The sequence below is a fragment of the Ascaphus truei genome, unplaced genomic scaffold (genome assembly GCF_040206685.1).
Source record: "Ascaphus truei isolate aAscTru1 unplaced genomic scaffold, aAscTru1.hap1 HAP1_SCAFFOLD_659, whole genome shotgun sequence".
Classification (NCBI taxonomy): Eukaryota; Metazoa; Chordata; class Amphibia; order Anura; family Ascaphidae; genus Ascaphus; species Ascaphus truei.
In genome coordinates, this window is record NW_027456992.1 from 2,115 (window position 1) to 74,203 (window position 72,089).

The 72,089-nt window shown below is 41.9% G+C and overlaps 1 protein-coding gene across 1 annotated transcript; it reads left to right on the top strand.

The window, feature by feature from the left end:
• Nucleotides 1–408: 408 nt before the first annotated feature.
• On the top strand, nucleotides 409–16,088 carry LOC142485864 (uncharacterized). Its single transcript, XM_075584577.1, has 2 exons — nucleotides 409–460; nucleotides 13,460–16,088. The coding sequence occupies exon 2, from the start codon at nucleotides 13,785–13,787 to the stop codon at nucleotides 15,417–15,419; it is 1,635 nt and encodes a 544-aa protein (XP_075440692.1). The 5' UTR covers nucleotides 409–460; nucleotides 13,460–13,784; the 3' UTR covers nucleotides 15,420–16,088.
• Nucleotides 16,089–72,089: the final 56,001 nt, after the last annotated feature.

Consider the following 72,089-nt stretch of genomic DNA (forward strand, 5'->3'; position numbering starts at 1 on the left):
AGTGACCATTTGTCCCGGTTTTGCCGGCACAGTCCCGTTTTTTTCTGTGCTGTCCCGGTTGACAGTCCGTCCCGGAAATGTCCCGGGTTTTGCCCCTGGTGACTGGTACCGTGCGCGAGTCGGCGGCGGTGCGCGGAGGCGGCAGCATGAGGAGGATGCGGCGGCCGTATTTTTTGTTTTCCCCCAATAGCAGGATGCCGGGGGCGGGGCTTTAGAGTAGAAGCAGGGGATTGGTTGGAGGTCAGGATTTGCCGGGGGCGGGGCTTAGTATCAGGGACGGATGTAGTGTGTGTGTGTGTGTGTGTGTGTGTGTGTGTGTGTGTGTGTGTGTGTGTGTGTGTGTGTGTGTGTGTGTGTGTGTGTGTGTTCACCAGAAGGAAGGCTCACAGCTGGCAACTGAAGCTGCCGGCAGACTGGAAAAAAGCCTCACTACTTCTGGCTCCCTACAGTGGCATTACAGGTAAGCACCATGTCGCCTGTGTGTGTGTGACTGCCCCCTTCCCAGTCTGTGTGTGTGACTGCCCCCTTCCCAGTCTGTGTGTGTGTGTCTGCCCGCCTCCCAGTCTGTGTGTGTGACTGCCCCCCTCTCAGTCTGTGTGTGTGACTTCCCCCCCTCCCAGTGTGTGTGACTGCCCCCCTCCCAGTCTGTGTGTGTGACTTCCCCCCCTCCCAGTGTGTGTGACTGCCTCCCCTCCCAGTCTGTGTGTGTGACTGCCCCCCTCCCAGTCTGTGTGTGTGACTGCCCGCCTCCCAGTCTGTGTGTGTGTGACTGCTCCCCTTTCCAGTCTGTGCAAGTGTGACTGCCCGCCTCCCAGTCTGTGTGTGTGACTGCCCCCCCTCCCAGTTTGTGTGTGTATGACTGCCTGCCTCCCAGTCTGTGTGTGTGACTGCCCCCCTCCCAGTCTGTGTGTGTGACTGCCCCCCTCCCAGTCTGTGTGTGTGACTGCCCCCCCTCCCAGTGTATGTGTGACTGCCCCCCTCCCAGTCTGTGTGTGTGACTGCCCGCCTCCCAGTCTGTGTGTGTGTGACTGCTCCCCTTTCCAGTCTGTGCAAGTGTGACTGCCCGCCTCCCAGTCTGTGTGTGTGACTGCCCCCCCTCCCAGTTTGTGTGTGTATGACTGCCTGCCTCCCAGTCTGTGTGTGTGACTGCCTCCCCTCCCAGTTTGTGTGTGTATGACTGCCCCCCTCCCAGTCTGTGTGTGTATGACTGCCCCACCTCCCAGTGTGTGTGACTGCCCCCCTCCCAGTGTGTGTGTGACTGCCCCCCCTCCCAGTGTGTGTGTGACTGCCCCCTCCCAGTGTGTGTGTGACTGCCCCCCCTCCCAGTGTGTGTGACTGCCCCCCTCCCAGTGTGTGTGTGACTGCCCCCCTCCCAGTGTGTGTGACTGCCTCCCCTCCCAGTGTGTGTGTGACTGCCCCCCCACCCAGTGTGGGTGTGTGACTGCCCCCCACCCAGTGTGGGTGTGTGACTGCCCCCCTCGCAGTGTGTGTGTGACTGCCCCCGCACCCAGTGTGGGTGTGTGACTGCCCCCCACCCAGTGTGGGTGTGTGACTGCCCCCCTCGCAGTGTGTGTGTGACTGCCCCCACACCCAGTGTGTGTGTGTGTGTGTGTGTGTGACTGCCCCCTCCCAGTCTGTGTGTGTGTGACTGCCCCTCCCTCCCAGTGTGTGTGACTGCCCCCCTCCCAGTGTGTGTGTGACTACCCCCCTCCCAGTCTGTGTGTGTGTGTGACTGCCCCCCCTCCCAGTCTATGTGTGTGTGACTGCCCCCCCTCCCAGTCTGTGCGTGTGTGTGACTGCCCCTCCCTCCCAGTGTATGTTTGACTGCCCCGCTCCCAGTCTGTGTGTATGTGTGACTGCCCCTCCCTCCCAGTGTATGTGTGACTGCCCCCCCTCCCAGTCTGTTTGTGTGTGTGACTGCCCTCCCCCTCCCAGTCTGTGTGTGTGTGACTGCCCTCCCCCTCCCAGTCTGTGTGTGTGTGACTGCCCTCCCCCTCCCAGTCTGTGTGTGTGTGACTGCCCCTCTCCCAGTCTGTGTGTGTGTGACTGCCCCCCTTCCAGTGTATGTTTGACTGCCCCCCTCCCAGTCTGTGTGTATGTGTGACTGCCCCCTCCCAGTCTGTGTGTCTGTGTGTGTGTCTGTCTGCCCCCTGCCACTGTGTGATGCCCCTCTCCCAGTGTGTGTAAGTACCCCCTCCAAGTCTGTGTGTGTGTGTGTCTGCCCCCCTCCCATTCTGTGTGTGTGTGTGTGTCTGCCCCCCTCCCATTCTGTGTTTGTGTGTGACTGCCCCCCCCCCAGTGTGTGTGTGACTGCCCCCTCCCAGTGTCTGTGTGTATCAGTGACAGAATGTATACAGACACCAACCCACTCACCCACTCACCCACGTGTCAGTCAGTCACCCACGTGTCAGTCAGTCACCCACCCATATGTCAGGCAGTCAGTCACCCACCCAACCACGTGTCAGGCAGTCTAACATGTCATAGGAGAACGAAAAGGAAAAAAAGGGGGAGCAAAGGATTAGATGGACCTATATTAACATTACTAAGATGACTTCATAGCATATCTAGCTGTTTAATAAAGGTGGGGTGACGAAATGACAGTATATGGTAATCCAATACTCACACGGCCCTGTGTGAGCACATATGTGTAAGGGTATCTTGTTCCTGGTATCCACTTCTTAGCCCAAATGTTGTTCAGATGGAAGGGGGGGTTTAGAAAAAATAATAATACACTACTTACACGGCCATGTGTAAGCTCGATCCTGGGAGAGAATAATGTGGGGTTGTCTGATGGACCCGTCCGTGGTACTTCCCGTGGCAACGTATAATCAGCTGCTTGCGGGCAAAGTAATTGCTGGTGGTTCCCCTTCCCTCACACGTTCCAATCCTCCCCCCTCCCCAATTCAGGAAACGGGGATGCGTGGGGTAAAATGATAGCAGGGCGTCAGTTACAGTCTTCAATTAAATGAGCGTTTTATTAAACATTTAAACAGAACAAAAGACTCACAGAATAATGTTTAGAGCACCCCGTGGCACTCCGATCAGCGTGGGTGCAGGTCGCCTTCCAGCTGGAGCTGGAGTGTCAGGCAGTCTCCCACCCACCCACCCACCCACCCACCCAAGTGTCAGGCAGTCAAACCCAAGTGTCAGGCAGTCTCCCACCCACCCACCCAAGTGTCAGGCAGTCAAAGTGTCAGGCAGTCAACCCAAGTGTCAGACAGTCTCCCACCCACCCAAGTGTCAGGCAGACTCCCATAAAAGTGTCAGGCAGTCTCCCATAACCCAGCCACCCGTCAGGCAGTCTCCCATACCCTAGAGCAGGCCTGCACAACTCCAGTCCTCGAGGGTCGCAAACAGGCCAGGTTTTCAGGATATCCCTAAATCAGCACAGCTGGCTCAATTAGTGGCTCAGTCGTACTGAGCCACTAATTGAGCCAGCTGTGCTGAAGTAGGGATATCCTAAAAACCTGGCCTGTGTGCGGCCCTCGAGGACTGGAGTTGTGCAGGCCTGCCCTAGAGAAAGTGCAGCGCACCATGATCCAGAGAAGAGGCAGGTCTGGCAAAAATCTATCTTTATTAGAAAGTCATAAAAACAAGGGATGCAACCCCACCCCACTCTGCCACATAACCAGGATGCTGACGCCCACCTGATGACGTCAGAGCTACCATATGGCGCCCCCTAGTGACGTCAGACGTCTAGGTCTAAATCCCTGGCAATACAGCATAGAGCTGTCTTGGAGGACTGCAGCCACAGCCACACCTCTCCCCAGACTGAACACTCCCCCATGTGTGGCTGTGGCTGCAGTCCTCCAAGGCAGCTCTATGCTGTATTGCCAGGGATTTAGACCTAGACGTCTGACGTCACTAGGGGGCGCCATATGGTAGCTCTGACGTCATCAGGTGGGCGTCAGCATCCTGGTTATGTGGCAGAGCCGGGAGGGGTGAGTATCAGGGGGGTGGTATATATTGTGACTGTTTCTTGTGTTTGGTAGCCTTCACCTTGAGAAAGGCAGTATTTGACTGCCGAAACGTTGGACTTTATGGCATATTAAACCTCCTTTGAGTAAGACCGTGTGCCTGCTTCTTCTTCTTTGTCCGGCTACAGGAAGGGTCAGGAGACAGGGAGGACAGAGGCAGGAGAACCCCATCTGGCTCCGGCCTTGCCTGTCCCTACGAATACAAACATACAACCCCTCACTGAATAACATAGCCCTAACCCCATGTAATAATCCTGGGTGTAAACAAAATAATGGTTTTATGAATATTGTAATGGTTTAATAGGGACCTAGGAGGTGGCCAGTGGGGCTGTTATGTGTATTTGTGTTTATTGTGGGTAGCGGGGGTGGGTGAACGGGGTATTGGCCCCAAGGATGGGTGTTTAGGCCTACCGGGTGGGGGGGGTAGTGGGAGGGGTTAACCCCTTCATTACCTTAGCGGTATTAACCGCTCAGTTAAAGAAGAGGTTAAGTCATCCCCCAACCCCCTGGCAAGGCCTAAACACCCAGCCAGGGCCAAATACCACCTTCTCCCACCCCCGCTACCCACAATAAGCCTGGCACGGGTGTATAATCCCTTCATTGCCTTGGCGGTAATGAAGTTGCCTGTAAATGCATTTTTTATGCATGGGATTCATGCCGGGGGTCTCTGATGCTGATATTAATGGATATCAGCTCCGGGATACATGCATTTTATTTTCATCGCAGCTTCACCCCACCTTCTTGCCTACTTTTGTGGCGGGACAATTTGGAGAAGAAACAGCAATTTTAAAGTGGCGATCAGCCGCAATAAGCTGATCAGGGCTTATAGAATTGAGCGTGTTTGAAAAACTGGCGATCAGTGCCGAAAAGTGGCTTATCACCGCGCATCTGCAGATTTTATTTATTTATTTATTTTCCGGCAAAAAAAAAAAACGGTTATTTTTGCTCTAATCGCCAGCTTCTCTGGGCTTACTGAATCGCTGTAGGCGATTACTGCATGAGGGCCTTAGGGAGGATTTGTTCCTGTAAAGTACACCTAGTTTGGCATAGGATTTGGATGTCGGTATCAATGTGCAACCCAAATGTTAAATGGGAGTTGAACTATATGCCCAGTTATTTCAAACAAGTAACAGGGGCTAGGATGGTTTTAGAGCTGGTTTTTATCTGAAGCTCTGTCATTGGTAGCTTTAGCAATTTAGCTCTGGTCCCAAATACCATTGTTACAGTCTTGTCAGTGTTTAAAATCAGTTTGTTTTGGGAAATCCAGTTTCAAGTCTCAAAAAATCAGATTGAAGTACGTGTTCAAGGTCAGAGAGGCGAGGGCTGCGTGCATATAGGATAAGATCTAAGGCCTCTCACAATAACCCGTTAGGAATATAAATTCCTCATCTATCCGACATAAGTATAAAATATACTCTACCTAGACCCCTAATACAGAGTTACCCACCTTATACGGGAGCATCTGCCAGACGAGTATAGTAAATGTATCTTATTTCTTTTACCACTGGAGGGCAGCGTGGAGTTACACGGAGTGGCGCCCGTAAGGACGACGTGCCAGTTAGGCGGAAGGAGACGCGCACACACTTTTATGTGAAACTGATATATTTGGGGAGGGATTTAGGAGTCTGAGTGAGAAAATTGATATTTTGTCACAATGGAAAAATGGAAAAATTAACCATATGCACAGATTTTATCCCACTTTTGGAAATTAGGGATGTTGCCTAAAAGTTTGAGAATGCACAAAGTGCCACCCCTGGGCTTTAATGAAGCAGCATTTGTGGGATAAAGGGAACAGCATTTTCTGTATAAAGGTATTTTGGGCTCGATATAAATAATTGAAGCCAAAAACTAATATTAAGGGGCCTATGCAGAGAGCAGCGCGAACGGAAATTTCGGCGTTTTTTAGCGCTATATGGCTATAATAAGGTTGAAAATGGCGAGTTGAGTAAAAAGCGGCATTTTTTTATTTTTTTTTAGTAGAACTCGCCGCACGGCTGGCGAGAACCAAAATCTCGCCAGTTTTGAAAAGGGCCGTATGCAGAAAGGTACGATCGCCATCTAGGGGCTGTTCGCGCCATTAAAATGGAGAGAAATTCTACAATTAGCTCCGCCAACAAAAGTTGGCAGGAAACTGGAGCTCACCGGCGAGAGTGAAAAGAAAAAAAAAAACGCGCTTTTTTTCAAACATGTTTCACCAGCGCGCATCTCGCCGGTTGAAACTCTCCATAATCAAGCATGATTTTAAATGCAGTTTTCTGACCTTTCTGCATATGGAGATAAAATCACGCCATTACAGGTACAATTTATTACCAATTCCAATTATTTCCAGTGCTGCTCTCTGCATAGGCCCCTAAGTAAATTGAGAATGGAAAAATATTCAGCACAAACGTACAGAATGTGATGTTCTGAGAGATCTTACAGATGTTATCAAATCCCACAATGAATGTATAGAAAATGTCTGTATAGAACGAGTCAAACAAGAATATGCCAATAAAACGTTTAATTGGGAGATACAGGGGCCACAATTCAGGTCAGTTAGCTGGAAGAAGGGAAGCCGGTCAGCCGGTAGAGCCGGTCAGCCGGTCAGCCAGAAGAGCAGGTCAGCCAGTAGAGCAGATCAGCCGGTAGAGCAGGTCAGCCGGTCAGCTCTGAGATCAGCATTACTTATATCCCCTAAACGTTGTCCCCTGCATGTAATGCGCAGAACAGCCTACACTGCATATACTGTACATGAGATACTTAACCCTTTCTTTTCGCTCGACTCTAATCTGAATGATTTGCTAATTGGTTTGTAATTAGAGAGATATTTGTAGCAGAATCCCATGTATGTTCTTTTTACCTTTTTAGATACTGTTTTGTGTTATAAAAGATATGACAGATCAGAGGGGCTTCCTGTTTGCACTCGTGTTTTGGCAGAAGTGTATATGTGACCCTATAAATCTCCCTCACACCCGGCTTGGCAGTGTGACACTAGTGCAGCGACCTGGGGAAGAATCACTGAGCTGTTAGCAATAGATACAACGGATAGAAAAGACACTACACATAGGTTGGATTAAAGAGAGTATTTTATTGAAATAATTAATCTCTTTGCTGGTAGGGGCCTGCAGCACATTGCAGAGCGATATAGTAACACGCAGAGCAATGCACTGCAGGCCCCTCCGGCAGCAAAGGAGTGAAGACCAATGCAGGGTGTATAAAGATCTCACTGATAATTCATGCACAAAGGGCAGTTTGTTGCTGTGATCCAGAGGAAGGCGAAACATAACCCCTGCTGTGCAATGGGGGAAAAAAATTCCTTCCTGACCCCATTAAATGGCGATCGGATGGTCCCTGGATCACTGCGCAGTGAGATCAGATGGAACAGCACAGATCAGCGTTGTTATACACAGGGGCACACTCAGTATATAGAGATGCGGGTGATGGAGCCCTTGTGCCCCTGTGTATAACTCACCTGCTCCCCCATTCCCCTGCATATCTATCCCATTCACCCCTTTTCCTCCCGCATACCTCGCAGGGCCGGCCGGCCATTAGGCGGTCGCCTAGCGCGCAAAGGTCCTAGGGGCGCATTAATAATCATTATTATTTTTTCCTCTTATTATTTCTAATTTATTTATCTTTTTTTTAAAATTATTATTCTTTTTTTTATCCAGTATTTTGGCGCCCTTTTATTTTTATTTTGCGTCGCGCTGGGGTGCGGTCGCACCCCCTGCAGCCCCGATAGCTACGCCACTGTTTATTTTATTATTTTATTTATCTTATTATTTTTTATACAACTAGGGCACAAATTTTAAATTTCGCCTCGGGCGCATGAAACCCGTGCTCCGGCCCTGCTCCTTGTTCTCTCTCACCCTCTCACGCCCAATATCCCAATCTCCCTATAGTACCTGCCCCTCCCGCAGCCTTCCTGATCTTATCTGCCTCTCCTGCGGTCAAACCAACTTCTCAGGGCCCCTAGAATACCCCTGGATCTACGCCCTGGCTCCTCTGCTACCTGCTCCCGGGGTCTGCTGCTCCGCCTAAAAAAGGTGAAGCAGCAGATCTGTCCGCACCTCTCGTATTCTGCTACCTGCTCCCGGGGTCTTCTCCTCCGCCTAAAAAAGGTGAAGCAGCAGATCCGTCCACACCTCTCGTATTCTCCTAGGCCATCGTCCACCACGTCGCCAGACTTGACATCCGCTTCGTCGTCTGCCTCATCGGCCGCCTTGTAGCCCACCTCTTCGCACCACTTGACGCCCGCTTTATCGTATGCCTCGTCGTCCGCCTCGTAGCCCGCCTCGTCGTCTGGTGGCACAAAGGGCACCACCTTCGTGCGTGTCCTGATCTGCAGGAGACATGAAGTGTTTGTAACCAGGGACAGTGATACTCTGTATCGCAAGAGCTCCTGTGCCACTTATACCCCCTCCCCAATACCACGTTATACCGCCCTCCACAGGGCAAATACCCGTTATACCCACCTCCCCAGGCTCAGTACCCAGTTATACAACCCTCCCAAGGCCCAGTACCCTGCTATACGCTCCTCCCCAGGCCCAGTACCCGTTATACCCACCTCACCAGGCCCAGAACCCGTTATACCCACCTCACCAGGCCCAGTACCCATTATATACCCCTCCCCAGAAGGTCATGTTTCTATTTATCAAAAATACATTGAGTTACCTCTGGTTTTCAAGCATGTCCTGGGGGAGTTATCACAGAGACACAGAAACGTCGCTGAGTTTGGTGAGTAACTCCCTTAAACTCTCAGCAGTTGAATTCCCCATTAGGCGCTTAATGCGTTAAAAACAAGCGTTGCTATTTCTCTGCATGAAGTTGCAGGTAATTGGAAGAGTTACACAGTGACGGCTATTTCATCACTCACCTTCTTCCATCGAATCGGTCTTAGCGGTAGTGATCTCAGTATTATTTCCTCCTTCACATCGGATATCCATATCCATTCTTCGCCTCTGATCTGTATGCAAGACAATGCTTTAAGACAGGGTTGCGCAACCTTTTTCCCCTGCTCCCCCCTCCACCCTCCCCACCTTGTCTCCGACGTTCTGATGTAACGACGTCATGTGATATCACGTTGCTATGGCAATGCCACATCATGTGATGCCACGTTGCTGTCTCCAGAAGCCGCCGGAGCCAAGGAAAGGGAACTTACAGAGGCCTTGCGCGCGATTTCCGGCATTTAATTTAAATGCTGTGGGGAAGAGCGAGGGGCCACTATAAGCGCCGAGCCCCTCCCCAAGAAAATGTCGCACCCCTCGATTTGCGCACCCCTGCTTTAAGAGATATTCTAGGACCCTCCAACTCCTCCATCGGACCCTTCCTCATATTGACTGACCTTGCAGTGCTCTGCACTGACTTGCACTGACCTGCTATGATGCCTCTCAAAATACCATGCTAACTCATTCTGAACATACATGTGTCCTTTCTACATGTTACTCAGCTTGTATGGGCCACAGACAGCTTTCCCGGGGTCCAGGACTATTTGCCACCGGGGACACTCACCCATGGGTCGGCGACCTTGCGAGAACCCACCCCCCCAACCTGTTTTCTCTTGCATTGCCATAGACAACAACATTTCAGCCTGCTGCCTTTCTCGGTAAAGTGGCTAAACCCACTAAATCCAGCAAAGAAAGGCCAGCAGCCGAAACATTGTAGTCTGTGGCACAATAAATTATCTTTTTTTATTCAAATCCGTGTGCCCTTTTCCATCAATCATATTGTATCCATTGGACGAAATGCCGGTCTTCCCTGAGACTAAGGGGCACCGGTAAAAGTATCACTAATTGTTTTTTTTGGTGTGCAGCAAATCCCCATCATTTTTGCGTTCTCTTGCTCTGCCCCAATCTGACACACCACCTTGCTCTCTCACCCCCCTCTTACACTCCCGCGTCACCCTTTCCTTCCCCAAAGGTTATCCTTTAATCAGATCTTACCCAAATTGTCTCCATCTCCCTTGGAAATGTTCTGTCTTTAAACTGTGCGGCTCCTCTTGATCCGAACTTTCTTAGCTGACCCCTTTAGGTTTCGGCTCCGAGGGTCTAAAAAATAAGCGACTCCGAAAAGATGTGAAATATGCGCACGGGTCCTAATGGGGCACTGAGGGGGAGACTTAAATACTAGTAAATATAATCTACTGTGCTAACAAATATAATCTATTAACTAACAAATATAACTTATTAAACTAACAAATATAACTTATTAAACTAAGAAATATAATTTATTAAACTAAGAAATATAACTTATTAAACTAAGAAATATAATTTATTAAACTAAGAAATATAACTTATTAAACTAACAAATATAATCTATTTAACTAAATAAATATCTATTCAACTAAATAAATATAATCTACTGTGCTAACAAATATAATCTATTAACTAACAAATATAACTTATTAAACTAACAAATATAACTTATTAAACTAAGAAATATAATTTATTAAACTAAGAAATATAACTTATTAAACTAAGAAATATAACTTATTAAACTAAGAAATATAATTTATTAAACTTACAAATATAATCTATTTAACTAAATAAATATCTATTAAACTAAATAAATATCTATTCAACTAAATAAATATAATCTACTTCAAAATAATACAATAAAAAGCTGGAGAAATGATACGTTAACCAAGCCACAGATGTGATGCCAATGAGCGTTGAACTCCTTGCAGATCCACCGTCAGCTGGTTGTGGCAGAAAGTGGTGACATGCAGTAGAACAGAGTGGTTGAGCTGTAACCACGGCAGTCAGGTCAGAAATCAACACAATATTTTTTGAAATTTAGAATGAGAATGTTCAGTATGTCACATTCTGGGCTCAGACTCTGAGCCCTGTCACATGTTAGCAGCTTGTGATAATAGAAAGTATCCATATACTGGGATGTAATAAGAAACATGAAGGTCATTTTATACTGGGTCCCATAACCTGCTTTATATGAAGTATCATTTTACACTAGTAGAGATGTTACATTTTGAAAAAATAGCGCTTCTGGCGACAATGTTCATTTTCTCTACAAATGATAAATGAAAAAGTTGGATAAAACGTTATATGTGTGTGTGCGCGCGCAATATATATATATATATATATATATATATATATATATATATATATATATATATACTGTAAATATTCCTGTATTTTCATTTGCATGTCTTAGACAGGTCTGCAACCCTGTCTTTCACCATTATCTTTAACCTTAATAGTCGTGTATATATATATATATATATATATATATATATATATATATATATATATATATATATATATATACATATATATATATATATATATACATATATATATATATATACATACACATATAGTATGTATATATATATATATATATATATATCATACTATATGTATATATATAGTCTGTTTTATACACACATACACGTGTGTGTGTGTGTGTGTGTGTGTGTATATATGTGTGTGTGTGTGTGTATATATATATATATATATATATATATATATATATATATATATATAGTATAACCCAGAGGTGCGCCAAGTGGGGGGGGGGGAGATTTGCTGTTTGCTGTTATTAAATGCACTAACGTTCCAAATTCTGTCAAGTTTAAATATATTTTAGTTCTCAATTACATTGCACCAGATATCAACTTGATTTAATGACACCGATTGAATTGAACACACCTGTGAGTCATATAATGTTTATTAACATGAGGGACTATTTAACACCAGATAGCCCCTTTGGTGTCCATCCCCTGATGAAATCCGCAAAGGCGGAAGAAACGCGTAGGGACGGTTTACATTGTAACTACGGTGGCTGACCTGCCTTCGGCACCAGAGAGAGACCAAGGAAACACAAGCAAAGTCCTTCCGGTATCCAGTACCACATGCGTGGGAGTAATGGCGGACGCACGCTGCTGAGAAGCTCCTGACGGATGGTTGATATACACCCTGGAGAAAACGGCGTTCTCAAGTACTGGAATACGAACTAATCGTGAGATTGCAGAGCGGAGGTGACTGTGGAGTCTTCGTTTGGTGCATGGGCAGGTCCCATAAAATGCTTGTTTTAATCAGACAAATTGTAAGTGTGCATTTGTCATGTCCATGATTTATTAAATTGTTCATCTGATTTTACACAAGGATCGGGCGCTTTTTCTCTTTTCTTTTTCTAATAGGTACTATGGGAACTTGGTGAGCCCAAGAAGAAGCAGCCTGGACCTTTGTTTTATTCATTCATGGACTTCATTTGGACTTAAGTATTTTTTATAGTTCATTTTTTTGTATTTTTATGCTATATTTTTTATATATTTTCAACAGATTATTGTAATAATTTTTTTCACATTTTTGCACATTTTTTATATTTTTTTTTTTTGTTTGGTTTATGTACATTTTTTCATTATATTACATTTTATTTTGTATAGGCGAGCACCAGTTGGTTCATGTAAATATCTTAATCAATATTGGTATTTGGTGCAACATTTTGGCACACGTCACCAGAGAGGCAGCAATTTGGGTGTGCTGAAAAAGGTGCGCTGTCTTTAAAACTGTTCCTTTAAATTGTCATCCTCAATAGACAGCAGCAGCTTTCCATTTACACCCATCTTGCATTTGCATCTCTGGGACATCTGGCAAAATGATGAAAACTAGTAAGGAGCGTCTCATTAGGAGACAACAATATGCAGATTCAGCTGAAATAGATATGACAGAATTCAAAGAGGATACAATTGATCTAAAAACCAACTTTTTTAAGCTTGAAAGGTTGGCGAAGGAAGAGATGAAACATTGGCTTGATCTCCTTTCATTGCAGAATTATCTGGATGCCAAAATAGTCCCTAGGGGCCTAAGGTTTACAAAAAAAACAACATTTGATACAAATATTGATTTTAAAAATAAGTGGAATGACGCAATGGAGTCATGTTCCTTTACCCTAATAAAATTATTAATAAATTATAGGGAAGATAAGCTTAATGAAATCGCAAAAGAAATAGAGGAAACCCAACAGATCATGATTCCATATGTGGAAAGTGAAGAATTCCAGGAGTTGGACAAACTAGTTGACTCTAGGGTACTGAAATATGAAAAGGAGATCAGTGATCGCAAGAGTAGCAAATATGTTAGAGATCAAACTGACTATGCTACTGATAAAATCAGAGATTGGAGACGACATGATAGGAGAGATAGATCCAAACATTATACTCCAAATAAGTATTATAAAAAAAAACAACCATAAAGATGACAAACAAAGGGACAAGAGTAGAGACAATTCAAACACTCACTCAACATCTAGTGACAAAGGACAGAACACTCATAGAAGTGAAAAGACAATAGCAAATACACAATTTTCCTGTCCTACAGAAAATAGATTTGAAGTCTTACAAGAAAAGGGAGCAAGTTGTGAGGAGACTGTGGTGATTGACAAAAGTAGTGGGGCGATACCTAAAACACAGATTAGGGATAGCAACAAGAACCACCCAGAAAATACTGTCCCAACCATTAAATCTCACACTGCCTCTTTTTTAGAATTAGTAACACAAGAAGAGAATCGGGAGAGAGGAAAATCTTATCCCCTGTGGGATCGGAAACCGACGTATCATACAAACACTCCACAACGGAGAAAAAGAAGCTGCGAGGAACCAGGGGAGGGAAGCGCGAACAAAGAAAGAAGGTAGGTAAGCTAAGAGCCAGCAATCCAGAGGTACACGGCATTTTCAATTTATCAACACATATTTTGTCTAGTAACCACATATCACTGCTGACCAAGGGTCTCTCATTTGCCCCCAGTAGTCTTCCAAACAGATTTGACCTGTTTGTAGACTTGAACAAATATATTAGGAAAATCACACTGATGCGACATTTCACGATGCAAAACAAGGAACAACAACAATGTATACTTAACACACAGGAGATAGCTTGCATTGATGCAATGTCCACCCTGTTACAAGAAGGGATACAAATAGAGGAGTCATCACATTTGTTGGATATAAGTCAGCTATCCGTTTATGAGCTAGATAGTTCTATATCATCTACGAATAATCATACAAATATTACATCACAACCAGGAAGACCCCTAGTTTTATATAGAGAACAAAGTGTTGATGGATCCGCTGATCTCCCTTCAGTAAGAGATACCAAAATAGTCCACTCTCCTTTTTCTGCAAAGTCCACGTATTTTCCTTACCATTCAAAGGGAGCATTTGTTGAAACTTTTTACACCATGGTTCTTAAGGATTTTGAACAAATGTGTTTAAATACAACATCAATACGGAATAGAAATCTATCAAAAGAGGAGAACATCGCACTTAAGGAACTTTGTAGTCTAAACAACCTTGTCATTAGACAGGCGGATAAAGGAGGGGGCATAGTTCTGCAGGACAGAACAGATTACCTGTCAGAGGCTTTTAGACTCTTAGGCGACAATACCTCATATATCATTTTGGGGCAAGATCCTATGGAAAGTTTTCAAAAGAAGTATAAAGATCTTCTTACTCAGGCTCTAAATATGAATGTCATTAACAAGTCAGAATTTGGTTTTCTTTACATACGGTTTCCAAGAACACCTATTTTTTACCACATTCCCAAGATACATAAACACATTTCCAACCCTCCTGGAAGACCCATTGTTTCAGGGGTGGAGTCGATGACATCCAGCGTGTCCCAATACGTGGATTATTTTCTACAACCTTTAGTCACACGATTGAAATCGTATTTAAGAGACACGTTGCATGTCCTCGACTCCATCTCTGGAATCATTTGGAAACCCACATACATCTGGGCAACATGTGATATTACATCTTTGTATACTTGCGTTAAACATAATAAAGGTTTAGAAGCAGTAAAACATTTTCTTAATTTGGACACAAGTTTAGGCAACACACAATCCTTGTTTATTTTGCAGGCCATTACATTCATACTAGAACACAATTATTTTTTATTTGAAGACATTTATTATTTGCAGATCTGTGGGACGGCCATGGGCACGAGATTTGCCCCTAGTTATGCGAACCTCTACATGGGTTTGTGGGAGGAACTACATGTGTGGGGTGATGCAGATCTGGGGGCGAGTCTTGTGTACTATAGCCGTTACATAGATGACATCATCCTAATATGGGATGGTGATCAGGAACTCCTGGAACATAAACTGCAGGCATTTAACAACAATGACATGGATCTGAAGTTTACTTACAATGTTAATAAGAACACGATTGTGTTTCTGGACTTAGAACTGGAGGCTCATTTAAATGGAGAAATCATCACCAAAACACACTTTAAAACAGTGGCCACCAATAGTTATCTACACAATAATAGCAACCATTACAAAAGATGGTTGGCCAATATCCCCAGGGGCCAATTTCTCAGAATTAGGAGGAATTGTTCTTCACATTCTGATTTTTTGGCCCAGGGGGAAATATTGGTTGAAAGATTTCTGGCCAAAGGTTATGACAAACACATCATACTGTATATGAGACATTTCGACAGGTAGGTCTCCTAGAGCGTAAATCTTTATTATCCAAATCAAACAAGGTTGGAGGGACCAATGGTGATTTTGGGGTCAATTCTGTCAAGTCACCATTTTTCATTACGACATTTAATAATTCAGTGAAAGGCATTTCAACAATTCTCAACAAACACTGGAGTATATTGTTAAGGGACCCAATAATTGGAAATAAATTACCAACTAAAGTTCCCATTATATACAAAAAAGCCAGAAACTTGAAAACCATTCTGGCACCTAGTCGCCTTAAACAGATTAAGGATCTTTCTTTGTTAAAACCGACAATAAATGGCAACTTTGTTTGTGGTAGAAATAGATGTATAACATGCAAACATATGTGCAAAACCAACCAAGTTACATCCTTTTTTAATAAATCTACACATACAATTAAGAGTCATATGGATTGTCTATCCTCATTCGTGATCTATGTCATTACATGCAAATGCAGACTCCAATATGTGGGGAGAACCACAAGGACTCTAAGCACAAGATTTCTAGAACATAGAAGAAACATTCTACATGGTATTACCACTCACAACCTATCTAGACATTTCTTGGAAATACACAACAAGGATCCATCATCATTGACTGTTATGTGCTTAGAACATATCCCTCTAGCATTATTAAGTGGCGACAGGGTCAAAAAACTGAACTTAAGGGAGACCTTCTGGATTTATACACTGGCGACACACTTTATTCGAGCTCGGCTAGTCCCACGAATTCGGGTATACCCGGGTGTATTGAGGTTTGTGACTGTTTTCTGCCCGAGTGCATTGAGGTATTTTCCAGGCAGGGATTGAAGCATTTTATTCCTGCTGGCTGCAATACTGCACAGTATATATATATACTGCATTACAATTCATGAATTTATGCCATCTGGTAGACACGCGAAGCATTGCAGCCTATTAAATCCTAATCATTATCATTTAACAGATCAGCCGCCCATCAGCCAGGCATGAACCCAGGCTGGGAAGGCAAATGCAACGGGGCTTGTCAGAGGTGAGGAGCGGCGCATTCCAGGTATCTGCCAGGTACATACCGGGTATTTGCTCGAATAAAGTGTGTCGGTGCAGTATGTTGGAGACATTAAGTCCAGGGGGTCTAAACGACTGCATTGACACAAGTACTATAGTGTAATATAGATTCAACATCCACGTCCATTGACGGGATCTCAGAGGTCTGGGTTGAGCATGTTTAGCATGCTCCCTCCGTGGTCCTAGTCGGTGTGATTGTGGGACCCTTGGTCAGCACTGTATCACAAACACACAATATTTATCTTTGACACAATATTTATCTTTGACACAATCACATTCCTTTATCATTCTTAATAAGTTACTATGTAATAATCATATTTAGAATTTAAGTTCACTTATTAATATATAAACCATGTTTACACAAGACACAATATTAAACATAAAATTAATTTTTAATTCAATTATTAGTTAGTTCTATTCACTTGGATTGCTGCCTCTTGGCTTGTTAGTATTTCTTTTTCTTAAGTAAAATAGAGCTTCGCTTCTCTCCCCTATTACTCAACGTACAATAGTTTAATATAGACATTTACAAATACATATTCATCCTTTATATAGTGCAGTTATTATACCTAGAATCAGCACCAATACTAGTCGTCACATTGATATATTTAAAAAAAATAATATTGGGATGGTTATAATCCAGGTCCCTTTCACCCTTATGCTAGATTAATTTTTGCCCCCAATTATATCTATAGGGATCTTCTCTCTATAATGATATAGAAAAAAATCATTTAGGAACAATTGTAATTTGATCAATCAGGACTCTATATACCCAAAATAGGGTTATATTTGATATACAAATCTATAGCCATATAAAAGTTTTTGGCTTGTCTCTTGCAATCATTAACCACTGTTTCATCTCTTCTTTCCAGTTTACATATGGAGAGATACATTTAATGTTTCTCTCTTTTTCAAGCTTAAATATGTATATATTTTCTTATTAATTATTATATAATGCACAATTTATTGCTTTTTAGATATTAGTACGGTATTTAGATTTATTATACATATATGTGATTTATACAATTAAGGACATTATATTCATATTATTAGTTATAGGTAGGGTATGTGTATATTATGTGATAATGAATTGGTTCACGTTTCAAAGAAGACTGGCATATGTTAGATGTCATTCAATTTGAATATTATTATTATCATTATTTATTTATTATTCAATCTAACTATATTTTGTATATATTCTTTATAATTTTTTTATTTTTAGTATTACACAAACGTTGGAATAAGTTTTATTTTGATGTTCATATCCTGTTCATGTTAGTATGTAATTTGCATATAAATTGTCTAACTACTTCATCAGCAGCAGTATCCTCGTTTGCTGTTATTAAATGCACTAACGTTCCAAATTCTGTCAAGTTTAAATATATTTTAGTTCTCAATTATATTGAGTCCCAGAAAAAAAGAAAAAACACAAAAGCGCACCAAGATTGAGATTTGATATGTATTGACAACAAATAAAGATAATAATATGCACTTACATATATAAAAACTTTAATGGTCCAGATCACGATCGTCACTTCTATTGGTAGGGCAACATATGGGATGAAGAGGGGGGGTAATCTCAGTCCTCAGGAACAAGCCCCGCGCGCTGGGGCTGTATTCAGAGGCTGCGCTGCGTCTCTGCTTCACACGCTTGTCGGCGTGTTGATCTGCGTAGTGCGCATGCGCGGCAAATGAGGCCCCCTATAGTAGTCCCGGAAGTGCCCGCCCGTTTTCCGTTTCGATCGAAAATGGCAATAAAAATAGCAATAAAAACACTTGTGTGAAGACTGGCTGTATGTGATAAACAGACCAGCGACACCCTTCGCGACGCGTTTCGAATACAAAAGTATTCTTCCTCAGGCGATATCAGGGGCACCTGTTTGGGGTCCTTTATATACCATATAGATGATTGGTTAATACCAATAAAAGAACATCCAATCCACTATTGGTTAAATAGAAAAGGGGGATGGTTCAACTTCACCAAGCCTGCCCCTTAATGTTAAAATGAACAGGATATTGATGCTGTATTGCAGTGGTGGCACTTTGAGTAATAATTAGATAATAAAAGACAAAAGTGCCACTCACCAGTGGAAATACATAAAGAGATACCTACAGGTGGCCCTTTTAACAAGTGTCACATATAAAATACATTTGAAAATATATGTAAAAAAGTAGTATTAATAAAACATTGTGCTACCACATAAAAATACAACAGTTAAACATAAAACATATAATATAAAGAAATGGATGTGGAGAAGAAGGGGGGGGGGAAGGGGAAAGGGAAAGGAAGGAGGAAAAGGAAAAACATGTGCAAGGTAAAAAAAGACATAAAAACAAACAAAAATATCAATAACATGTTGAATAAAATTGGCTAAAATAGAATGCATCTCAATTCTGAAATTTTGATAAAACCAGACTGCAAAGAAAAGATCACCTGTCATTTAGTTACCGCAAGAAGGGAGTCAACTCCACATAATCATTTAACCCCCCAGGATGTTTAGTTTGGAGTGTGTATATCCAGAATTGCTCCCTCCTTGCGATAAATAAATCCTTATCGCCACCTCTAGTAGTAGTGGTGATATGTTCTATACCCATGTATTTGACCCCTGTGGTGCTGCATTGATGGACATCCTTAAAATGGGACAGCAAATGGGTTAATGGTTTACCAGAGGTCAATGTTTTAGGGATGTTGACAATATTTCTTAAATGTTCCATCACACGTATTTTCAGATGGCGTTTTGTGCGACCTACATATTGTAGTCCACACCCACATTGTAAAATATATATAACATATGTGGACAGACAGTCAATATAGTTTTTAATCTCATATTCGTGATCTGTCATTTTGGACTTAAAGTGATCTTGTGTCAGCATCCTTGGACAAATTTTACATCTATTGCATCTATGATTACCTTTAAGCCCCAATAGATCTCTAAGGTCCTTCTTCTTATTGGGGACACTACCCTTTAGAAGGCTCGGGGCCAGCATGGTTTTAAGATTATCACTTTTAGTAAAAACAATAGGAGGTCTTTCTGGTAAAAACTTTGTCAAAATGGGGTCCAAATGTAAAATGTACCAATATTTATTAAGAATATGTCTTATCTTATTATGTGACCTATTAAATTTGGTAATGAAATACGGTGTCTTATTATCCTTGTCTGGTCTGTATTTTTCCCTGTGTTTCTTTATTTTTGGCCTCACAATTTGTGGTACAGTGTTAGATGTGATGACTTCACTGTCAATCGTATCTTCCACTAAATGTATGGGTGTATCCTGACTCCCAGTGTCATTGGCGTTTATATGGTGATCTAAGTTCTTACTTTTGGGGCAAATTAATTTTTCCCTATTACAGCGTAATGCCTTATTAAATGCTTTTTTAACAGTGGTTCTATCATATCCCTTTTGTAAAAATCGTTCTTGAAGTATTTGTGACTGAGATTTAAATGTCTCTAAGTCAGTACAATTTCGCCTCATCCGCAAGAACTGGCTGTAGGGGATATTATCAATACATCTTTTTTCATGGCCACTCGTGGGGTGCAAGAAAGAGTTTACATTAGTGCTCTTAAAGTGGGTTTTAGTGAGTAGCTTGTTTTCAGAAACATATATCTCCAAATCCAAGTAGGTGATAGTATTTGGACTCAGCTCACTTGTGAAGGTGAGGTTGAATTCATTCTTATTCAACCCATCCACGAAGTTATCAAATGAGGTGCTATCGCCATCCCAGATGGCGATCACATCATCGATGTATCTCCGCCACATGACCAACTGCGGCGGAGATACATCAGCACCCCATATATGTAACGATTCCCACCATCCCATGTATAAATTTGCAAAAGATGGTGCAAAACGTGTCCCCATAGCAGTGCCACACAGTTGTAAATAAAACTCGTGCTCAAATAGAAAATAATTATGTGTCAAAATAAATTCAATTGAGTCGTGAATGAACCTACGCTGATGAAGAGGTAAAGTGCCATGTAGTGATAAGAAATAATTAATCGCATCTAATCCCCCTTTATGGGGAATAGACGTGTACAGTGTCTGAACATCTAATGTAACAAGTTTATATGTTGGTTTCCAATTAAATTCAGTGAAAATAGTGAGTAAAGAGGTGGTATCAAGTAAATGTGAAGGTAAAGTGGATACTAGTGGTTGTAAAAAGAAATCTACATAAGAAGAGAGATTAGCAGTGAGCGAATTAATTCCCGAAATAATAGGTCGCCCCGGTGGATTAATAAGTGATTTGTGAATCTTTGGCAAATGGTACATGATAGGGATGGTGGGAGCCGTACAATACAAATAATCAAACTCATGCTTTTTAAGAACATTAGACTCATAAGCAGAGTTTAGCAACTCTTTGAGATCATTCTGGAACTGTACTGAAGGATCTTTGGGAAGTTTACAGTAAGAGCTAGGGTCTGAAAGCAATCTGTTTGCCTCCAGACAATAATCTGTTCTATCTTGGAGTATGATGCCTCCACCCTTATCTGCTTCCCTTACAACTGTATTAGGATCTTGACGTAATACTTTTAACGAATGTCTTTCCTGACTAGTCAAATTCATGTTCCAATTCTTCTGAGTTGACTGTGATTGTTCTAATGCTTTAAAGTCTTTCTCTACCATTTTATTGAAAATATCAATATGTAGTCCCCTAGAGTAGTAAGGGTAGAAGGTAGACTTGGGCTTAAATAATGAATGCTGTGTCAGTATATTTTCCCCTTCATTGGTTATCCCCTCATCCATGAGGCACATTAAATCCACCAATTGATTTTGTTCGTTAGTGGATAATGTGTCGACAGTGGGGTTAATGATGACTGGAATTGAATCATGACCCCCATTATCAGATACAAAGTGTCTGCTTAATGTTAATTTGCGATTAAATTTTTGCAGGTCTATATAAAGATCGAAGTTATTGACCCTCCACGTGGGGGCAAATGATAATCCTTTCCCCAAAACATTCATCAAAGTGTGATCTATTTGAAAATGGGATAGATTAAAAATACCCTTAGATTTTAATGTTAAGTCATCTGGACAGGTTTTGGTGGGGAGATTTGCTGATTTATCTCTTTTACCACTCCCTCTGATTCCTCTCCTGAATCCTGTCTTTTTCTCACAGTATTTTTGGTGGTTCCTAACAGGGGTGGGTGGTTGGAATCCCAGGTTGATATTGATTTTCTCATTTTTTCCAACCTGTTTAAAAAATCCTGATTTTCAGTCTCTTCCTTTGTATCTTTCAGTACTTCAAATTAATTATATAAAGGAATATCTGGTGTTCCCGTTTCGTGTCCTCTATATGTGTTTGGATGTTTATTGGGGGCATTAGTATGTTTCCTAACATGTGGTGTATGTGGCTTATTCTGCCTCCTATTTTGTTTATGATAATGGGGAATCCATTGTTGTTTTTTCTGGATATTCTGATCCCATCCTACGGGTTCTATATTATCATTCCGTTGGTATTTAGACGGAAGTCTAGTGTGTTTTTCATGTGTAGGTCTAGCATGAAAATTGGGGTCTCTAGGAGTTCTAGGGATAATAATATTAACTTTGGGATTAGTATGCTTAGTTTGGGCTGCCCCCTTTGGAATATGAACATTAGGATCATTGGTGCCTTGTGTTAAGGGGTCCCCATTTGTCATAGCTTCCTTTCCTGTGTCCCAACATCTTTGGATATTGAGAGCATAATCTTTCTTATCCCTTAAAAACTTTTTGTTCTTATTAATTAAAATTTGGTTCTCTGATTTTCTCAATTTAATATTCATATCCTTAGTCAATTGCGGGAGTTTGTCCAAGCAGGGAACTTCAAGAATCTCATTTTTAACCTTAGTTATTCTGCTGTCTACTTCAATTATTTCTTTTTTCCTTTCCAGGATTAATAATCGCATTAATTCTAAGGAACAATGGTCCTGGATTCTTTCCCATTCTTTGACAAACTCTGGACTGTCTGTATTATAGGTTGAGGGTTTGAGAACTCTCAGTCCCCTAGGAATACGACCCACCCTAATATATTCCTCTAAGGTGGCCATTTCTAACCAAGACTTAGTTTCCTTCTCCAATAGTTTATACAGCTCATTCATAAGAGATGGCAAACTGGGAGTGATAACTTCTTCTATTGGTATGTCTGAAAACATCTTACTGAATAATTCTGGTTTGTTAAACCTGTTTTGAAGACAATCTAAAAAATGACTGGTGTTAGAATCAGCCATAATCCGTCCGTATAAGGAAGGTGAAAGAGGTGGGGAGGACTGAGGAAGGGGAGATGGAGAGGGTAGGGGGGAAGGAAAAAAGGAAAAGGAAGGGGGAAGGATGGGAGGGGGAAAAGGCGGGGGAAAAGGGAGGAAAGGAGGACGAAACATTAAAACAATACAACAATAATGCACAAGTTAAATACAAATCCCAATATCACAATAATATGTTAATAGGGCAATGAATCATAAGAGTCTAATAGTTGCTGCGTGACTGTGGGAGAAAAAAAGGACAAAACAGTGTGACACAACAAGTGGGTCACACAGATTACCAGTGTAGAAAATTGAGTCCAGTCCGCGCTCTTGCTCTTTAGGATAGTGGAATGGTGGTTCCTCTCTAATCTCTTGCAGCTCTTAGTGTTGAAGGTGTCTGCCCCCACCTCCAATATGGATCCCAGCAGGAAAACTCCAACCGCGATACCAAGTCCCAGAAAAAAAGAAAAAACACAAAAGCGCACCAAGATTGAGATTTGATATGTATTGACAACAAATAAAGATAATAATATGCACTTACATATATAAAAACTTTAATGGTCCAGATCACGATCGTCACTTCTATTGGTAGGGCAACATATGGGATGAAGAGGGGGGGTAATCTCAGTCCTCAGGAACAAGCCCTGCGCGCTGGTGCTGTATTCAGAGGCTGCGCTGCGTCTCTGCTTCACACGCTTGTCGGCGTGTTGATCTGCGTAGTGCGCATGCGCGGCAAATGAGGCCCCCTATAGTAGTCCCGGAAGTGCCCGCCCGTTTTCCGTTTCGATCGAAAATGGCAATAAAAATAGCAATAAAAACACTTGTGTGAAGACTGGCTGTATGTGATAAACAGACCAGCGACACCCTTCGCGACGCGTTTCGAATACAAAAGTATTCTTCCTCAGGCGATATCAGGGGCACCTGTTTGGGGTCCTTTATATACCACATAGATGATTGGTTAATACCAATAAAAGAACATCCAATCCACTATTGGTTAAATAGAAAAGGGGGATGGTTCAACTTCACCAAGCCTGCCCCTTAATGTTAAAATGAACAGGATATTGATGCTGTATTGCAGTGGTGGCACTTTGAGTAATAATTAGATAATAAAAGACAAAAGTGCCACTCACCAGTGGAAATACATAAAGAGATACCTACAGGTGGCCCTTTTAACAAGTGTCACATATAAAATACATTTGAAAATATATGTAAAAAAGTAGTATTAATAAAACATTGTGCTACCACATAAAAATACAACAGTTAAACATAAAACATATAATATAAAGAAATGGATGTGGAGAAGAAGGGGGGGGGGAAGGGGAAAGGGAAAGGAAGGAGGAAAAGGAAAAACATGTGCAAGGTAAAAAAAGACATAAAAACAAACAAAAATATCAATAACATGTTGAATAAAATTGGCTAAAATAGAATGCATCTCAATTCTGAAATTTTGATAAAACCAGACTGCAAAGAAAAGATCACCTGTCATTTAGTTACCGCAAGAAGGGAGTCAACTCCACATAATCATTTAACCCCCCAGGATGTTTAGTTTGGAGTGTGTATATCCAGAATTGCTCCCTCCTTGCGATAAATAAATCCTTATCGCCACCTCTAGTAGTAGTGGTGATATGTTCTATACCCATGTATTTGACCCCTGTGGTGCTGCATTGATGGACATCCTTAAAATGGGACAGCAAATGGGTTAATGGTTTACCAGAGGTCAATGTTTTAGGGATGTTGACAATATTTCTTAAATGTTCCATCACACGTATTTTCAGATGGCGTTTTGTGCGACCTACATATTGTAGTCCACACCCACATTGTAAAATATATATAACATATGTGGACAGACAGTCAATATAGTTTTTAATCTCATATTCGTGATCTGTCATTTTGGACTTAAAGTGATCTTGTGTCAGCATCCTTGGACAAATTTTACATCTATTGCATCTATGATTACCTTTAAGCCCCAATAGATCTCTAAGGTCCTTCTTCTTATTGGGGACACTACCCTTTAGAAGGCTCGGGGCCAGCATGGTTTTAAGATTATCACTTTTAGTAAAAACAATAGGAGGTCTTTCTGGTAAAAACTTTGTCAAAATGGGGTCCAAATGTAAAATGTACCAATATTTATTAAGAATATGTCTCATCTTATTATGTGACCTATTAAATTTGGTAATGAAATACGGTGTCTTATTATCCTTGTCTGGTCTGTATTTTTCCCTGTGTTTCTTTATTTTTGGCCTCACAATTTGTGGTACAGTGTTAGATGTGATGACTTCACTGTCAATCGTATCTTCCACTAAATGTATGGGTGTATCCTGACTCCCAGTGTCATTGGCGTTTATATGGTGATCTAAGTTCTTACTTTTGGGGCAAATTAATTTTTCCCTATTACAGCGTAATGCCTTATTAAATGCTTTTTTAACAGTGGTTCTATCATATCCCTTTTGTAAAAATCGTTCTTGAAGTATTTGTGACTGAGATTTAAATGTCTCTAAGTCAGTACAATTTCGCCTCATCCGCAAGAACTGGCTGTAGGGGATATTATCAATACATCTTTTTTCATGGCCACTCGTGGGGTGCAAGAAAGAGTTTACATTAGTGCTCTTAAAGTGGGTTTTAGTGAGTAGCTTGTTTTCAGAAACATATATCTCCAAATCCAAGTAGGTGATAGTATTTGGACTCAGCTCACTTGTGAAGGTGAGGTTGAATTCATTCTTATTCAACCCATCCACGAAGTTATCAAATGAGGTGCTATCGCCATCCCAGATGGCGATCACATCATCGATGTATCTCCGCCACATGACCAACTGCGGCGGAGATACATCAGCACCCCATATATGTAACGATTCCCACCATCCCATGTATAAATTTGCAAAAGATGGTGCAAAACGTGTCCCCATAGCAGTGCCACACAGTTGTAAATAAAACTCGTGCTCAAATAGAAAATAATTATGTGTCAAAATAAATTCAATTGAGTCGTGAATGAACCTACGCTGATGAAGAGGTAAAGTGCCATGTAGTGATAAGAAATAATTAATCGCATCTAATCCCCCTTTATGGGGAATAGACGTGTACAGTGTCTGAACATCTAATGTAACAAGTTTATATGTTGGTTTCCAATTAAATTCAGTGAAAATAGTGAGTAAAGAGGTGGTATCAAGTAAATGTGAAGGTAAAGTGGATACTAGTGGTTGTAAAAAGAAATCTACATAAGAAGAGAGATTAGCAGTGAGCGAATTAATTCCCGAAATAATAGGTCGCCCCGGTGGATTAATAAGTGATTTTTGAATCTTTGGCAAATGGTACATGATAGGGATGGTGGGAGCCGTACAATACAAATAATCAAACTCATGCTTTTTAAGAACATTAGACTCATAAGCAGAGTTTAGCAACTCTTTGAGATCATTCTGGAACTGTACTGAAGGATTTTTGGGAAGTTTACAGTAAGAGCGAGGGTCTGAAAGCAATCTGTTTGCCTCCAGACAATAATCTGTTCTATCTTGGAGTATGATGCCTCCACCCTTATCTGCTTCCCTTACAACTGTATTAGGATCTTGACGTAATACTTTTAACGAATGTCTTTCCTGACTAGTCAAATTCATGTTCCAATTCTTCTGAGTTGACTGTGATTGTTCTAATGCTTTAAAGTCTTTCTCTACCATTTTATTGAAAATATCAATATGTAGTCCCCTAGAGTAGTAAGGGTAGAAGGTAGACTTGGGCTTAAATAATGAATGCTGTGTCAGTATATTTTCCCCTTCATTGGTTATCCCCTCATCCATGAGGCACATTAAATCCACCAATTGATTTTGTTCGTTAGTGGATAATGTGTCGACAGTGGGGTTAATGATGACTGGAATTGAATCATGACCCCCATTATCAGATACAAAGTGTCTGCTCAACGTTAATTTGCGATTAAATTTTTGCAGGTCTATATAAAGATCGAAGTTATTGACCCTCCGCGTGGGGGCAAATGATAATCCTTTCCCCAAAACATTCATCAAAGTGTGATCTATTTGAAAATGGGATAGATTAAAAATACCCTTAGATTTTAATGTTAAGTCATCTGGACAGGTTTTGGTGGGGAGATTTGCTGATTTATCTCTTTTTCCACTCCCTCTGATTCCTCTCCTGAATCCTGTCTTTTTCTCACAGTATTTTTGGTGGTTCCTAACAGGGGTGGGTGGTTGGAATCCCAGGTTGATATTGATTTTCTCATTTTTTCCAACCTGTTTAAAAAATCCTGATTTTCAGTCTCTTCCTTTGTATCTTTCAGTACTTCAAATTTATTATATAAAGGAATATCTGGTGTTCCCGTTTCGTGTCCTCTATATGTATTTGGATGTTTATTGGGGGCATTAGTATGTTTCCTAACATGTGGTGTATGTGGCTTATTCTGCCTCCTATTTTGTTTATGATAATGGGGAATCCATTGTTGTTTTTTCTGGATATTCTGATCCCTTCCTACGGGTTCTATATTATCATTCCGTTGGTATTTAGTTGGAAGTCTAGTGTGTTTTTCATGTGTAGGTCTAGCATGAAAATTGGGGTCTCTAGGAGTTCTAGGGATAATAATATTAACTTTGGGATTAGTATGCTTAGTTTGGGCTGCCCCCTTTGGAATATGAACATTAGGATCATTGGTGCCTTGTGTTAAGGGGTCCCCATTTGTCATAGCTTCCTTTCCTGTGTCCCAACATCTTTGGATATTGAGAGCATAATCTTTCTTATCCCTTAAAAACTTTTTGTTCTTATTAATTAAAATTTGGTTCTCTGATTTTCTCAATTTAATATTCATATCCTTAGTCAATTGCGGGAGTTTGTCCAAGCAGGGAACTTCAAGAATCTCATTTTTAACCTTCGTTATTCTGCTGTCTACTTCAATTATTTCTTTTTTCTTTTCCAGGATTAATAATCGCATTAATTCTAAGGAACAATGGTCCTGGATTCTTTCCCATTCTTTGACAAACTCTGGACTGTCTGTATTATAGGTTGAGGGTTTGAGAACTCTCAGTCCCCTAGGAATACGACCCACCCTAATATATTCCTCTAAGGTGGCCATTTCTAACCAAGACTTAGTTTCCTTCTCCAATAGTTTATACAGCTCATTCATAAGAGATGGCAAACTGGGAGTGATAACTTCTTCTATTGGTATGTCTGAAAACATCTTACTGAATAATTCTGGTTTGTTAAACCTGTTTTGAAGACAATCTAAAAAATGACTGGTGTTAGAATCAGCCATAATCCGTCCGTATAAGGAAGGTGAAAGAGGTGGGGAGGACTGAGGAAGGGGAGATGGAGAGGGTAGGGGGGAAGGAAAAAAGGAAAAGGAAGGGGGAAGGATGGGAGGGGGAAAAGGCGGGGGAAAAGGGAGGAAAGGAGGACGAAACATTAAAACAATACAACAATAATGCACAAGTTAAATACAAATCCCAATATCACAATAATATGTTAATAGGGCAATGAATCATAAGAGTCTAATAGTTGCTGCGTGACTGTGGGAGAAAAAAAGGACAAAACAGTGTGACACAACAAGTGGGTCACACAGATTACCAGTGTAGAAAATTGAGTCCAGTCCGCGCTCTTGCTCTTTAGGATAGTGGAATGGTGGTTCCTCTCTAATCTCTTGCAGCTCTTAATGTTGAAGGTGTCTGCCCCCACCTCCAATATGGATCCCAGCAGGAAAACTCCAACCGCGATACCAAGTCCCAGAAAAAAAGAAAAAACACAAAAGCGCACCAAGATTGAGATTTGATATGTATTGACAACAAATAAAGATAATAATATGCACTTACATATATAAAAACTTTAATGGTCCAGATCACGATCGTCACTTCTATTGGTAGGGCAACATATGGGATGAAGAGGGGGGGTAATCTCAGTCCTCAGGAACAAGCCCCGCGCGCTGGGGCTGTATTCAGAGGCTGCGCTGCGTCTCTGCTTCACACGCTTGTCGGCGTGTTGATCTGCGTAGTGCGCATGCGCGGCAAATGAGGCCCCCTATAGTAGTCCCGGAAGTGCCCGCCCGTTTTCCGTTTCGATCGAAAATGGCAATAAAAATAGCAATAAAAACACTTGTGTGAAGACTGGCTGTATGTGATAAACAGACCAGCGACACCCTTCGCGACGCGTTTCGAATACAAAAGTATTCTTCCTCAGGCAATATCAGGGGCACCTGTTTGGGGTCCTTTATATACCACATAGATGATTGGTAAATACCAATAAAAGAACATCCAATCCACTATTGGTTAAATAGAAAAGGGGGATGGTTCAACTTTACCAAGCCTGCCCCTTAATGTTAAAATGAACAGGATATTGATGCTGTATTGCAGTGGTGGCACTTTGAGTAATAATTAGATAATAAAAGACAAAAGTGCCACTCACCAGTGGAAATACATAAAGAGATACCTACAGGTGGCCCTTTTAACAAGTGTCACATATAAAATACATTTGAAAATATATGTAAAAAAGTAGTATTAATAAAACATTGTGCTACCACATAAAAATACAACAGTTAAACATAAAACATATAATATAAAGAAATGGATGTGGAGAAGAAGGGGGGGGGGGAAAGGGGAAAGGGAAAGGAAGGAGGAAAAGGAAAAACATGTGCAAGGTAAAAAAAAGACATAAAAACAAACAAAAATATCAATAACATGTTGAATAAAATTGGCTAAAATAGAATGCATCTCAATTCTGAAATTTTGATAAAACCAGACTGCAAAGAAAAGATCACCTGTCATTTAGTTACCGCAAGAAGGGAGTCAACTCCACATAATCATTTAACCCCCCAGGATGTTTAGTTTGGAGTGTGTATATCCAGAATTGCTCCCTCCTTGCGATAAATAAATCCTTATCGCCACCTCTAGTAGTAGTGGTGATATGTTCTATACCCATGTATTTGACCCCTGTGGTGCTGCATTGATGGACATCCTTAAAATGGGACAGCAAATGGGTTAATGGTTTACCAGAGGTCAATGTTTTAGGGATGTTGACAATATTTCTTAAATGTTCCATCACACGTATTTTCAGATGGCGTTTTGTGCGACCTACATATTGTAGTCCACACCCACATTGTAAAATATATATAACATATGTGGACAGACAGTCAATATAGTTTTTAATCTCATATTCGTGATCTGTCATTTTGGACTTAAAGTGATCTTGTGTCAGCATCCTTGGACAAATTTTACATCTATTGCATCTATGATTACCTTTAAGCCCCAATAGATCTCTAAGGTCCTTCTTCTTATTGGGGACACTACCCTTTAGAAGGCTCGGGGCCAGCATGGTTTTAAGATTATCACTTTTAGTAAAAACAATAGGAGGTCTTTCTGGTAAAAACTTTGTCAAAATGGGGTCCAAATGTAAAATGTACCAATATTTATTAAGAATATGTCTCATCTTATTATGTGACCTATTAAATTTGGTAATGAAATACGGTGTCTTATTATCCTTGTCTGGTCTGTATTTTTCCCTGTGTTTCTTTATTTTTGGCCTCACAATTTGTGGTACAGTGTTAGATGTGATGACTTCACTGTCAATCGTATCTTCCACTAAATGTATGGGTGTATCCTGACTCCCAGTGTCATTGGCGTTTATATAGTGATCTAAGTTCTTACTTTTGGGGCAAATTAATTTTTCCCTATTACAGCGTAATGCCTTATTAAATGCTTTTTTAACAGTGGTTCTATCATATCCCTTTTGTAAAAATCGTTCTTGAAGTATTTGTGACTGAGATTTAAATGTCTCTAAGTCAGTACAATTTCGCCTCATCCGCAAGAACTGGCTGTAGGGGATATTATCAATACATCTTTTTTCATGGCCACTCGTGGGGTGCAAGAAAGAGTTTACATTAGTGCTCTTAAAGTGGGTTTTAGTGAGTAGCTTGTTTTCAGAAACATATATCTCCAAATCCAAGTAGGTGATAGTATTTGGACTCAGCTCACTTGTGAAGGTGAGGTTGAATTCATTCTTATTCAACCCATCCACGAAGTTATCAAATGAGGTGCTATCGCCATCCCAGATGGCGATCACATCATCGATGTATCTCCGCCACATGACCAACTGCGGCGGAGATACATCAGCACCCCATATATGTAACGATTCCCACCATCCCATGTATAAATTTGCAAAAGATGGTGCAAAACGTGTCCCCATAGCAGTGCCACACAGTTGTAAATAAAACTCGTGCTCAAATAGAAAATAATTATGTGTCAAAATAAATTCAATTGAGTCGTGAATGAACCTACGCTGATGAAGAGGTAAAGTGCCATGTAGTGATAAGAAATAATTAATCGCATCTAATCCCCCTTTATGGGGAATAGACGTGTACAGTGTCTGAACATCTAATGTAACAAGTTTATATGTTGGTTTCCAATTAAATTCAGTGAAAATAGTGAGTAAAGAGGTGGTATCAAGTAAATGTGAAGGTAAAGTGGATACTAGTGGTTGTAAAAAGAAATCTACATAAGAAGAGAGATTAGCAGTGAGCGAATTAATTCCCGAAATAATAGGTCGCCCCGGTGGATTAATAAGTGATTTTTGAATCTTTGGCAAATGGTACATGATAGGGATGGTGGGAGCCGTACAATACAAATAATCAAACTCATGCTTTTTAAGAACATTAGACTCATAAGCAGAGTTTAGCAACTCTTTGAGATCATTCTGGAACTGTACTGAAGGATCTTTGGGAAGTTTACAGTAAGAGCGAGGGTCTGAAAGCAATCTGTTTGCCTCCAGACAATAATCTGTTCTATCTTGGAGTATGATGCCTCCACCCTTATCTGCTTCCCTTACAACTGTATTAGGATCTTGACGTAATACTTTTAATGAATGTCTTTCCTGACTAGTCAAATTCATGTTCCAATTCTTCTGAGTTGACTGTGATTGTTCTAATGCTTTAAAGTCTTTCTCTACCATTTTATTGAAAATATCAATATGTAGTCCCCTAGAGTAGTAAGGGTAGAAGGTAGACTTGGGCTTAAATAATGAATGCTGTGTCAGTATATTTTCCCCTTCATTGGTTATCCCCTCATCCATGAGGCACATTAAATCCACCAATTGATTTTGTTCGTTAGTGGATAATGTGTCGACAGTGGGGTTAATGATGACTGGAATTGAATCATGACCCCCATTATCAGATACAAAGTGTCTGCTCAACGTTAATTTGCGATTAAATTTTTGCAGGTCTATATAAAGATCGAAGTTATTGACCCTCCGCGTGGGGGCAAATGATAATCCTTTCCCCAAAACATTCATCAAAGTGTGATCTATTTGAAAATGGGATAGATTAAAAATACCCTTAGATTTTAATGTTAAGTCATCTGGACAGGTTTTGGTGGGGAGATTTGCTGATTTATCTCTTTTTCCACTCCCTCTGATTCCTCTCCTGAATCCTGTCTTTTTCTCACAGTATTTTTGGTGGTTCCTAACAGGGGTGGGTGGTTGGAATCCCAGGTTGATATTGATTTTCTCATTTTTTCCAACCTGTTTAAAAAATCCTGATTTTCAGTCTCTTCCTTTGTATCTTTCAGTACTTCAAATTTATTATATAAAGGAATATCTGGTGTTCCCGTTTCGTGTCCTCTATATGTATTTGGATGTTTATTGGGGGCATTAGTATGTTTCCTAACATGTGGTGTATGTGGCTTATTCTGCCTCCTATTTTGTTTATGATAATGGGGAATCCATTGTTGTTTTTTCTGGATATTCTGATCCCATCCTACGGGTTCTATATTATCATTCCGTTGGTATTTAGACGGAAGTCTAGTGTGTTTTTCATGTGTAGGTCTAGCATGAAAATTGGGGTCTCTAGGAGTTCTAGGGATAATAATATTAACTTTGGGATTAGTATGCTTAGTTTGGGCTGCCCCCTTTGGAATATGAACATTAGGATCATTGGTGCCTTGTGTTAAGGGGTCCCCATTTGTCATAGCTTCCTTTCCTGTGTCCCAACATCTTTGGATATTGAGAGCATAATCTTTCTTATCCCTTAAAAACTTTTTGTTCTTATTAATTAAAATTTGGTTCTCTGATTTTCTCAATTTAATATTCATATCCTTAGTCAATTGCGGGAGTTTGTCCAAGCAGGGAACTTCAAGAATCTCATTTTTAACCTTAGTTATTCTGCTGTCTACTTCAATTATTTCTTTTTTCCTTTCCAGGATTAATAATCGCATTAATTCTAAGGAACAATGGTCCTGGATTCTTTCCCATTCTTTGACAAACTCTGGACTGTCTGTATTATAGGTTGAGGGTTTGAGAACTCTCAGTCCCCTAGGAATACGACCCACCCTAATATATTCCTCTAAGGTGGCCATTTCTAACCAAGACTTAGTTTCCTTCTCCAATAGTTTATACAGCTCATTCATAAGAGATGGCAAACTGGGAGTGATAACTTCTTCTATTGGTATGTCTGAAAACATCTTACTGAATAATTCTGGTTTGTTAAACCTGTTTTGAAGACAATCTAAAAAATGACTGGTGTTAGAATCAGCCATAATCCGTCCGTATAAGGAAGGTGAAAGAGGTGGGGAGGACTGAGGAAGGGGAGATGGAGAGGGTAGGGGGGAAGGAAAAAAGGAAAAGGAAGGGGGAAGGATGGGAGGGGGAAAAGGGAGGAAAGGAGGACGAAACATTAAAACAATACAACAATAATGCACAAGTTAAATACAAATCCCAATATCACAATAATATGTTAATAGGGCAATGAATCATAAGAGTCTAATAGTTGCTGCGTGACTGTGGGAGAAAAAAAGGACAAAACAGTGTGACACAACAAGTGGGTCACACAGATTACCAGTGTAGAAAATTGAGTCCAGTCCGCGCTCTTGCTCTTTAGGATAGTGGAATGGTGGTTCCTCTCTAATCTCTTGCAGCTCTTAGTGTTGAAGGTGTCTGCCCCCACCTCCAATATGGATCCCAGCAGGAAAACTCCAACCGCGATACCAAGTCCCAGAAAAAAAGAAAAAACACAAAAGCGCACCAAGATTGAGATTTGATATGTATTGACAACAAATAAAGATAATAATATGCACTTACATATATAAAAACTTTAATGGTCCAGATCACGATCGTCACTTCTATTGGTAGGGCAACATATGGGATGAAGAGGGGGGGTAATCTCAGTCCTCAGGAACAAGCCCTGCGCGCTGGTGCTGTATTCAGAGGCTGCGCTGCGTCTCTGCTTCACACGCTTGTCGGCGTGTTGATCTGCGTAGTGCGCATGCGCGGCAAATGAGGCCCCCTATAGTAGTCCCGGAAGTGCCCGCCCGTTTTCCGTTTCGATCGAAAATGGCAATAAAAATAGCAATAAAAACACTTGTGTGAAGACTGGCTGTATGTGATAAACAGACCAGCGACACCCTTCGCGACGCGTTTCGAATACAAAAGTATTCTTCCTCAGGCGATATCAGGGGCACCTGTTTGGGGTCCTTTATATACCACATAGATGATTGGTTAATACCAATAAAAGAACATCCAATCCACTATTGGTTAAATAGAAAAGGGGGATGGTTCAACTTCACCAAGCCTGCCCCTTAATGTTAAAATGAACAGGATATTGATGCTGTATTGCAGTGGTGGCACTTTGAGTAATAATTAGATAATAAAAGACAAAAGTGCCACTCACCAGTGGAAATACATAAAGAGATACCTACAGGTGGCCCTTTTAACAAGTGTCACATATAAAATACATTTGAAAATATATGTAAAAAAGTAGTATTAATAAAACATTGTGCTACCACATAAAAATACAACAGTTAAACATAAAACATATAATATAAAGAAATGGATGTGGAGAAGAAGGGGGGGGGGAAGGGGAAAGGGAAAGGAAGGAGGAAAAGGAAAAACATGTGCAAGGTAAAAAAAGACATAAAAACAAACAAAAATATCAATAACATGTTGAATAAAATTGGCTAAAATAGAATGCATCTCAATTCTGAAATTTTGATAAAACCAGACTGCAAAGAAAAGATCACCTGTCATTTAGTTACCGCAAGAAGGGAGTCAACTCCACATAATCATTTAACCCCCCAGGATGTTTAGTTTGGAGTGTGTATATCCAGAATTGCTCCCTCCTTGCGATAAATAAATCCTTATCGCCACCTCTAGTAGTAGTGGTGATATGTTCTATACCCATGTATTTGACCCCTGTGGTGCTGCATTGACGGACATCCTTAAAATGGGACAGCAAATGGGTTAATGGTTTACCAGAGGTCAATGTTTTAGGGATGTTGACAATATTTCTTAAATGTTCCATCACACGTATTTTCAGATGGCGTTTTGTGCGACCTACATATTGTAGTCCACACCCACATTGTAAAATATATATAACATATGTGGACAGACAGTCAATATAGTTTTTAATCTCATATTCGTGATCTGTCATTTTGGACTTAAAGTGATCTTGTGTCAGCATCCTTGGACAAATTTTACATCTATTGCATCTATGATTACCTTTAAGCCCCAATAGATCTCTAAGGTCCTTCTTCTTATTGGGGACACTACCCTTTAGAAGGCTCGGGGCCAGCATGGTTTTAAGATTATCACTTTTAGTAAAAACAATAGGAGGTCTTTCTGGTAAAAACTTTGTCAAAATGGGGTCCAAATGTAAAATGTACCAATATTTATTAAGAATATGTCTCATCTTATTATGTGACCTATTAAATTTGGTAATGAAATACGGTGTCTTATTATCCTTGTCTGGTCTGTATTTTTCCCTGTGTTTCTTTATTTTTGGCCTCACAATTTGTGGTACAGTGTTAGATGTGATGACTTCACTGTCAATCGTATCTTCCACTAAATGTATGGGTGTATCCTGACTCCCAGTGTCATTGGCGTTTATATGGTGATCTAAGTTCTTACTTTTGGGGCAAATTAATTTTTCCCTATTACAGCGTAATGCCTTATTAAATGCTTTTTTAACAGTGGTTCTATCATATCCCTTTTGTAAAAATCGTTCTTGAAGTATTTGTGACTGAGATTTAAATGTCTCTAAGTCAGTACAATTTCACCTCATCCGCAAGAACTGGCTGTAGGGGATATTATCAATACATCTTTTTTCATGGCCACTCGTGGGGTGCAAGAAAGAGTTTACATTAGTGCTCTTAAAGTGGGTTTTAGTGAGTAGCTTGTTTTCAGAAACATATATCTCCAAATCCAAGTAGGTGATAGTATTTGGACTCAGCTCACTTGTGAAGGTGAGGTTGAATTCATTCTTATTCAACCCATCCACGAAGTTATCAAATGAGGTGCTATCGCCATCCCAGATGGCGATCACATCATCGATGTATCTCCGCCACATGACCAACTGCGGCGGAGATACATCAGCACCCCATATATGTAACGATTCCCACCATCCCATGTATAAATTTGCAAAAGATGGTGCAAAACGTGTCCCCATAGCAGTGCCACACAGTTGTAAATAAAACTCGTGCTCAAATAGAAAATAATTATGTGTCAAAATAAATTCAATTGAGTCGTGAATGAACCTACGCTGATGAAGAGGTAAAGTGCCATGTAGTGATAAGAAATAATTAATCGCATCTAATCCCCCTTTATGGGGAATAGACGTGTACAGTGTCTGAACATCTAATGTAACAAGTTTATATGTTGGTTTCCAATTAAATTCAGTGAAAATAGTGAGTAAAGAGGTGGTATCAAGTAAATGTGAAGGTAAAGTGGATACTAGTGGTTGTAAAAAGAAATCTACATAAGAAGAGAGATTAGCAGTGAGCGAATTAATTCCCGAAATAATAGGTCGCCCCGGTGGATTAATAAGTGATTTTTGAATCTTTGGCAAATGGTACATGATAGGGATGGTGGGAGCCGTACAATACAAATAATCAAACTCATGCTTTTTAAGAACATTAGACTCATAAGCAGAGTTTAGCAACTCTTTGAGATCATTCTGGAACTGTACTGAAGGATCTTTGGGAAGTTTACAGTAAGAGCGAGGGTCTGAAAGCAATCTGTTTGCCTCCAGACAATAATCTGTTCTATCTTGGAGTATGATGCCTCCACCCTTATCTGCTTCCCTTACAACTGTATTAGGATCTTGACGTAATACTTTTAATGAATGTCTTTCCTGACTAGTCAAATTCATGTTCCAATTCTTCTGAGTTGACTGTGATTGTTCTAATGCTTTAAAGTCTTTCTCTACCATTTTATTGAAAATATCAATATGTAGTCCCCTAGAGTAGTAAGGGTAGAAGGTAGACTTGGGCTTAAATAATGAATGCTGTGTCAGTATATTTTCCCCTTCATTGGTTATCCCCTCATCCATGAGGCACATTAAATCCACCAATTGATTTTGTTCGTTAGTGGATAATGTGTCGACAGTGGGGTTAATGATGACTGGAATTGAATCATGACCCCCATTATCAGATACAAAGTGTCTGCTCAACGTTAATTTGCGATTAAATTTTTGCAGGTCTATATAAAGATCGAAGTTATTGACCCTCCGCGTGGGGGCAAATGATAATCCTTTCCCCAAAACATTCATCAAAGTGTGATCTATTTGAAAATGGGATAGATTAAAAATACCCTTAGATTTTAATGTTAAGTCATCTGGACAGGTTTTGGTGGGGAGATTTGCTGATTTATCTCTTTTTCCACTCCCTCTGATTCCTCTCCTGAATCCTGTCTTTTTCTCACAGTATTTTTGGTGGTTCCTAACAGGGGTGGGTGGTTGGAATCCCAGGTTGATATTGATTTTCTCATTTTTTCCAACCTGTTTAAAAAATCCTGATTTTCAGTCTCTTCCTTTGTATCTTTCAGTACTTCAAATTTATTATATAAAGGAATATCTGGTGTTCCCGTTTCGTGTCCTCTATATGTATTTGGATGTTTATTGGGGGCATTAGTATGTTTCCTAACATGTGGTGTATGTGGCTTATTCTGCCTCCTATTTTGTTTATGATAATGGGGAATCCATTGTTGTTTTTTCTGGATATTCTGATCCCTTCCTACGGGTTCTATATTATCATTCCGTTGGTATTTAGTTGGAAGTCTAGTGTGTTTTTCATGTGTAGGTCTAGCATGAAAATTGGGGTCTCTAGGAGTTCTAGGGATAATAATATTAACTTTGGGATTAGTATGCTTAGTTTGGGCTGCCCCCTTTGGAATATGAACATTAGGATCATTGGTGCCTTGTGTTAAGGGGTCCCCATTTGTCATAGCTTCCTTTCCTGTGTCCCAACATCTTTGGATATTGAGAGCATAATCTTTCTTATCCCTTAAAAACTTTTTGTTCTTATTAATTAAAATTTGGTTCTCTGATTTTCTCAATTTAATATTCATATCCTTAGTCAATTGCGGGAGTTTGTCCAAGCAGGGAACTTCAAGAATCTCATTTTTAACCTTAGTTATTCTGCTGTCTACTTCAATTATTTCTTTTTTCTTTTCCAGGATTAATAATCGCATTAATTCTAAGGAACAATGGTCCTGGATTCTTTCCCATTCTTTGACAAACTCTGGACTGTCTGTATTATAGGTTGAGGGTTTGAGAACTCTCAGTCCCCTAGGAATACGACCCACCCTAATATATTCCTCTAAGGTGGCCATTTCTAACCAAGACTTAGTTTCCTTCTCCAATAGTTTATACAGCTCATTCATAAGAGATGGCAAACTGGGAGTGATAACTTCTTCTATTGGTATGTCTGAAAACATCTTACTGAATAATTCTGGTTTGTTAAACCTGTTTTGAAGACAATCTAAAAAATGACTGGTGTTAGAATCAGCCATAATCCGTCCGTATAAGGAAGGTGAAAGAGGTGGGGAGGACTGAGGAAGGGGAGATGGAGAGGGTAGGGGGGAAGGAAAAAAGGAAAAGGAAGGGGGAAGGATGGGAGGGGGAAAAGGGAGGAAAGGAGGACGAAACATTAAAACAATACAACAATAATGCACAAGTTAAATACAAATCCCAATATCACAATAATATGTTAATAGGGCAATGAATCATAAGAGTCTAATAGTTGCTGCGTGACTGTGGGAGAAAAAAAGGACAAAACAGTGTGACACAACAAGTGGGTCACACAGATTACCAGTGTAGAAAATTGAGTCCAGTCCGCGCTCTTGCTCTTTAGGATAGTGGAATGGTGGTTCCTCTCTAATCTCTTGCAGCTCTTAGTGTTGAAGGTGTCTGCCCCCACCTCCAATATGGATCCCAGCAGGAAAACTCCAACCGCGATACCAAGTCCCAGAAAAAAAGAAAAAACACAAAAGCGCACCAAGATTGAGATTTGATATGTATTGACAACAAATAAAGATAATAATATGCACTTACATATATAAAAACTTTAATGGTCCAGATCACGATCGTCACTTCTATTGGTAGGGCAACATATGGGATGAAGAGGGGGGGTAATCTCAGTCCTCAGGAACAAGCCCCGCGCGCTGGTGCTGTATTCAGAGGCTGCGCTGCGTCTCTGCTTCACACGCTTGTCGGCGTGTTGATCTGCGTAGTGCGCATGCGCGGCAAATGAGGCCCCCTATAGTAGTCCCGGAAGTGCCCGCCCGTTTTCCGTTTCGATCGAAAATGGCAATAAAAATAGCAATAAAAACACTTGTGTGAAGACTGGCTGTATGTGATAAACAGACCAGCGACACCCTTCGCGACGCGTTTCGAATACAAAAGTATTCTTCCTCAGGCGATATCAGGGGCACCTGTTTGGGGTCCTTTATATACCACATAGATGATTGGTTAATACCAATAAAAGAACATCCAATCCGCTATTGGTTAAATAGAAAAGGGGGATGGTTCAACTTCACCAAGCCTGCCCCTTAATGTTAAAATGAACAGGATATTGATGCTGTATTGCAGTGGTGGCACTTTGAGTAATAATTAGATAATAAAAGACAAAAGTGCCACTCACCAGTGGAAATACATAAAGAGATACCTACAGGTGGCCCTTTTAACAAGTGTCACATATAAAATACATTTGAAAATATATGTAAAAAAGTAGTATTAATAAAACATTGTGCTACCACATAAAAATACAACAGTTAAACATAAAACATATAATATAAAGAAATGGATGTGGAGAAGAAGGGGGGGGGGAAGGGGAAAGGGAAAGGAAGGAGGAAAAGGAAAAACATGTGCAAGGTAAAAAAAGACATAAAAACAAACAAAAATATCAATAACATGTTGAATAAAATTGGCTAAAATAGAATGCATCTCAATTCTGAAATTTTGATAAAACCAGACTGCAAAGAAAAGATCACCTGTCATTTAGTTACCGCAAGAAGGGAGTCAACTCCACATAATCATTTAACCCCCCAGGATGTTTAGTTTGGAGTGTGTATATCCAGAATTGCTCCCTCCTTGCGATAAATAAATCCTTATCGCCACCTCTAGTAGTAGTGGTGATATGTTCTATACCCATGTATTTGACCCCTGTGGTGCTGCATTGATGGACATCCTTAAAATGGGACAGCAAATGGGTTAATGGTTTACCAGAGGTCAATGTTTTAGGGATGTTGACAATATTTCTTAAATGTTCCATCACACGTATTTTCAGATGGCGTTTTGTGCGACCTACATATTGTAGTCCACACCCACATTGTAAAATATATATAACATATGTGGACAGACAGTCAATATAGTTTTTAATCTCATATTCGTGATCTGTCATTTTGGACTTAAAGTGATCTTGTGTCAGCATCCTTGGACAAATTTTACATCTATTGCATCTATGATTACCTTTAAGCCCCAATAGATCTCTAAGGTCCTTCTTCTTATTGGGGACACTACCCTTTAGAAGGCTCGGGGCCAGCATGGTTTTAAGATTATCACTTTTAGTAAAAACAATAGGAGGTCTTTCTGGTAAAAACTTTGTCAAAATGGGGTCCAAATGTAAAATGTACCAATATTTATTAAGAATATGTCTCATCTTATTATGTGACCTATTAAATTTGGTAATGAAATACGGTGTCTTATTATCCTTGTCTGGTCTGTATTTTTCCCTGTGTTTCTTTATTTTTGGCCTCACAATTTGTGGTACAGTGTTAGATGTGATGACTTCACTGTCAATCGTATCTTCCACTAAATGTATGGGTGTATCCTGACTCCCAGTGTCATTGGCGTTTATATGGTGATCTAAGTTCTTACTTTTGGGGCAAATTAATTTTTCCCTATTACAGCGTAATGCCTTATTAAATGCTTTTTTAACAGTGGTTCTATCATATCCCTTTTGTAAAAATCGTTCTTGAAGTATTTGTGACTGAGATTTAAATGTCTCTAAGTCAGTACAATTTCACCTCATCCGCAAGAACTGGCTGTAGGGGATATTATCAATACATCTTTTTTCATGGCCACTCGTGGGGTGCAAGAAAGAGTTTACATTAGTGCTCTTAAAGTGGGTTTTAGTGAGTAGCTTGTTTTCAGAAACATATATCTCCAAATCCAAGTAGGTGATAGTATTTGGACTCAGCTCACTTGTGAAGGTGAGGTTGAATTCATTCTTATTCAACCCATCCACGAAGTTATCAAATGAGGTGCTATCGCCATCCCAGATGGCGATCACATCATCGATGTATCTCCGCCACATGACCAACTGCGGCGGAGATACATCAGCACCCCATATATGTAACGATTCCCACCATCCCATGTATAAATTTGCAAAAGATGGTGCAAAACGTGTCCCCATAGCAGTGCCACACAGTTGTAAATAAAACTCGTGCTCAAATAGAAAATAATTATGTGTCAAAATAAATTCAATTGAGTCGTGAATGAACCTACGCTGATGAAGAGGTAAAGTGCCATGTAGTGATAAGAAATAATTAATCGCATCTAATCCCCCTTTATGGGGAATAGACGTGTACAGTGTCTGAACATCTAATGTAACAAGTTTATATGTTGGTTTCCAATTAAATTCAGTGAAAATAGTGAGTAAAGAGGTGGTATCAAGTAAATGTGAAGGTAAAGTGGATACTAGTGGTTGTAAAAAGAAATCTACATAAGAAGAGAGATTAGCAGTGAGCGAATTAATTCCCGAAATAATAGGTCGCCCCGGTGGATTAATAAGTGATTTTTGAATCTTTGGCAAATGGTACATGATAGGGATGGTGGGAGCCGTACAATACAAATAATCAAACTCATGCTTTTTAAGAACATTAGACTCATAAGCAGAGTTTAGCAACTCTTTGAGATCATTCTGGAACTGTACTGAAGGATCTTTGGGAAGTTTACAGTAAGAGCGAGGGTCTGAAAGCAATCTGTTTGCCTCCAGACAATAATCTGTTCTATCTTGGAGTATGATGCCTCCACCCTTATCTGCTTCCCTTACAACTGTATTAGGATCTTGACGTAATACTTTTAATGAATGTCTTTCCTGACTAGTCAAATTCATGTTCCAATTCTTCTGAGTTGACTGTGATTGTTCTAATGCTTTAAAGTCTTTCTCTACCATTTTATTGAAAATATCAATATGTAGTCCCCTAGAGTAGTAAGGGTAGAAGGTAGACTTGGGCTTAAATAATGAATGCTGTGTCAGTATATTTTCCCCTTCATTGGTTATCCCCTCATCCATGAGGCACATTAAATCCACCAATTGATTTTGTTCGTTAGTGGATAATGTGTCGACAGTGGGGTTAATGATGACTGGAATTGAATCATGACCCCCATTATCAGATACAAAGTGTCTGCTCAACGTTAATTTGCGATTAAATTTTTGCAGGTCTATATAAAGATCGAAGTTATTGACCCTCCGCGTGGGGGCAAATGATAATCCTTTCCCCAAAACATTCATCAAAGTGTGATCTATTTGAAAATGGGATAGATTAAAAATACCCTTAGATTTTAATGTTAAGTCATCTGGACAGGTTTTGGTGGGGAGATTTGCTGATTTATCTCTTTTTCCACTCCCTCTGATTCCTCTCCTGAATCCTGTCTTTTTCTCACAGTATTTTTGGTGGTTCCTAACAGGGGTGGGTGGTTGGAATCCCAGGTTGATATTGATTTTCTCATTTTTTCCAACCTGTTTAAAAAATCCTGATTTTCAGTCTCTTCCTTTGTATCTTTCAGTACTTCAAATTTATTATATAAAGGAATATCTGGTGTTCCCGTTTCGTGTCCTCTATATGTATTTGGATGTTTATTGGGGGCATTAGTATGTTTCCTAACATGTGGTGTATGTGGCTTATTCTGCCTCCTATTTTGTTTATGATAATGGGGAATCCATTGTTGTTTTTTCTGGATATTCTGATCCCTTCCTACGGGTTCTATATTATCATTCCGTTGGTATTTAGTTGGAAGTCTAGTGTGTTTTTCATGTGTAGGTCTAGCATGAAAATTGGGGTCTCTAGGAGTTCTAGGGATAATAATATTAACTTTGGGATTAGTATGCTTAGTTTGGGCTGCCCCCTTTGGAATATGAACATTAGGATCATTGGTGCCTTGTGTTAAGGGGTCCCCATTTGTCATAGCTTCCTTTCCTGTGTCCCAACATCTTTGGATATTGAGAGCATAATCTTTCTTATCCCTTAAAAACTTTTTGTTCTTATTAATTAAAATTTGGTTCTCTGATTTTCTCAATTTAATATTCATATCCTTAGTCAATTGCGGGAGTTTGTCCAAGCAGGGAACTTCAAGAATCTCATTTTTAACCTTAGTTATTCTGCTGTCTACTTCAATTATTTCTTTTTTCTTTTCCAGGATTAATAATCGCATTAATTCTAAGGAACAATGGTCCTGGATTCTTTCCCATTCTTTGACAAACTCTGGACTGTCTGTATTATAGGTTGAGGGTTTGAGAACTCTCAGTCCCCTAGGAATACGACCCACCCTAATATATTCCTCTAAGGTGGCCATTTCTAACCAAGACTTAGTTTCCTTCTCCAATAGTTTATACAGCTCATTCATAAGAGATGGCAAACTGGGAGTGATAACTTCTTCTATTGGTATGTCTGAAAACATCTTACTGAATAATTCTGGTTTGTTAAACCTGTTTTGAAGACAATCTAAAAAATGACTGGTGTTAGAATCAGCCATAATCCGTCCGTATAAGGAAGGTGAAAGAGGTGGGGAGGACTGAGGAAGGGGAGATGGAGAGGGTAGGGGGGAAGGAAAAAAGGAAAAGGAAGGGGGAAGGATGGGAGGGGGAAAAGGCGGGGGAAAAGGGAGGAAAGGAGGACGAAACATTAAAACAATACAACAATAATGCACAAGTTAAATACAAATCCCAATATCACAATAATATGTTAATAGGGCAATGAATCATAAGAGTCTAATAGTTGCTGCGTGACTGTGGGAGAAAAAAAGGACAAAACAGTGTGACACAACAAGTGGGTCACACAGATTACCAGTGTAGAAAATTGAGTCCAGTCCGCGCTCTTGCTCTTTAGGATAGTGGAATGGTGGTTCCTCTCTAATCTCTTGCAGCTCTTAGTGTTGAAGGTGTCTGCCCCCACCTCCAATATGGATCCCAGCAGGAAAACTCCAACCGCGATACCAAGTCCCAGAAAAAAAGAAAAAACACAAAAGCGCACCAAGATTGAGATTTGATATGTATTGACAACAAATAAAGATAATAATATGCACTTACATATATAAAAACTTTAATGGTCCAGATCACGATCGTCACTTCTATTGGTAGGGCAACATATGGGATGAAGAGGGGGGGTAATCTCAGTCCTCAGGAACAAGCCCCGCGCGCTGGTGCTGTATTCAGAGGCTGCGCTGCGTCTCTGCTTCACACGCTTGTCGGCGTGTTGATCTGCGTAGTGCGCATGCGCGGCAAATGAGGCCCCCTATAGTAGTCCCGGAAGTGCCCGCCCGTTTTCCGTTTCGATCGAAAATGGCAATAAAAATAGCAATAAAAACACTTGTGTGAAGACTGGCTGTATGTGATAAACAGACCAGCGACACCCTTCGCGACGCGTTTCGAATACAAAAGTATTCTTCCTCAGGCGATATCAGGGGCACCTGTTTGGGGTCCTTTATATACCACATAGATGATTGGTTAATACCAATAAAAGAACATCCAATCCACTATTGGTTAAATAGAAAAGGGGGATGGTTCAACTTCACCAAGCCTGCCCCTTAATGTTAAAATGAACAGGATATTGATGCTGTATTGCAGTGGTGGCACTTTGAGTAATAATTAGATAATAAAAGACAAAAGTGCCACTCACCAGTGGAAATACATAAAGAGATACCTACAGGTGGCCCTTTTAACAAGTGTCACATATAAAATACATTTGAAAATATATGTAAAAAAGTAGTATTAATAAAACATTGTGCTACCACATAAAAATACAACAGTTAAACATAAAACATATAATATAAAGAAATGGATGTGGAGAAGAAGGGGGGGGGGAAGGGGAAAGGGAAAGGAAGGAGGAAAAGGAAAAACATGTGCAAGGTAAAAAAAGACATAAAAACAAACAAAAATATCAATAACATGTTGAATAAAATTGGCTAAAATAGAATGCATCTCAATTCTGAAATTTTGATAAAACCAGACTGCAAAGAAAAGATCACCTGTCATTTAGTTACCGCAAGAAGGGAGTCAACTCCACATAATCATTTAACCCCCCAGGATGTTTAGTTTGGAGTGTGTATATCCAGAATTGCTCCCTCCTTGCGATAAATAAATCCTTATCGCCACCTCTAGTAGTAGTGGTGATATGTTCTATACCCATGTATTTGACCCCTGTGGTGCTGCATTGATGGACATCCTTAAAATGGGACAGCAAATGGGTTAATGGTTTACCAGAGGTCAATGTTTTAGGGATGTTGACAATATTTCTTAAATGTTCCATCACACGTATTTTCAGATGGCGTTTTGTGCGACCTACATATTGTAGTCCACACCCACATTGTAAAATATATATAACATATGTGGACAGACAGTCAATATAGTTTTTAATCTCATATTCGTGATCTGTCATTTTGGACTTAAAGTGATCTTGTGTCAGCATCCTTGGACAAATTTTACATCTATTGCATCTATGATTACCTTTAAGCCCCAATAGATCTCTAAGGTCCTTCTTCTTATTGGGGACACTACCCTTTAGAAGGCTCGGGGCCAGCATGGTTTTAAGATTATCACTTTTAGTAAAAACAATAGGAGGTCTTTCTGGTAAAAACTTTGTCAAAATGGGGTCCAAATGTAAAATGTACCAATATTTATTAAGAATATGTCTCATCTTATTATGTGACCTATTAAATTTGGTAATGAAATACGGTGTCTTATTATCCTTGTCTGGTCTGTATTTTTCCCTGTGTTTCTTTATTTTTGGCCTCACAATTTGTGGTACAGTGTTAGATGTGATGACTTCACTGTCAATCGTATCTTCCACTAAATGTATGGGTGTATCCTGACTCCCAGTGTCATTGGCGTTTATATGGTGATCTAAGTTCTTACTTTTGGGGCAAATTAATTTTTCCCTATTACAGCGTAATGCCTTATTAAATGCTTTTTTAACAGTGGTTCTATCATATCCCTTTTGTAAAAATCGTTCTTGAAGTATTTGTGACTGAGATTTAAATGTCTCTAAGTCAGTACAATTTCACCTCATCCGCAAGAACTGGCTGTAGGGGATATTATCAATACATCTTTTTTCATGGCCACTCGTGGGGTGCAAGAAAGAGTTTACATTAGTGCTCTTAAAGTGGGTTTTAGTGAGTAGCTTGTTTTCAGAAACATATATCTCCAAATCCAAGTAGGTGATAGTATTTGGACTCAGCTCACTTGTGAAGGTGAGGTTGAATTCATTCTTATTCAACCCATCCACGAAGTTATCAAATGAGGTGCTATCGCCATCCCAGATGGCGATCACATCATCGATGTATCTCCGCCACATGACCAACTGCGGCGGAGATACATCAGCACCCCATATATGTAACGATTCCCACCATCCCATGTATAAATTTGCAAAAGATGGTGCAAAACGTGTCCCCATAGCAGTGCCACACAGTTGTAAATAAAACTCGTGCTCAAATAGAAAATAATTATGTGTCAAAATAAATTCAATTGAGTCGTGAATGAACCTACGCTGATGAAGAGGTAAAGTGCCATGTAGTGATAAGAAATAATTAATCGCATCTAATCCCCCTTTATGGGGAATAGACGTGTACAGTGTCTGAACATCTAATGTAACAAGTTTATATGTTGGTTTCCAATTAAATTCAGTGAAAATAGTGAGTAAAGAGGTGGTATCAAGTAAATGTGAAGGTAAAGTGGATACTAGTGGTTGTAAAAAGAAATCTACATAAGAAGAGAGATTAGCAGTGAGCGAATTAATTCCCGAAATAATAGGTCGCCCCGGTGGATTAATAAGTGATTTTTGAATCTTTGGCAAATGGTACATGATAGGGATGGTGGGAGCCGTACAATACAAATAATCAAACTCATGCTTTTTAAGAACATTAGACTCATAAGCAGAGTTTAGCAACTCTTTGAGATCATTCTGGAACTGTACTGAAGGATCTTTGGGAAGTTTACAGTAAGAGCGAGGGTCTGAAAGCAATCTGTTTGCCTCCAGACAATAATCTGTTCTATCTTGGAGTATGATGCCTCCACCCTTATCTGCTTCCCTTACAACTGTATTAGGATCTTGACGTAATACTTTTAATGAATGTCTTTCCTGACTAGTCAAATTCATGTTCCAATTCTTCTGAGTTGACTGTGATTGTTCTAATGCTTTAAAGTCTTTCTCTACCATTTTATTGAAAATATCAATATGTAGTCCCCTAGAGTAGTAAGGGTAGAAGGTAGACTTGGGCTTAAATAATGAATGCTGTGTCAGTATATTTTCCCCTTCATTGGTTATCCCCTCATCCATGAGGCACATTAAATCCACCAATTGATTTTGTTCGTTAGTGGATAATGTGTCGACAGTGGGGTTAATGATGACTGGAATTGAATCATGACCCCCATTATCAGATACAAAGTGTCTGCTCAACGTTAATTTGCGATTAAATTTTTGCAGGTCTATATAAAGATCGAAGTTATTGACCCTCCGCGTGGGGGCAAATGATAATCCTTTCCCCAAAACATTCATCAAAGTGTGATCTATTTGAAAATGGGATAGATTAAAAATACCCTTAGATTTTAATGTTAAGTCATCTGGACAGGTTTTGGTGGGGAGATTTGCTGATTTATCTCTTTTTCCACTCCCTCTGATTCCTCTCCTGAATCCTGTCTTTTTCTCACAGTATTTTTGGTGGTTCCTAACAGGGGTGGGTGGTTGGAATCCCAGGTTGATATTGATTTTCTCATTTTTTCCAACCTGTTTAAAAAATCCTGATTTTCAGTCTCTTCCTTTGTATCTTTCAGTACTTCAAATTTATTATATAAAGGAATATCTGGTGTTCCCGTTTCGTGTCCTCTATATGTATTTGGATGTTTATTGGGGGCATTAGTATGTTTCCTAACATGTGGTGTATGTGGCTTATTCTGCCTCCTATTTTGTTTATGATAATGGGGAATCCATTGTTGTTTTTTCTGGATATTCTGATCCCTTCCTACGGGTTCTATATTATCATTCCGTTGGTATTTAGTTGGAAGTCTAGTGTGTTTTTCATGTGTAGGTCTAGCATGAAAATTGGGGTCTCTAGGAGTTCTAGGGATAATAATATTAACTTTGGGATTAGTATGCTTAGTTTGGGCTGCCCCCTTTGGAATATGAACATTAGGATCATTGGTGCCTTGTGTTAAGGGGTCCCCATTTGTCATAGCTTCCTTTCCTGTGTCCCAACATCTTTGGATATTGAGAGCATAATCTTTCTTATCCCTTAAAAACTTTTTGTTCTTATTAATTAAAATTTGGTTCTCTGATTTTCTCAATTTAATATTCATATCCTTAGTCAATTGCGGGAGTTTGTCCAAGCAGGGAACTTCAAGAATCTCATTTTTAACCTTAGTTATTCTGCTGTCTACTTCAATTATTTCTTTTTTCTTTTCCAGGATTAATAATCGCATTAATTCTAAGGAACAATGGTCCTGGATTCTTTCCCATTCTTTGACAAACTCTGGACTGTCTGTATTATAGGTTGAGGGTTTGAGAACTCTCAGTCCCCTAGGAATACGACCCACCCTAATATATTCCTCTAAGGTGGCCATTTCTAACCAAGACTTAGTTTCCTTCTCCAATAGTTTATACAGCTCATTCATAAGAGATGGCAAACTGGGAGTGATAACTTCTTCTATTGGTATGTCTGAAAACATCTTACTGAATAATTCTGGTTTGTTAAACCTGTTTTGAAGACAATCTAAAAAATGACTGGTGTTAGAATCAGCCATAATCCGTCCGTATAAGGAAGGTGAAAGAGGTGGGGAGGACTGAGGAAGGGGAGATGGAGAGGGTAGGGGGGAAGGAAAAAAGGAAAAGGAAGGGGGAAGGATGGGAGGGGGAAAAGGCGGGGGAAAAGGGAGGAAAGGAGGACGAAACATTAAAACAATACAACAATAATGCACAAGTTAAATACAAATCCCAATATCACAATAATATGTTAATAGGGCAATGAATCATAAGAGTCTAATAGTTGCTGCGTGACTGTGGGAGAAAAAAAGGACAAAACAGTGTGACACAACAAGTGGGTCACACAGATTACCAGTGTAGAAAATTGAGTCCAGTCCGCGCTCTTGCTCTTTAGGATAGTGGAATGGTGGTTCCTCTCTAATCTCTTGCAGCTCTTAGTGTTGAAGGTGTCTGCCCCCACCTCCAATATGGATCCCAGCAGGAAAACTCCAACCGCGATACCAAGTCCCAGAAAAAAAGAAAAAACACAAAAGCGCACCAAGATTGAGATTTGATATGTATTGACAACAAATAAAGATAATAATATGCACTTACATATATAAAAACTTTAATGGTCCAGATCACGATCGTCACTTCTATTGGTAGGGCAACATATGGGATGAAGAGGGGGGGTAATCTCAGTCCTCAGGAACAAGCCCCGCGCGCTGGTGCTGTATTCAGAGGCTGCGCTGCGTCTCTGCTTCACACGCTTGTCGGCGTGTTGATCTGCGTAGTGCGCATGCGCGGCAAATGAGGCCCCCTATAGTAGTCCCGGAAGTGCCCGCCCGTTTTCCGTTTCGATCGAAAATGGCAATAAAAATAGCAATAAAAACACTTGTGTGAAGACTGGCTGTATGTGATAAACAGACCAGCGACACCCTTCGCGACGCGTTTCGAATACAAAAGTATTCTTCCTCAGGCGATATCAGGGGCACCTGTTTGGGGTCCTTTATATACCACATAGATGATTGGTTAATACCAATAAAAGAACATCCAATCCACTATTGGTTAAATAGAAAAGGGGGATGGTTCAACTTCACCAAGCCTGCCCCTTAATGTTAAAATGAACAGGATATTGATGCTGTATTGCAGTGGTGGCACTTTGAGTAATAATTAGATAATAAAAGACAAAAGTGCCACTCACCAGTGGAAATACATAAAGAGATACCTACAGGTGGCCCTTTTAACAAGTGTCACATATAAAATACATTTGAAAATATATGTAAAAAAGTAGTATTAATAAAACATTGTGCTACCACATAAAAATACAACAGTTAAACATAAAACATATAATATAAAGAAATGGATGTGGAGAAGAAGGGGGGGGGGAAGGGGAAAGGGAAAGGAAGGAGGAAAAGGAAAAACATGTGCAAGGTAAAAAAAGACATAAAAACAAACAAAAATATCAATAACATGTTGAATAAAATTGGCTAAAATAGAATGCATCTCAATTCTGAAATTTTGATAAAACCAGACTGCAAAGAAAAGATCACCTGTCATTTAGTTACCGCAAGAAGGGAGTCAACTCCACATAATCATTTAACCCCCCAGGATGTTTAGTTTGGAGTGTGTATATCCAGAATTGCTCCCTCCTTGCGATAAATAAATCCTTATCGCCACCTCTAGTAGTAGTGGTGATATGTTCTATACCCATGTATTTGACCCCTGTGGTGCTGCATTGATGGACATCCTTAAAATGGGACAGCAAATGGGTTAATGGTTTACCAGAGGTCAATGTTTTAGGGATGTTGACAATATTTCTTAAATGTTCCATCACACGTATTTTCAGATGGCGTTTTGTGCGACCTACATATTGTAGTCCACACCCACATTGTAAAATATATATAACATATGTGGACAGACAGTCAATATAGTTTTTAATCTCATATTCGTGATCTGTCATTTTGGACTTAAAGTGATCTTGTGTCAGCATCCTTGGACAAATTTTACATCTATTGCATCTATGATTACCTTTAAGCCCCAATAGATCTCTAAGGTCCTTCTTCTTATTGGGGACACTACCCTTTAGAAGGCTCGGGGCCAGCATGGTTTTAAGATTATCACTTTTAGTAAAAACAATAGGAGGTCTTTCTGGTAAAAACTTTGTCAAAATGGGGTCCAAATGTAAAATGTACCAATATTTATTAAGAATATGTCTTATCTTATTATGTGACCTATTAAATTTGGTAATGAAATACGGTGTCTTATTATCCTTGTCTGGTCTGTATTTTTCCCTGTGTTTCTTTATTTTTGGCCTCACAATTTGTGGTACAGTGTTAGATGTGATGACTTCACTGTCAATCGTATCTTCCACTAAATGTATGGGTGTATCCTGACTCCCAGTGTCATTGGCGTTTATATGGTGATCTAAGTTCTTACTTTTGGGGCAAATTAATTTTTCCCTATTACAGCGTAATGCCTTATTAAATGCTTTTTTAACAGTGGTTCTATCATATCCCTTTTGTAAAAATCGTTCTTGAAGTATTTGTGACTGAGATTTAAATGTCTCTAAGTCAGTACAATTTCGCCTCATCCGCAAGAACTGGCTGTAGGGGATATTATCAATACATCTTTTTTCATGGCCACTCGTGGGGTGCAAGAAAGAGTTTACATTAGTGCTCTTAAAGTGGGTTTTAGTGAGTAGCTTGTTTTCAGAAACATATATCTCCAAATCCAAGTAGGTGATAGTATTTGGACTCAGCTCACTTGTGAAGGTGAGGTTGAATTCATTCTTATTCAACCCATCCACGAAGTTATCAAATGAGGTGCTATCGCCATCCCAGATGGCGATCACATCATCGATGTATCTCCGCCACATGACCAACTGCGGCGGAGATACATCAGCACCCCATATATGTAACGATTCCCACCATCCCATGTATAAATTTGCAAAAGATGGTGCAAAACGTGTCCCCATAGCAGTGCCACACAGTTGTAAATAAAACTCGTGCTCAAATAGAAAATAATTATGTGTCAAAATAAATTCAATTGAGTCGTGAATGAACCTACGCTGATGAAGAGGTAAAGTGCCATGTAGTGATAAGAAATAATTAATCGCATCTAATCCCCCTTTATGGGGAATAGACGTGTACAGTGTCTGAACATCTAATGTAACAAGTTTATATGTTGGTTTCCAATTAAATTCAGTGAAAATAGTGAGTAAAGAGGTGGTATCAAGTAAATGTGAAGGTAAAGTGGATACTAGTGGTTGTAAAAAGAAATCTACATAAGAAGAGAGATTAGCAGTGAGCGAATTAATTCCCGAAATAATAGGTCGCCCCGGTGGATTAATAAGTGATTTGTGAATCTTTGGCAAATGGTACATGATAGGGATGGTGGGAGCCGTACAATACAAATAATCAAACTCATGCTTTTTAAGAACATTAGACTCATAAGCAGAGTTTAGCAACTCTTTGAGATCATTCTGGAACTGTACTGAAGGATCTTTGGGAAGTTTACAGTAAGAGCTAGGGTCTGAAAGCAATCTGTTTGCCTCCAGACAATAATCTGTTCTATCTTGGAGTATGATGCCTCCACCCTTATCTGCTTCCCTTACAACTGTATTAGGATCTTGACGTAATACTTTTAACGAATGTCTTTCCTGACTAGTCAAATTCATGTTCCAATTCTTCTGAGTTGACTGTGATTGTTCTAATGCTTTAAAGTCTTTCTCTACCATTTTATTGAAAATATCAATATGTAGTCCCCTAGAGTAGTAAGGGTAGAAGGTAGACTTGGGCTTAAATAATGAATGCTGTGTCAGTATATTTTCCCCTTCATTGGTTATCCCCTCATCCATGAGGCACATTAAATCCACCAATTGATTTTGTTCGTTAGTGGATAATGTGTCGACAGTGGGGTTAATGATGACTGGAATTGAATCATGACCCCCATTATCAGATACAAAGTGTCTGCTTAATGTTAATTTGCGATTAAATTTTTGCAGGTCTATATAAAGATCGAAGTTATTGACCCTCCGCGTGGGGGCAAATGATAATCCTTTCCCCAAAACATTCATCAAAGTGTGATCTATTTGAAAATGGGATAGATTAAAAATACCCTTAGATTTTAATGTTAAGTCATCTGGACAGGTTTTGGTGGGGAGATTTGCTGATTTATCTCTTTTACCACTCCCTCTGATTCCTCTCCTGAATCCTGTCTTTTTCTCACAGTATTTTTGGTGGTTCCTAACAGGGGTGGGTGGTTGGAATCCCAGGTTGATATTGATTTTCTCATTTTTTCCAACCTGTTTAAAAAATCCTGATTTTCAGTCTCTTCCTTTGTATCTTTCAGTACTTCAAATTTATTATATAAAGGAATATCTGGTGTTCCCGTTTCGTGTCCTCTATATGTGTTTGGATGTTTATTGGGGGCATTAGTATGTTTCCTAACATGTGGTGTATGTGGCTTATTCTGCCTCCTATTTTGTTTATGATAATGGGGAATCCATTGTTGTTTTTTCTGGATATTCTGATCCCATCCTACGGGTTCTATATTATCATTCCGTTGGTATTTAGACGGAAGTCTAGTGTGTTTTTCATGTGTAGGTCTAGCATGAAAATTGGGGTCTCTAGGAGTTCTAGGGATAATAATATTAACTTTGGGATTAGTATGCTTAGTTTGGGCTGCCCCCTTTGGAATATGAACATTAGGATCATTGGTGCCTTGTGTTAAGGGGTCCCCATTTGTCATAGCTTCCTTTCCTGTGTCCCAACATCTTTGGATATTGAGAGCATAATCTTTCTTATCCCTTAAAAACTTTTTGTTCTTATTAATTAAAATTTGGTTCTCTGATTTTCTCAATTTAATATTCATATCCTTAGTCAATTGCGGGAGTTTGTCCAAGCAGGGAACTTCAAGAATCTCATTTTTAACCTTAGTTATTCTGCTGTCTACTTCAATTATTTCTTTTTTCCTTTCCAGGATTAATAATCGCATTAATTCTAAGGAACAATGGTCCTGGATTCTTTCCCATTCTTTGACAAACTCTGGACTGTCTGTATTATAGGTTGAGGGTTTGAGAACTCTCAGTCCCCTAGGAATACGACCCACCCTAATATATTCCTCTAAGGTGGCCATTTCTAACCAAGACTTAGTTTCCTTCTCCAATAGTTTATACAGCTCATTCATAAGAGATGGCAAACTGGGAGTGATAACTTCTTCTATTGGTATGTCTGAAAACATCTTACTGAATAATTCTGGTTTGTTAAACCTGTTTTGAAGACAATCTAAAAAATGACTGGTGTTAGAATCAGCCATAATCCGTCCGTATAAGGAAGGTGAAAGAGGTGGGGAGGACTGAGGAAGGGGAGATGGAGAGGGTAGGGGGGAAGGAAAAAAGGAAAAGGAAGGGGGAAGGATGGGAGGGGGAAAAGGCGGGGGAAAAGGGAGGAAAGGAGGACGAAACATTAAAACAATACAACAATAATGCACAAGTTAAATACAAATCCCAATATCACAATAATATGTTAATAGGGCAATGAATCATAAGAGTCTAATAGTTGCTGCGTGACTGTGGGAGAAAAAAAGGACAAAACAGTGTGACACAACAAGTGGGTCACACAGATTACCAGTGTAGAAAATTGAGTCCAGTCCGCGCTCTTGCTCTTTAGGATAGTGGAATGGTGGTTCCTCTCTAATCTCTTGCAGCTCTTAGTGTTGAAGGTGTCTGCCCCCACCTCCAATATGGATCCCAGCAGGAAAACTCCAACCGCGATACCAAGTCCCAGAAAAAAAGAAAAAACACAAAAGCGCACCAAGATTGAGATTTGATATGTATTGACAACAAATAAAGATAATAATATGCACTTACATATATAAAAACTTTAATGGTCCAGATCACGATCGTCACTTCTATTGGTAGGGCAACATATGGGATGAAGAGGGGGGGTAATCTCAGTCCTCAGGAACAAGCCCTGCGCGCTGGTGCTGTATTCAGAGGCTGCGCTGCGTCTCTGCTTCACACGCTTGTCGGCGTGTTGATCTGCGTAGTGCGCATGCGCGGCAAATGAGGCCCCCTATAGTAGTCCCGGAAGTGCCCGCCCGTTTTCCGTTTCGATCGAAAATGGCAATAAAAATAGCAATAAAAACACTTGTGTGAAGACTGGCTGTATGTGATAAACAGACCAGCGACACCCTTCGCGACGCGTTTCGAATACAAAAGTATTCTTCCTCAGGCGATATCAGGGGCACCTGTTTGGGGTCCTTTATATACCACATAGATGATTGGTTAATACCAATAAAAGAACATCCAATCCACTATTGGTTAAATAGAAAAGGGGGATGGTTCAACTTCACCAAGCCTGCCCCTTAATGTTAAAATGAACAGGATATTGATGCTGTATTGCAGTGGTGGCACTTTGAGTAATAATTAGATAATAAAAGACAAAAGTGAAGTTGAACCATCCCCCTTTTCTATTTAACCAATAGTGGATTGGATGTTCTTTTATTGGTATTAACCAATCATCTATGTGGTATATAAAGGACCCCAAACAGGTGCCCCTGATATTGCCTGAGGAAGAATACTTTTGTATTCGAAACGCGTCGCGAAGGGTGTCGCTGGTCTGTTTATCACATACAGCCAGTCTTCACACAAGTGTTTTTATTGCTATTTTTATTGCCATTTTCGATCGAAACGGAAAACGGGCGGGCACTTCCGGGACTACTATAGGGGCCTCATTTGCCGCGCATGCGCACTACGCAGATCAACACGCCGACAAGCGTGTAAAGCAGAGACGCAGCGCAGCCTCTGAATACAGCCCCAGCGCGCGGGGCTTGTTCCTGAGGACTGAGATTACCCCCCCTCTTCATCCCATATGTTGCCCTACCAATAGAAGTGACGATCGTGATCTGGACCATTAAAGTTTTTATATATGTAAGTGCATATTATTATCTTTATTTGTTGTCAATACATATCAAATCTCAATCTTGGTGCGCTTTTGTGTTTTTTCTTTTTTTCTGGGACTTGGTATCGCGGTTGGAGTTTTCCTGCTGGGATCCATATTGGAGGTGGGGGCAGACACCTTCAACACTAAGAGCTGCAAGAGATTAGAGAGGAACCACCATTCCACTATCCTAAAGAGCAAGAGCGCGGACTGGACTCAATTTTCTCAATTATATTGCACCAGATATCAACTTGATTTAATGACACCGATTGAATTGAACACACCTGTGAGTCATATAATGTTTATTAACATGAGGGACTATTTAACACCAGATAGCCCCTTTGGTGTCCATCCCCTGATGAAATCCGCAAAGGCGGAAGAAACGCGTAGGGACGGTTTACATTGTAACTACGGTGGCTGACCTGCCTTCGGCACCAGAGAGAGACCAAGGAAACACAAGCAAAGTCCTTCCGGTATCCAGTACCACATGCGTGGGAGTAATGGCGGACGCACGCTGCTGAGAAGCTCCTGACGGATGGTTGATATACACCCTGGAGAAAACGGCGTTCTCAAGTACTGGAATACGAACTAATCGTGAGATTGCAGAGCGGAGGTGACTGTGGAGTCTTCGTTTGGTGCATGGGCAGGTCCCATAAAATGCTTGTTTTAATCAGACAAATTGTAAGTGTGCATTTGTCATGTCCATGATTTATTAAATTGTTCATCTGATTTTACACAAGGATCGGGCGCTTTTTCTCTTTTTTCTCTTTTCTTTTTCTAATATATATACATATATATATATATATACATATATATATATATATATACATATAGTATGTATATATATATATATATATCATACTATATGTATATATATAGTCTGTTTTATACACACATACACGTGTGTGTGTGTGTGTGTGTGTGTGTGTGTGTGTATATATATATATATATATATATATATATATATATATATAAATATATATATGGTATAACCCAGAGGTGCGCCAAGTGGGGGGGGGGGAGATTTTTCGGGGGGGGGGGTGGCGCGTGGTTGCAGAGGCCCCGCGCACTTCCTCGAGGCATTACCTTGACTCTGCCGGCGTCACTCGTGTCCATGGCAACGCGGTGTTAAATTACGCCGCGGAGTCATGTGACGTCACCCTCGTCAAATGCCGCTGCAGGTCACGTAACGCCGCATCAAGGTGGGGGGGGGGGCGCGAGCACCAACAGAGGGAAGGCAGGGGGGCGAGCTGCAAAAGTTTGTGCTCCCCTGGTATAACCAATAAATAATATAGCTGATATAGCAATCTGGTTGTCGCTAGAGAGAGATTATAATGGCAGTGAGAAATAGTGGCCAGAATTAATAACAGTGCAATTACTAAAAAGTAGCTGTAATAAAATAATAATAAACACTATGCCTAAACACAATAAAAGTCCAGAAACCTAGCTCTAATAGCTATGTTATAACTCAATCATTAAAGGATCCAATTCGGGCGTCCTCTGGAGCCCGGGCAGCTCTCTTCAGAGAAACAACCACCTCCTCGATAGATATCTAAACAAAACAAAAAGAAGAGAAAGCGCCCGCTCCATGTGTAAATTCGGTTTAACAATTTCATTTCCTGGACAAGATAAAAATAACAAACTCACAAACGCCCGTTTGGTAAAAGCATTGTGTGAGACAGGCTCGGGCTCCGTGGTAATCCGGTGATCAATCCGCAGCTCCAGACTTTGGACGATGACCGGGAAACTCGATAGGCTGCGCCCCTCGCAGTGTGGTCCTCCAGCAATCTGTAGTATGCAGTTGTGATTCCACTCTGTAATTCCGGTGTCTCGTCTTGGTCGCGTACCAACTTCCCTTCCGGCGTCAAGACGGATAGTGTGGCAATAACGAGAAGAAAGTACCTACGCGTTTCTTCAGCACACGGCCGATTTCATCAGGGGATAATGCTACAACTCACTCGTAATGGTTTTATAGTCCTACAGTCCAATTGGTAATGGCATAATAGATCACATGTGTTACTGATTTTAGATAATACAGTAATAGATTCTTGTATGACACACACACACACACATATATATATATATACACACATACGTATGTTTATATATATATATATATATATATATATATACACACACACATACATATATATATTTACACACACATACATATAAAACGGTCTTCTTCGGAGAGCAGAAGATATATATATGTATATATAAATATATATATATATATATATACATATATATATATGTGTGTGTATATGTGTATATATATATTTACACACACATATACACACACATAATGTTATAGGTTAGCGGTGCGTGAACTGGGGGGCGGGAGATTTGTCTGGGGGCGCGCGGGCGGGTGCATAGGTCCCGCGCTCCTCCCCAAGGCATTTAAATGAAATGCCGGGGATCACGTGAGGCCTCTGCAACAGTAACACTGACCGGGATTCAGACACGTCTCCATGGCTACGCGGCATCAAATGACACCGCGGGGTCATGTGACGTCACTCGACCCCGGAGCGTCATTTGCCGCAGCTGGCAGGTAGGAGAGGGGGCGCAAGACCGGGGGAGGCCAGGCAGGGGGACGCAGCTTCAGAAGTTTGCGCTCCCCTGTTATAGATTACCATGCCAACAAATTGTAATAGTGCTACAGGGATCAATAAATATTACATTTAATACTTAATTATTGTGATGTTTCTAATCTACTGTGTGTTACAAATAACATTAATATCTTACAACTGAATACATTGCAATAATGTGATACCTATTTATTTGTGATTTAAAGTGTGTTACATAGTGATAAATTATCTAATAAATAAATCTTAAACTAATCCCACACAGTGACTACTTAATTCTGTGAATAAATGTGTTTTTAATGTCATTACTATGAAGGAGATGAAGATATAGTGTATATATAAATTCCTACCTGCAAACGCCGTCTCAGCCTGTCAGAATACGCGCAGAGTGACCTGTCGTGACACGTCAGGTCACTCTGTAACCGAACCCGGATCTGTGACGCATATGTACTGAGGTGGGGTTGGATCCCCCACGGTTATTTCTTGTTTAATTAATAAATAATTTACTATATTTTAATCTCTGGTGCGCATTGTGTGCATTTTTCTTCTTGTCTGCACAGTGCTTCAGATGCTGCATCTGAAAAAATGCCGGTGGATCGGGATGTGAGGTAGGGAAGTGACGTCCGCGCCGGAACGTTATTGCCACGCCTCCAAATATTCATTGCCACGCCCCCAAATCGCGCCCGAAGCATACCCTGCAAAGCCATAAAAAAGCTCAGACTTCAGCAAGTGTATTGCAGTGTGTGCGCCTTCCCTCCGTCTGAAATACTATAGACGCAGCCTTATCGACGCTTACTAAATAGGCCCGTGTCTCTCTCTCTCTCTCTGTGTCTCTGTCTCTCTCTGTGTGTCTCTGTCTCTCTCTGTGTGTCTCTCTCTGTGTCTCTGTGTCTCTGTGTGTCTCTGTGTGTCTCTGTGTGTGTCTCTGTATCTCTGTCTCTCTCTGTGTGTCTCTGTGTGTGTCTCTGTCTCTCTGTCTCTCTGTGTGTCTCTGTGTGTGTCTCTGTGTCTCTCAAATCAAATCAGCTTGATTGGCATGTCAAAAGAACATTTCAGTATTGCCAAAGCGTGAGTAATAGGGGGTGTGGGACAATGATTACACGAATACTAGGGGGTACGGTATAATGGTTATACAGTACATTACTTTTGTCTCTCTCTCTCTGTGTCTCTCTCTCATTCTCTGTGTCTCTCTCATTCTCTGTCTCTCTCTCATTCTCTGTCTCTCTCTCATTCTCTGTCTCTCTCTCTCATCCCTGTATGATAGGTATGTTCCAACTCTATTTTTTGCTCTTCTTTTCCGTTTGAGAGGAGGGAGTCCCTCACCTCTTCAGCCACACACCAGGAACGCTGGATTGCTTTCAGACGCTCGGAGAGGCGGATACAGTCGTGGATTGCAGGCACTGATTTATCTGGTAAGTACCGCAAACATGCTTGAACAAGGGCCGTAGACATTTTATTTGATGGTTTAGATTATCATTGTCTGTGGTTGTTAGTTATTGGTATTAGAGTTTTTTGATGTTGTTACGAATCAAATACATTTTGAAGTAGTAATCCCCTCCGAACTGGGCATTCCTGGCCAATAATGCCCTGGCTGTAAGAGTTGAAGGGCCCAAGCAAAGCCCCCACCTCTATACACACTAACACTGCAGGGGCATCAGAGTGTCTCGTTGTCATGGCAACGGGGGGTGTCACGTGATGTAATTTGTTTAATAAATTATTTTTTAAGGTGTCCCGGTTTTTCATTTTCGAAATCTGGTCACCCTATGTATTTATGCTGCATTCAGTGTTGTAATGTGCTGTAATTGGGTTACATGGCGTACATACTGTAGTGTATATACCGTATTCAAGGTAAGTGCTGTATGTGGATTATAAAGTGTATATATGCTGCATTCAGGGTTATAAGGTCGTTTATAGAGTATATACTGTACTGCATTCACGGTTACGTGCGGCATGTGGAGTATAAGGTGTATATATGCTGCATTCAGTGTTATAATGTGCTTTAAGTGGGTTACATGGCGGGTATAGTGGATATACTGCATTCAAGGTTACGCGCCGTATTGGATTATAACGGGTATATATGCTACAGTCACTGTTATAATGTGCGGTATTTGGGTTACAGGGGTGTATACGGTACCGCAGTCGTGGTGGCGTGCTGTATTTGGATTATATGGCATACACTGCGATCATGGTTACGTGCTGGGTTCTGAATATAATGTTTATAGACCACATGCGCGGTTACATGACGGGTTTGGATTATATGGCGTATATGCTGCATGCTTGGCTTCGGGCCATTGCGTGGAGCATATGGTGTGTGTATATACTGCCTTTGGGGGTCATGTGCTGTATTGGTCCAGCGTTACATGCTACATTCAGGACGACGTGGGGTATACGGTGCGTTATGCTGCAGGCAGAGGTATAACGCGTGTAGGGGTTAATTTCACTTCCTGTTCAGCGCAGGCCATGGTAGGGCATGGGTAATCCCTCTTCCTGTTCAGCACTTGGCTCCCTCTATCGTATGGGTAATCCCTCTTCCTGTTCAGCACTTGGCTCCCTCTATCGTATGGGTAATCCCATTTCCTGTTTAATATACGGCCCTGCGGTTGTATGGGTAATCCCAGTTCCTGTTTAACACACGGCCCTGCTATTGTATGGGTAATCCCAGTTCCTGTTTAACACACGGCCCTGCTATTGTATGGGTAACCCCCCACTTCCTGTTCAGCACATGGCCCTGCTATGGACGGGTAACCCCCCACTCCCTGTTCAGCACAGGGCTGCATGCCTCTGGTTTGGTGTGGGTAATCCCACTTCCTGTTCAGCACATGGCCAGGGATGGTGCGGGTAATCCCACTCCCTGACTGGGCACGATCAGGAAAATATGCTGGTATAGCAAATATGCATGCGGGAAGGGGGTAAAGGGGCGGTTGCAAATAGCAGGCCTAACGCCCCTTCTTCGGTTAGCAGGAGGTCCCATGTATCGATGATAACATATCAATTCATGTTTCTTTCAGTCAGTTTCGGTACCTCGTGCCAGTAGCAATTCAGTTTTCATCCGGATCGGATCCGCCTCCGTCGACCCCCGATACTTCCCATACTCACAGAAAAACCCAGTAGACGGAACACATAGTTAAATCACGCAAATTGAAATGACACTCCCGCGACACTTAGCGCATCAATCAGAATGTACTTCGTAGACAAAATCATACAACTGCAGGCTGACGCGCGAAGCAAGGAAGAAGGCTGGTTCCAGAGGCAGCTGTTGATGCTCATGCACCGGCAGAGTCACCAGCAGTAGTGACACCAGCGATAAGCGCAGCGCCAGTTCTAGCAACGCTAATCGCATCAGCAGCGGCGATAGCTCCAGCTATAGCGACAGTCGTAGCGCCAGCATTGGGGGCGGCGCCAGCGGTAGCGACACCTGTAGTTCCAGCAGCGGCAGTGGCCGCGGTTCCCCCGCAGGCGGTTAACAACACACCTCTAGGGGCCGGTGGGCAGGCCGGGCAAGTGGAATCACCATCCTCCACGCTCCCCCTCCCTCAGGCGGCACCCGCCTCAGAGGAGCTAGCCAAGGATAAGAGGATGCCCGATGCGGCATATAAGGTCTCTTATACATCCAGACCTAGCTCAGTGGGCTTGCACTTGCTGAAAGAGGTGAAGGACAAGATATGGGCCGGGGAGTACGTAGATATATTATCTCTGCTTCCAGGCTACAGGGAGGCGTTGGCCGCGTCCTCAAAGACGGGGGAAGCGAAGAAGGTGGATGTGGAAAAGAGGCTTTTCCCACACACCTTTCGCAATTGGTCTAAGGCATTTGTTATCCTGGCTGGAGTAATTGGGGAGAAGGATCCCCAGGCGTGCGCCTCGCTCTTTACGTATCACGACGTGATCGAGGAAGCACACCACACGTACGGGGGAACGGGTTGGTGGACATATGACCAGTGCTTTAGGCAATCAATAAAGGCCCAAGAGGTGGTGATACCATGGAACGTCAAGGACGTCAACCTTTATTTGCAGTTTGTGTCTGGGGGCGGGGCAGATTCCTTTCGAGGGTGCGGCACCGGAGGTAGGGGGACATGGCGGAATAACGTACCAGGGACTAGCCAGTCGCTGCGCACCAACTCGGGCGTCTGTTGGCCGTTTAACCAGTCCAACTGCACGTACGACAACTGCCGTTTCCAACACATCTGCTCCTTCTGCGTCGGCAGGCCCAGGCAAAGTGTTTCAAGAAGGGCGGTCGCAGGGGGAGGGGCGCAGGGCGGACGTTTGGACGCGAGGGCAGCGACACCAATAATCGTCGCCAATTTGGCACCGTGGCTAGCAAGGTATCCCAATAGGGAAGCAGCCCAGCTACTCTTAGCTGGGTTTAAGGAGGGGTTTAGGATCCCGTTTGAATATCAAGCGGGATCTGAGTTTAGTCGGAACTTGAAATCGGTCAGGACACACGGTGACGTAGCTAGGGAAAAGGTCTGGAAGGAAGTCCAATTGGGAAGGATGGCTGGCCCCTTCGAGTCCCCTCCCTTGCCTAATCTCAGGATTTCCCCATTGGGAGTGGTCCCCAAAAAAAGAGGCTGGGGAGTATAGGTTGATACAACACCTATCCTACCCCGAGGGATCGTCGGTAAACGACGGCATTGACAGGGAGTTGTGTTCGGTGTCTTACGCGAACTTCGATCAAGCCGCAGCGCTGGTGGAAAGGATGGGAGAAGGGGCTCTAATGTCAAAAGCTGACATCAAATCGGCCTTCAGACACTTGCCAGTCCACCCCGAGTGCTTTCATTTGCTAGGCTGCATGCTCGAAGGTCAGTACTACATAGACTTATGCTTGCTTACCAATGGGAGGGTTTTCGCCAGGCGCCTCTCCGCAGCAACGGTCGGGGTGAGACGACCCAACCACTTCATCCGCATCACCGCCGAAATCCGAAAGGACTTGACGGTGTGGCTGCGTTTTTTAAAGGATTATAACGGCAGAACCTTGTGGCGAGGTCCCCCATCCAACAACACAGAGTTGCAGTTGTTTACAGACGCCTCAGGGTCAGTCGGTTTTGGGGCCTACTTCGGTGGGGCATTGTGCGGGGAGCGGTGGCCTCCCCACTGGCGGGGGGCGCCGCTCATTAAGAACTTGGCGTTCTTGGAACTATTTTTCCCTTGCTCGTCGCAGTGCGCCTGTGGGGTCACTTATTCGCAAATAAGCAAGTAATTTTTTGGACAGACAACATGGGTGTAGTGGAAGCCGTGAACAATTTCGGCTCACGCTCCCCGCCGGTGCTGTCCCTTCTGCGCTGTTTCGTACTGGCATGCTTGCAATTGAACATAGCGTTCAAGGCTCGACATGTCCCGGGGGTGGTGAATAACATTGCTGATGCCTTATCCCGGTTACAGATGGCGCTGTTTCGGAGACTGGCCCCCGAGGCGGACCTAATCGGCAGTCCATGCCCTGCAGACCTTTGGGTGCTGGCGACGACCCAGTGACCTCGTTGGTACGATCATCGCTGGCTCCGGGTACGTGGCGGGCCTATTCGGCAGCGTGGCGCGATTATCAAAGTCTGGCAGGGGAATTGGGTCTCGACGTATTGGGAGTCGGGACCTTGCTATCATTTGTCCTAAACTTAAGGGCAAGGGTTTTAGCGGGAGGATCCATAGGGAAAAAAGTGACAGGAGTCTCCTTCTTTTTGCAGCTAGAGGGCAAGGGGGACCCAACGAAGGCATTTATCATCAAAAGGGTCCTAGCGGGGTTAACAAAGGGGACGGCGACAAATGACAGCAGAAGGCCAGTGACACCAGCGATATTAGAAGGTTTAATGCAGGCCACAGACAGAGTGTGCCTATCGGGGTTCGAGGCGAAACTTTTCCGGCTGACGTTTGCATTGGCTTTCTTCGCAGCACTGCGAGCCGGGGAGTTGGTGTGCGCGTCGCGCAAGGGCGAGGGAGGGATGCAGTTTGAGGACATAGTCTTAGGGGAAGGGTGGGTCAAACTACACGTGAAAAGGTCAAAAACAGACCAGCGGGGAAGGGGAGCGTGGATATCTTTGCTAGGGCTACCAGGGACCAAATTTTGCCCAGTGAGCACGCTCAGGGAATACTTGGCATGCAGGCCAGACGGTCAGGGTCCCCTGCTCCTTCACGCAGACGGGGTACCGTTATCTAGATTCCAGTACCTGCGGGTTTACCGCATGTGCCTAAGACACCAGGGCCTCGAAGAGGCACAATACGGGACACATTCGTTCCGGATTGGGGCGGCAACGGAGGCATCACGCGCGGGGCTGTCCGTAGCTGCGATACAAAAGATAGGGCTAAAAAAAGATATACCCTATAACTCAGCGCAAAAAAATATATAAAGTGTAAATACAATATGTGAATAATAAGTTTACTGCTAAGTGAAAGCTGCCACGGGGTCTCTGCCAAACAAATTCCTCACAAACTCATTACAGACAATTATACAAAAAATGCAATGACCCGGCGCTTCAGGCTACAACAATACCCCAGTCCAATGATTAGTCCATATGGATATGGAAAGTTCTTTTCAATATTCCAGCTGATGGAGCGATGGTGATCCAATTGCTGGCTGCTGGTTCCGAACTCCTCCTAGTATGTAATGGACAAAAAGGAAAAGACCATTGCGCAGCCACAAGAATCCATAAATAACTCCACAACAGATTAAAGTAATGAACTTACAGACTTGCTGTGTTATTGTTCCTTTGAGACAATCTGTGCTTTTAACCTCTTCTCTTCCAGATATCACGAATCCCACGTGTTGTATGTCTATCCTCCAGGTTTTCTGTCTGTTCGCAGCATTACCACTTGGTCATAGTTCCCATGTGTTCCCAGAAAGGAAATAACATGAAAGATAATGGTGCAGATTGATAAAAATTTATTACAATAAAAATAAAAAACAGCCAAGGGCTTACTCACATAAACCAGGCTGTGTAAAAACAGCTGACAACGTGCCGTCCGCAGCTTGATACAATCAGGTAGGCAGGCTTCTGGGAGGATAGTGCTATTGTTGTTTGCAAACCCTGAAGTGGCGTCTAACTCTCAGTAGTTACTCTGCGAGATTCGCCCCCTCTATTTGCTATAGCTTCCTCTATCTCAGCTTGAGGTGGCCAGCACTGCAGAATGTGCTCTGCTCACCTCTTTGGGTAACTGCCGTCAGCCCGCGCTACGCCTCGTGATGTCACACTCTGGCGTCTCTCCTGATCTCTATGCTCCTGCTTCTGAAGACCGTGTCAGTTCTAGCTCCTCCCTCTCCATACGCGTTTCGTGACGCAATGTGGTCACTTCATCAGTGGATGAGGGGGGAGTTGCTACCTACCACGTTGAGGAAGTATTTAGAACACAAAAGGATCCCTAGGGGGTTACGTAATGTTAAAGCACCCACCTTAGACACGGATGATGAAAGCTTTATGACTGAGTGGAACTTTTTATTAGACACATGCTCTGTAGGGTTAATGCAACTACTTATCAAACATAGAAGCACCATTCTAGATAAGATAGATGGGGAGGTCAATAATATTAAAAACCAATTAGAACCTTTTATGGCCATGACAGAATATATAATTCTGGAGGACAAAATTATTCAAAAAATGGCTAAATTAGGTAAAGAAGTAAAAATAATTAAACAGAAAAAATTTCTGAGACATAATAAGGACTATGATGAAGGAAAAGAGAGGAATTGGAAAAGAGACAAAAGTGTTTCAACTACTGATAATATTGACTCTAAGGTAGAACCGAATCCAGAATCTACCCCCAAGCCCGAAACTTTACTTACAAAGAAAGGGGCCATAAATAAATCCAATATCACTACCCCGGGACGAGTAGAACCTAGTACTAGAACAGATAAATTACAGGGAACTAAAAATAGTAAAAAATCTAACTCTAAACAGGAGTGGTCGAGGTTAGAGCGTAAGGGGGAAGAAAGGGATTATGATCATAGGGAGTATAGAGAAAGATCACCCCTACATAGATTAAATGATAGGGACCAAACCTATAGGGGTTACAGAGAAAGATCACCCATTTTAAGATCGAATGAGAGACCCAAAGAGAACCATAGGGGTCCTACCCATTTTTTAGAGTATCGCAGGGACCACGAACCAGTGAAAGAACAGTGGAGAGAAAAAGGAATTGCATCAATGAAACAAGGTATATTAGAAAGAAAGCGGTCCAGAGCGGACGATATAGAGGAAAGAGGGGAGGGACACGAAAGAGAAAGAAAAAGACAAGACCCAGGAAAACACTGGTAGAACATAAAAGTAATATTAGTTCGAACCAACTTACCCAGGCTGAAACTACAGTTTTAGAGAAAGGCCTAAATTTTGCCCCAGTACGTGGCCCAAACCCCTTTGAACTCTATGTAGATGTCCATAAATTCATCAGGAAGCTTACACTAAAGAAATATTTCCTGAGGGACCCTGTTAGTAGAACTTTAAACACAGGAAACCAAGTCCCTAAAGAAAAAATAGAAAATCCCATAACACCCTTTAAAAATAAAAGTACATTTTAACCCAGAGCCATAAAAGGGAATTATATTGATACTTTTACAGATATGGTGATTAGTGATCTTGAAAAAACTGGGAGTAACTTTAAGGGTAAAAAATACAACCTAACCAAAGAAGAAAAGGAGGCTGTAAAATCTTTAACTGAGAATAAGGACATTGTTATAAAAACAGCGGACAAGGGGGGGGGGGGGGGGGTCTGGTTGTTATGGACACCAGCTTCTATAGAGAGGAGTCCAGTAGAATTTTAGGTGACAATTCCACCTATGATAGGCTTTTGAGTAACCCTACAGAGACATTCAAAAAGGAATTAACTACTATCATGGAAAGAGGATTTGAAGATGAAGTAATAACAAAAAAGGAATTAGAATACCTAATAGTTAAAAATCCTAAAGTACCAATATTCTACTTCATCCCTAAACTACATAAGAACCCAACCAGACCCCCCGGCCGCCCAATAATATCAGGCATAAGTTCGCTTACATCTAATCTGAGCAAATTCTTAGATCATCTGTTACAGAAATATGTCCAGAAAACTCCTTCTTATCTAAGAGATACGTCCCATGTACTACAACTAATTCAAGATGTTGAATGGGATGAGCAATTAATATGGGTAACATGTGACGTGGTGTCTTTATACACCTCCATCAAACACGTGGATGGTTTAAAGGCAGTCCAGCAGACACTTGAGGGAGATATGAATGTTGGAGATAATTTGAAACCATTTATATTAAGTGGGATACAATATATACTAACCCACAATTATTTTAATTATGATGGAGATTACTTCCTCCAGACATGCGGCACCGCAATGGGCACCCGGTTTGCACCTAGCTACGCGAACCTATTTATGGATATGTGGGAGCGTGGCTACATATGGAACAACAACCCATATGGTGCAAACCTGGTGCTCTGGAAGAGATTTATCGACGATGTGCTGTGTGTCTGGAGGGGGACGATAGATGATCTAGAATTGTTTAAAGTATATTTGAATAATAATCCTTTTAATATAAAATTCACATTTACCTGCAGTAGTGTAAGTATCAATTTCTTAGACTTAACCCTGTATGTAGAAAACAATCAGATACAAACAAAAACATACCATAAGGAGGTGGATGCTAATACGTATCTTTTGGCTTCTAGCCACCGCCATCCAAAACGGATACAAAATATCCCACAGGGACAAGCCCTAAGAATAAAAAGAAACTGCTCACAGAAGGATGTTTGCACAAACCAATTGAACTCCCTTAGAGAAAAATTTCTTGAGCGAGACTACAGCAGGGAAAGGGTTAATAAAGCTATCTGTGCAGTTAAAGATATAGATAGGTCTAGTCTTATCAACCCTAATAATGTTAATGATAACCCTAAGAATTTATCCCCTTTATCACCAAATTCAATAGTATGGCCCCAGAAATAAAGAAAATTATAAATAAGCATTGGGGGATCCTCCGTAGAGACCCAATATTGAATACATTCCTGCCAGAACACCCACAAATTGTTTATAAACGTGCTGACAACTTGAAAAGTAAACTATCACCTAGTTGTCCCCTCAGTGGGCCTAAAATAAGTAGCACCATGTGGTTATCTAACCTGAAAGGTTTCTTTACATGCAACAAATGCATAGGTTGTTCTTTCAGTGTTAAAGGCAGTACATTTCAATCAAATGTAACAGGTAAAAGTTATAATGTAAACACTTTTATAAACTGTAAGAGTATGTACTGCGTATACTTATTAGAGTGCCCATGCGGGTTGCAGTACGTGGGGAGAACAGGGTGGAAACTCCAACGTAGACTGGCAGAGCATGTATCTACTATATATTTCTGAAAGTGTCCTATGTGTCCGGGTCTGTATGTGTCTCCCTGTGCCCCTCCCCGTGTTCCTAGCGGCAATCTCATTGGACCTTGGGCCAGGCCAATGAGATTGCTCCCACATCACTATACACACACACACACATCACTATACACACACACACACACACACACACATCACTATACACACACACACACATCACTATACACACACACACACACACACACATCACTATACACACACACACACACATCACTATACACACACACACACATCACTATACACACACACATCACTATACACACACACACACATCACTATACACACACACATCACTATACACACACACACATCACTATACACACACACACACACACACACACACACACACGGTGTTACATACATTAACGGGGCTCACAGTGTTAGCCGCACATCTCCCGCTCTCTTCCCCACCGGTCCCGGAGGCTCCGCCTCTTCCTCCGCCTCTCCCTGTTTCCCGCGCTTTCACCCCCCCCCCTCCACGTGGGAGCTGCCGGACGGGTGAGGGAGCTGCCGGACGGGTGAGTGAGCGGCCTTCACCTCCCCTCACCCCCCTTCATCTTCCCTCACTCACTTCCCCTCCACCCCCCCCCCCCCCCCCCCGGCGCTGCTACAGTCAGCGGGGGAGCAGAGTGAGCGAGCGTGCGCCAGGGACACAGCGGGGGAGCGGCCACAACACGCTGCCTCCCACCTCAGATCCACGTGGGATCTGCCGGACGGGTGAGGGAACGGCCGGACGGGTGAGTGAGCGGTCTTCACCTCCCCTCACCCACCTTCCCCTCCCTTCCACATCCCCTCCACCTCCCCTCCCTCCACCTCCCCTCCATCCCCCCTTAACCTCCCCTCCACCCCCCCCCCCTTAAAATCCCCTCCACCCCCCCCTTAACCTCCCCTCCACCCCCCCCTTAACCTCCCCTCCACCCCCCCCTCCACCCCCCCCCTTCACCTCCCCCCCTTCACCCCCCCTTCACCTACCCTCCACCCCTTCACCTCCCCTCCACCCCCCCTTCACCTCCCCTCCACCCCCCCCCTTCACCTCCCCTCCACCCCCCCCCCTTCACCTCCCCTCCACCCCCGCTTCACCTCCCCTCCACCCCCGCTTCACCTCCCCTCCACCCCCGCTTCACCTCCCCTCCACCCCTACCTTCACCTCCCCTCCACCCCTACCTTCACCTCCCCTCCACCCCCACCTTCACCGCCCCCTTCACCCCCACCTCCACCCCCACCCCCCTTCACTCCCCCCTTACAACTTCCCACCTCCCCACCCCCCCCCCTTCCCATCTTCCCTCCACCTCCCCCCCTTCCCACCACCTCCCCCCCCTTCCCACCACCTCCCCCCCTTCCCACCACCTCCCCCCCCTTCCCACCACCTCCCCCCCTTCCCACCACCTCCCCCCCTTCCCACCTTCCCACCACCTCCCCCCCTTCCTACCACCTCCCCCCCCTTACCACCCCCCTTCATCTACCCTCCACCCCCCCTTCATCTACCCTCACCCCCCTTCATCTACCCTCACCCCCCCTTCACCTCCCCCCTCCCCCCAGCCCCCCACCTCCACCCTTCCCACCTACCCCCTTCACCTCCCCTCCGCCCCTCCTTCACCTCCCCTCCGCCCCCCCTCCGCCTCCCCTCCGCCACCCCTTCACCTCCCTCCGCCCCCCCTTCACCTCCCCTCCGCCCCCCCCTTCACCTCCGCTCCGCCCCCCCTTCACCTCCCCTCCGCCCCCCCTTCACCTCCCCTCCGCCCCCCTTTCACCTCCCCTCACCATCCCCCCCTCACCACCCATCCTCCTCACCTCCGCCCCCCTTCACCTCCCCTCACCACCCCCCACCACCCCTCCGACCTCACCTCCCCTCCTTCAATGCCTTTCGTCCGCCCTCCTGCCTCTGCCTTTCGCCCACCCGCACTTCTGCCTTTCACCCGCCCACCGCTCACACCCCTGTGCCACACAGCCGCCGCACGCACTCAACAGACACCCGCCACTCGACACACACCCGCCGCCTCTCACCCACCCCACACACTCGACACACACCTGCCGCATCCTGCCCCTACGCAACAATATCACTGACCAGCTGTCACCCGCACTCGCCACACACCCGCCGCCTCACACCCTAGCAGGACCCCGACCCACAGCCAGCACTCACTACCCATGCGCCACCCGTACTGAACACCCACCCGCCGCCTCACACACGCTCACACCCTAGCACGACACACGCCTCACATTTTCACATCACTTATGTCACCAAAATATACATTGTACTGTGGTGTGTTTACAATAAACCATTTTTATACAACATCGTATTACATTTTCTTCCATCTTTCTTTTCAACATTATTATCCAACCTTTCCAACAAATAGTCACCTATTGTTCCACCATTTATAAATAATACTACCTATTACGCAGTTACATCCCGGGCAACGCCGGGTCTCTCAGCTAGTACAACATAAAAAGGGGGTTGGAAACTCATAGTGTGTCAAACCACTTTAAAAGCAAACACAACCAAAACCCAGAGGGATTGACATGTAGGGGCATAGAATGCCCAAAGGCCAATTGGAGAGGAGGTGACAGGCTGACCCATTTATCCAGAAGGGAGACCTTCTGGATTTATACCCTCAAAACCTTGTCACCGCATGGTTTAAATATAGACTTCGATCTGGCCTCCTTTTTGATAGATTGAAGTGACCCCCCACTGCTGTATGTAATGATCAATCATGTAATAATTGTTTTCATTATTATTATTTTTATGTGGAATGGTAAGAAATGTTATGTCTATGAGCTTGGTGCATTGCCACTTAATCCCAGGGATGATTCCCTAGTGGCTTTTATCATGTAAGTAGATGTGTGCAATTTTAATCAGTTTATTCGCTTTTAATCAATTAATTTGCAATTAGTATTCATCACCTTCCAGGGTATATATATCAGTAGGTAGCAACTCCCCCCCTCATCCACTGATGAAGTGACCACATTGCGTCACGAAACGCGTATGGAGTAGGGAGGAGCTAGAACTGACACGGTCTTCAGAAGCAGGAGCATAGAGATCAGGAGAGACGCCAGAGTGTGACATCACGAGGCTTAGCGCGGGCTGACGGCAGTTACCCAGAGAGGTGAGCAGAGCACATTCTGCAGTGCTGGCCACCTCAAGCTGAGATAGAGGAAGCTATAGCAAATAGAGGGGGCAAATCTCGCAGAGTAACTACTGAGAGTTAGACGCCACTTCAGGGTTTGCAAACAATAGCACTATCCTCCCAGAAGCCTGCCTACCTGATTGTATCAAGCTGCGGACGGCACGTTGTCAGCTGTTTTTACACAGCCTGGTTTATGTGAGTAAGCCCTTGGCTGTTTTTTATTTTTATTGTAAT

Bases quoted from the DNA above. Each gene is read 5' to 3' on its own strand.
- LOC142485864 (XM_075584577.1), top strand. From the start codon at position 13,785: ATGCGACATTTCACGATGCAAAACAAGGAACAACAACAATGTATACTT.